The following is a 55,000-nucleotide window of genomic DNA, read 5'->3' on the forward strand; positions in this document are numbered from 1 at the left end:
CCAAAGCAATACAACAAGGATGCGGCTTGGTTAAACGAGGTGGATGCAAATAAAACAGAAGTTGAAATGAAAGAACTAGTAATAACAACAAAAATGGTAGAAAAAAGAGCAAAGAAAATCAAAAATTGGTCAGCACCAGGTGAAGATGAACTGCATGGGTTTTGGCTGAAACATCTAACTGTTATACACCCACTCATTGCAAGCAATTCAACAATATACTACAAGGAGAAGAAATTGAAAAGTGGCTAACAACTGGGAAAACCTACCTAATAATGAAAAATCCAGCAAAAGGGGCAACACCAGGTAACTACAGGCCAATTAACTGCTTACCAACAACTTTCAAATTACTAACTGGTGTGGTAGCTGATGCAGTACAACAGCATCTAGTTGAAAACAATCTCTTTCCACCTGAGCAGAAAGGAAACCCCCCCAATAGCAGAGGAACAAAAGATCAACTCCTAAAGGACAAATAATGATCTTTGGAAAACTGCAAGAGAAGGGAAGACAACCTGGAAGTGGCAGGATTGACTACAAAAACAGACATTTGACTACTCCTGCCACATGATTGGATAATTAAAGGGCACTAGAAAGAAAAACAGGAGGTAAGTAGAAAACATCCAGAAAATTTGTTGCTAAGATCGAGGCACAATGGAAGACACAGTGCAGACAATGGTGAAGAAGCTGGGAGAGGTTAATATCAAGAGAGGAATATTTCAAGGAGATTCATTATAACCAGTACTATTAGTTTATCTGCACTGTTTATCTGTCAACAATACTGGAATATATCAAGGACAGGCTATCAAACAATCAAAAACATCTGCTAGGACTATCCCACCTCCTCTACATGGATGATCTGAAGCTGTATGGAAAAACATCATCTGAAATGAATCGCTGCTCAACACTGCCGTATATATAGCCAAGATATTGTAATGGAGTTTGGCTTGGACAAATGTGCCACACTTACTATCAAACAAGGAAAAATAGTGAAAACTGAAGGAATCAAGATGCCCCACAAAAATAACATTAAGAGTCTGAATGAGGAAGAGTACTACAAATACTTGGGTATCCTTCAAGCTGACAACATCAAGCACACTGAAGTCAAGAAAAAGATTAGAGGTGAATACATCAAGAGAGTGAAGAAGATCTTAAAATCCAAACTCAATGGAGGAAATACCATAAAGGCAATCAACACCTGGGCAATCCCAGTCAGTAGGTACACAGCTGGAATAGTGGACTGGACTCAAGCAGAACTAAAAGCAATGGATAGTCAGACCAGAAAAATAATGACAATGAATCATGCCCTTCATCCATGCAGTGACATTGATAGACTTTATCTACCAAGGCAAATAGGTGGGCGTGGAATGCTACAAGTAACATTGAGATGAGCAGTTGAAGAAGAAAAAAAAATGAGCCTTGGGAAGGGAATATCTGAAGAACAATGTATGAAGATGCACGAAAATTAGTATATCAGGAAGGCTTACTAACTACTGGAGAGACCAAACTGGCCTACAAGAAAGACCAAATGAAGAACAGAATAGAGGCATGGGAAGACAAAGCACTACATGGCCAATACATGAAAAAAATAGATGGGAAAGCAGATAATAATAAAACCTGGCAATGGCTAAGAGCAGGAAAATTGAAGAAAGAGACCGAGGGACTAATTCTGGCTGCACAAGACCAAGCCTTAAGGACAACTGCATACAAAGTCAAAATTGAGAAGACAGCAACAGACAGTAAGTGCCGCCTATGCAAAGAAGCTGAAGAAACAGTGGACCAATTGGTAAGCTGTTGCAAGAAGATTGCACAGACTGATTACAAGCAGCGGCATGACAAAGTAGCAACAATGGTGCATTGGAAGATCTGCAAAAAATATCATTTGCCTGTAAGCAAAAACTGGTGGGATCATAAATAGAGAAAGTCATAGAAAATGATAAAATTAAACTGCTCTGGGACTTCAGAATTCAAACAGACAAGCACCGGCAACATAACACCCCAGACTTAACAATTGTCGATAAGAAAGACAAAAAAGTCTGGATAGTGGACGTGGCAGTGCCTGGAGACAGCAGAATAGACGAGAAAAACTGGAGAAGATAACAAAATACAAAGACCTACAAATAGAAATAGAAAGACTGTGGCAAAAGCAAGCAAGGGTAGTACCAATAGTAATAGGCACCTTGGGTGCAATCCCAAAACAACTGGAGCACCACTGAAGCACTCTATTGGCTATTGACAAGCATTGCTGCGTATTATCAAGATGCAAAGGCAGCCCTTTTAATGGAACTGACTTCAGTAGTGCGACAGATCCTGTTAATACCATCGCAAACATCCACATCTGGCTATCCCAGGTCCTGGGTAAGGACTCGATAGGTAGACAAAATGCCAAATCCAGTCTGAACATCTGGCTGACTGTGCGATAATCCATAATAATAATAATAATAATAATAAAGTTGGAAGGGACCTTGAAGGTCATCTAGTCCAACCCCCTGCTCAGGCAGGAAACCCTATCCCATTTCAGACCAGTGGCTGTCCAGTCTCTTCTTAAGTAACCAGCTTTTACACTGCATGGTCAGTCTCGACCCCATCCTCCACCAGGAATCCACTCCAGATTTTCCCCACCGCCCGACCTGAGCATCTCTGATCTCTCCGGAGCTTTTGTGGGTGGCCCAATTAGCTAATGATTTCAGGAAATAAATTGTGCTAAGTAAAGAAATCTTAAAGAGCAATTATTGCAAGCCAGATGCTTGGATTCCTCTGACAATTCAAGCAGGGAGAGAGAATTCCTGGCTTCCTGCCTCACCTCTGCAGAAAATAACAACAATGCAAAATTATTAAGGGAGGCCAAAGAAAACCCCGTGCAGCTGGACTGGTCCTATAGGCCTAATGCGAGAGATTGTGCAAATTTAGCAACCGAATCAAACATGTGTTGCCTCAGAGCAGGGGTCTTCAAACCTGGCCCTTTTATGACGTGGACTTCAACTCCCAGAATTCCTCAGCCAGCATGGGGGAACTATGGCCCCTTCATGACTTGTGGACTTCAACTCCCAGAATTCCTCAGCCAGCATGGGGGAACTATGGCCCCCTTCATGACTTGTGGACTTCAACTCCCAGAATTCCTCAGCCAGCATGGGGGAACTATGGCCCCCTTCATGACTTGTGGACTTCAACTCCAAGAATTCCTGAGCCAGCATGGGGGAACTATGGCCCTTTCATGACTCGTGGACATCAACTCCCAGAATTCCTGAGCCAGCATGGGGGAACTATGGCCCCTTCATGACTTGTGGACTTGAACTCCCAGAATTCCTCAGCCAGCAGGGGGGAACTATGGCCCCCTTCATGACTCATGGACTTCAACTCCCAAAATTCCTGAGGCATTATGGGGGGAACTATGGCCCCTTCATGACTTGTGGACTTTGACTCCCAGAATTCCTCAGCTAGGCACGCTGGCTGAGGAATTCTGGGAGTTGAAGTCTGCAAGTCATAAAAGGGCCACGTTTGAAGACTCCTGCCTTAAGAGTTAGAAGGGGTATCAATAGGCCAATCTAGGCAGGCCCTGTATTACAGCTAGTCCTCGACCTATGACCACAATTGAGCCCAAGAAATTTCAGTCCTTAAGTGAGACTTTTCTTGAGTTTGGCCTCGCTTTATGATCTTTCTTCGCCTCACTTCTTAAGGGAATCCCTGCAGTTAAGTTAGTAACACGGTTGTTAAGTGAATCCGGCTTCCCCCATTGACTTTGCTAGTCAGAAGGTCGCAAAAGGGGATCACGTGGACCCCCCCCGGGGACATCGCGACCGTCAGAAACGTGAGTCGGTTGCCAAGCGCCCAAATTTTGGATCACGTGTCTGTGGGAATGCTGGAATGTTCCTAAGGGTGAAAAATGGTCAAAAGTCACTTTTTTAAAGTGCCATTGCAACTTCAGTCACTAAGTGAACCGTTGTTAAGTCGAGGACTGCCTTTAAGTGAAAAAAATGGGATGGTGGCCAAAGACTTACGCGTATTTTCAATCTGTTTTTTTTTTTCCAGAAACAGCCACCCCAACCGCCGACTTGTTAAAGGATCTCAGAGGCTGTTTCTGACTTTAGACGATATAACTTTTGTAAACACCAAAATCAGTCGAATGGTAGGTGACGGGAGACCGTCTTTCATTGGTTAAGGGGGGGAGTCTGCCCAGATAGGCAAAAAAGTCAAGATGGTGGCCGGTTGCATCAGTCATATGTCACTTTTCCCAGTGCCCTTGTAACTTCAAAAGGATCATTAAATGAATGGTTGTAAATCAAGGACTATACCTGTCATGGTTCCGACAGATGAACCTCTTCAAAGAACTTCGAGGCATTGTTTACCTTAAAGAATCTTTATTCGAGTAGCATAGCATCAGCACTAACATAGTCGAAGCCATAATCTGAGTTCCCCTCCCCTTGAGCACATAGTATCAAAGCACAATTCCCTCTTCCAATTAACTGTCATAAATCACATTCCCCAATTAGCTTGAAACGCAGGCTTCCCCTCCAGTTCTCTAGCCGCCAATTCTTATCATCTCTTATTTCAATAACCTTGGTTCTCACACTAGGTTCAGCATTGTTATGTCCTAGCTAAACTCTCATGCACATTCCTCCCCCCCCCCAGCATCATCTAACTCTAACTCTAAGAGTAAAACATAAGAAGAAAAGGGTTGCATCTCCATCTGTCGTCAAAGCAAAAATATCCGATGTTAGCAGCGTTGACAATACCCCCCCTTGGTTTCCATCTTTGCTTAATTCCTAGCTGTGCAGGTTGTCCTCAACTTACGACCACCGCAGAGCCCAAAATGTCTGTTGTTAAGCAAGTCTTGCCCCATTGTACGACCTTTCTTGCCACCGTTGTTAAGTGGATCACTGTATTTGTTCAGTGAGTAGCACGGTTGTTAAGTGAATCCAGCTTCCCCCCATTGACGTGGCTTGTCAGAAGTTTGCAAAAGGGGACCACGTCACACACACACACACACACACACACACACACACACACACGTGATGCTGCAACGGTCATAAGTGTGAACCACTGGGACATCACCCCGGGGACACTGCGACCGTCATAAATAGGAGTCAGTTGCCAAGCTTCCAAATTCTGATCACGTGATCGTGAGGATGCTTCAAAGGTCGTAACTCTGAAAACCGGTCAGGAGTCCCTTTTTTTTGGCACCGTTGTAACTTTGAACGGTCACTAAATGAACTGTTGTCAGTCGATGACTACCCGTATATGCTCTTTCCCCCCCCCCTTGGTCTCCATCTTTGCTTAATTCCTGGCTGTCATTGCTTGCTTTCCCAGAGGTTAACTCTTGACAACCTCAGCGAGTCAAAGAGCTGCTCTGAAGAACACAGCCTCAGATCCGTGACCCACTCGTTGTCGGTGAAAAGCACAACTCTAACCTACGAAACCTCCAATGTGGCTGTGTACGAGGTAAGGGAGACCTTCATGACGTAGGAGCAGTGAGGATTTCTTGAGATCCCTCTCCATCAATATCGATAAAGCCCAAAATAGTGGCAGAGACAAAAATGGGGGAATATTAGTGATTGGCCCAGTCACTTAGCTGGCCTTCAGGGCTAAGGCGGGACCAGAACTCCCAGTTTCCTGGTCATTGGCCCAAAGTCACCCAGCTGGCTTTCATGGCTAAGGTGGGACTAGAACTCACTGTCTCCTGGTGATTGCCCAAAGTCACCCAGCTACCTTTCGTCTCTAAGGCAGAACTAGAACTTCCAGTCTCCTGGTGATTGGCCCAAAGTCTCTCATCTTTTGTCTCTAAGACAGAACTAGAACTCCCTGTCTCCTGGTGATTGGCCCAAAGTCACCCAGCTGGCTTTCATAGCTAAGGTGGGACTAGAACTCACTGTCTCCTGGTGATTGGCCCAAAGTCACCCAGCTACCTTTCAGAGACGAACTTCCAGTCTCCTGGTGATTGGCCCAAAGTCACCCAGCTATCTTTTGTCTCTAAAGCAGGGCTAGAACTCACCATCTCTTGGTGATTGGCCCAAAGTCCCCCAGCTGGCTTACATGGTTAAAGTGGGACTAGAACTCACCATCTCCTGGTGATTGGCCCAAAGTCACCCAGCTGACTTTCATGCACAAGGCAGAACTAGAACTCCCAGTTTCCTGGTGATTGGCCCAAAGTCACTCAGCTATCTTTCATTGCTAAGGCAGAACTAGAACTCCCAGTCTCCTGGTGATTGGCCCAAAGTCTCTCATCTTTTGTCTCTAAGACAGAACTAGAACTCCCTGTCTCCTGGTGATTGGCCCAAAGTCACCCAGCTGGCTTTCATAGCTAAGGTGGGACTAGAACTCACTGTCTCCTGGTGATTGGCCCAAAGTCACCCAGCTACCTTTCAGAGACGAACTCCCAGTCTCCTGGTGATTGGTCCAAAGTCACCTAGCTATCTTTTGTCTAAGACAGAACTAGAACTCCCAGTCTCCTGGTGATTGGCCCAAAGTCACTCATCTTTTGTCTCTAAGACAGAACTAGAACTCCCTGTCTCCTGGTGATTGGCCCAAAGTCACCCAGCTACCTTTCGTCTCTAAGGCAGAACTAGAACTCATTGTCCCTGGTGATTGGCCCAAAGTCTCCCACCTACCTTTCCTGTTTAAAGGAGGAACTAGAACTCACTGTCTCCCAGTGTCTAGTCTGGTGCCTTAACCACTATTAGATCTTTCATTGTAAAGCTATAGTAACAAAATCTTGCAAGTCTGAATATACTCCTCCCACTTTTATTTTCATATGAACTAGGGAGGGATCAGACTGGGGTGTTTTCTCAAGTTATTTTCTTTGTCTGGGCTTAATCCCCGTTTATCTTGGTAGCATCCAAGTGGCTGAGGTTATCCACGGTTCTTGCTGTTACAACCATCATAGTGTCCCCACAGTCAAGAGATCACAATGCAAGCGATTGGCAACCCCGTGTATTTACAATGGTTGCAATGTCCCGGGATCACGTGATCACCATTGGTGACATCCCGGGGATCTTTTTTTTTTAATAAAAAGTTTTACAAATTTAATACAATATAAACCCCTTCCCCCCCTCCCCCACTTCCCAGAGCTGATTACAGGGTAACAAATAAACAAACATAATCTAACTAACATTAACCAACTATACTATCAATCAAAACCATAACACGCTTTAACTCCTTTTCAAGACAAGTATTAACGAATTATAAACAAAAATAATAATATAATTAAAACTATTAATAATTATCTAAAATCTACTCATATGCAAGATAATACTTTTCAGTTTCATATTTTTTTTTGAATGTAATCAATCCATCTTTTCCAAATCATAATATATTTTTCTTGTGAATGGTCCTTCAAATAGGCGGAGATTTTCGCCATTTCTGCTAAATTAGACACCTTAAGTATCCATTCTTCCATAGTAGGCAGAGAGTTTTTCTTCCAATATTGCCCCACTAATAATCTTGCAGCTGTTATAAGATTCAACATCAAGTTGATTTCTTTAACATCAAAGTCTACAATAATAACCAACAAAAATAACTGCGGAGTAAACTTTATCTCTCTCTTAAAAATCTTTTGAATATTCCACCAAATCTTAATCCAAAAAGCTTTTATATCTCTACAAGTCCACCAAATGTGAAAATAGGTTGCATCTAAACTTCCACATCTCCAACATTTGGGCTGTAAATTCGGATACATGCGGGACAATTTTTGACATCCCGGGGATCTTTTGATGATCAAAATCAATCGGCAGAACCAAATTTGTTTAACATGCGCTTGATTCCCGTAAGGACCCCTGTGAAAAAGTTTGTTATATGAACTTTGGTTTTAAAAGATTTGCTCTGCTTGGACAGGGAAACTGGGTATGGCTGAAAAAACTGGAGACTGTGTTGGCCAGTGATTGGAAGCCACGCGCAACCCATGTGCTTACCAAGGTACGTAGAAAGGGAGAGAGCAAATTGTGCCCCACGTACACATCTTAACTCAGTGTTTCGCACCCTTGGCAACTTTAAGACAAGTGGACATCAATTCCCTGCAAGGGTTATAAGTGTGAAAAACGGTCATAAGTCACATTTTTCAGTGAAAAAGGCAACCTTGGCACCCTCAAAATGGAAGCAAAAGTCCTAGGACAGGGGTAAGCAACCTTGTCTCTTTTATGGCTCATGGACTTCAACTCCCAGAATTCCTCAGCCAGCATGGGGGAACTATGGCCCCTTCATGACTTGGGGACTTCAACTCCCAGAATTCCTCAGCCAGTATGGGGGAAGTATGGCCCCTTCATGACTTGCGGACTTCAGCTCCCAGAAATCCTCAGCCAGCATGGGGGAACTATGGCCCCTTCATGACTCGTGGACTTCAACTCCCAGAATTCCTGAGCCAGCATGGGGGAACTATGGCCCCTTTATGACTTGTGGACTTCAACTCCCAGAATTCCTGAGCCAGCATGGGGGAACTTTGGCCCCTTCATGACTCATGGACTTTAACTCCCAGAATTCCTGAGCCAGCATGGCTCAGCTTGGAAACCTCTCCCTTTCCCCTCAGCATGGCTGGCTCAGGAATTCTGGGAGTTGAAGTCCACGAGTCATAAAAGAGCCAAGGCTGCCTACCCCTGTACTAGGAGATTCAATCAGTTGATCCTAAAGGAAATCAACTCTGGATGTTCTTTGGAAGGACGGATCCTGAAGCTGAAGCTCAAATTTTTTAGCCACCCAATGAGAGGAGAAGACTCCTGGGAAAAGACCCGGATGTTGGGGACGATGGAAGGAAATAGGAGAAGGGGACGGCAGAGGATGAGGTGATTAGATATGGTCATCAAGGCAAGGAACATGATTTGGGATGAACTCCAGGAGATAGTGGAGGATGGAGTGGTGGTGGCTCTGACGTGCTATGGTCCATGGGGGCCACAAAGAATCAGACACAACTTAGTGACTGAACAACAACAAGAAAATGGAACCTCTCAAGTAGATGGACTTCTCCTTCCACAATTTCCCATTCAGCCATGCTGTGCTTTCTTACACCTCCTTATATAATAATAATAATAGTAGTAAAGTTGGAAGGGACCTTGGAGATCATCTAGTCCAACCCCCTGCTCAGGCAGGAAACCCTACACCATTTCGGACAAATGGCTGTCCAGTCTCTTCTTAAAAACTTCCATTGTTGGAGCATTTACTGCTTCTGGAGGCAGGCTGTTCCACTGATTAATTGTTCTCACTGTCAGGAAGTTTCTCCTTAGTTCTAGGTTGCTTCTCTCCTTGATTAGTTTCCACCCATTGCTTCTTGTCCTGCCTTCAGGTGCTTTGGAAAATAGCTTGATTCCCTCTTCTTTATGGCAGCCCCTGAGTAAAGTAGTAACTTTACTACTATTATTATTATTTAACCTCCTTGTTCTCTTCTTTTTTGATTTGTCTGTAGATGAGGGACTTACGCCATGAAAATGTGAACCCCTTTCTGGGTGTTTTATCTGACACGGGCCTTTCTGCAATCGTGATGGGTTTCTGCTCCAGGGGAAGCCTCCAGGACTTGCTACAAAACATGGACATAAAGTTAGACTGGATGTTTAAATCATCCCTTTTGATGGATTTAATTAAAGTAAGTCTCCCTCTGGTTTCTCAACTTGCTGTTGCAGTAAGGTTCTATCGCCAGAAAAACCAAATGCACAGGTACAGAATAGGCGGTACCTAGCTCAAGTAGTAACTGTGAGAGGGATCTCGGAGTCCTAGTAGGCAATCAGCTAAACAGGAGCCAGCCGTGTGCTGCAGCTGCCCAAAAAGCCAATGCAATCCTGGGCTGCATTAACAGAGAATCGGGATCACAAAAAGAGGTGATACTGCTTTATAAGGCATTGGTAAACCATACTTGAATATTTCATCCAGTTTTGGTTACCCCGATATAAAAAGATGTTGAGACTCTAGAAAGAGTACAGAGAAGAGCAACAAAGATGATTAGGGGACTGGAGGCTAAAACATATAAGGAACGGTTGCTGGAATTGGGTATGGCTAGTTTAACGAAGAGAAGGACAAGGGGGGTCAGGATAGCAGTGTTCCAATATCTTAGGGGCTGCCCCAAAAAAGAGGGAGTCAAACTATTCTCCAAAGCACCTGAGGGCAGGACAAGAAACAACTGATGGAAACTGATCAAGGAGAGAAGCAACCTGGAACTAAGAAGAAACTTCCTCACAGTGGGAACAATTAACCAGTGGAACAACCTGCCTCCAGAAGCTGTGTATGCTTCAACACTGGAAGTTTTTAAGAAGAGACTGGACAGCCATTTGTCTGAAATGGTATAGGGTTTCCTGCCTGAGCAGGGGGTTGGACTAGATGACCTCCAAAGTCCCTTCCAACTTTATTACTATTATTATTATTATTGTTTTTGTTGTTGTTTTTGTTGTTGTTGTTAAGTGAATACAGCTCTGAAGAGTGACCCTACCTTTAATCCCAAGGAGTTAGATAGACATGGTCAGTTAGTGCTTAAAAAGTGCTGAAAGCACTTTTCCAGCTTGCAAAAAGGCCCCTAAAATTCTTGGATTCGGCTCCAGATCCTTTCAGCCGAGCACACATACCTAAAGAATTCATCCTATTCACGGAATTGAATGAATCCAATATCAACATGACTCCATCTGAATTTAAATGAAAGGTGAATCCTAGAAGTGTCATTGCAATCCTGGCTTCCATCTTGTCGTTCTGGACCCTGGATGGTTCTGGAGTCCAAGAAATTTAAATTTTTACCTTACCTCTGCCAATTTCCTTGTGCCCTATCTCCTCATTTTGGAATAATAATAATAATAATAATAATAATAATAATAATAATAATAATAATAATAATAATAATAATAAAGTTGGAAGGGACCTTGGAGGTCATCTAGTCCAACCCCCTGCTCAGGCAGGAAACCCTATCCCATTTCGGACAAATGCCTGTCCAGTCTCTTCTTAAAAACTTCCAGTGTTTTAGCATTCACTCACACTCCCCAACTGTCCACTCCGTAAAAGGATGACCAGGCCCGTCCTAAAAACCAGCTGAGGTAAAATCCCACCATCTTGAGGGCCCATTTCTGAAGGCGGATTGTTTTAATTTTTCACGTGTTTCTTCTATTGGCCCAGAGGAAAATGCCAAAGCTTTGTTTTTATTTTTATTTTGTTTCCAGGGCATGAAATACTTACACAGCCAGGCCTTGACCCACGGGCGCCTCAAATCTCGCAACTGTGTGGTGGATGGACGGTTTGTGTTGAAAATCACGGATTATGGCTACGGGGAGCTACTAGCCGCCCAGGGGGTCTCCCAGGATCAGGCCTCTGCCGAAGGTAGTTTTGCCCCGTTTTACGACCTTTTTCACCCCTGTTGTTAAGTGAGTCACTGCAGTTGTTGAGTCAGTAATCCAGTTGTTAAGTGAATCCGGCTTCCCTTCTTGACTTGGCTTAACAGAAGGTCACATAAGAGGATCGCGTGATCCCGGGACGCTCAACCGTCGTAAATCTGAGCCATTGGCCAAGCATTTGAATTATTTTTTTTGGGGGGGTAAAAGTTTTTATTGTTTTTTCCCCCCCATACATTCAGTAACAATTTTTCAACCAACGTGCTGCCTGAGTTTACATTTGCTAATACATATTTAATTCCTAATCCTTTATTCTTTCTCTAGCCATCGATAAAATAAGTCCCAAGTTTGGTAATATTTCGTTTCTTCTTTTTATTTCAGCCTCATAGTCAGTCTGTCCATCTCTGCGCATTCTAGTATTTTTTTGATTATTTCTTCATCTGATGGTATTCCTTTATTTTTCCAGTATTGCGCAAATAGAATTCTTGCCGCTGTTGTGACGTGCAAAATCAAATATATGCTTTGTTTGTCAGTCTCTTCTGGCATTATACCTAATAAAAAAAAGTTCAGGTTTAAAATCTACATGTTTTCCCAACATCTTTTCTAGCCAGGCATGTATCTTTTTCCAATAATTCTTTGCTTTGTCACACGTCCACCAAACATGATAATAAGTGCCTGACTTATGTTTACCTTTCCAACATCTATCTGACTTGTTTTTGAACATTTTTGCTAGTCTAGCTGGTGGCAAGTGCCATCTATAAAACATTTTATATAAATTTTCTTTGTAGGAACTTGGCATTCTCACTCTGTGACTTCTTTCCCAGAAATTTTGCCATTTTTCTAATTCTATATTGTATCCAACATTTTTCGCCCACCTTATCGTTGCTTCTTTCACTTGTTCGCTTTCCGTTTTCAAAGTTAATAGAAAATTACACGTTTCCTTAATTAATTTCCCATCAGAAGTTAACAATGTCGTATCAAACGCAGTTTGTTCCTTATAAAATTCATACAGGTTTAACATCTTTATCATCTCTAGCTTGCATTTGTAAATATGCCCACCACGATAGACTGAAACCCTGATTTTCCATTTCTTGTACCAAGCGTTTGAATTTTGATCACATGATCATGGGGAGGCTGCAAAGGTTGTAACTGTGAAAAACGGTCATAACTCACCTTTTTCAGTGCCATTGTAACTTTGAATAGCCACTAAACCAGTGGTTCTCAACCTTTTTAATGCCGCAACCCCCAACCGGTCGTAAGTTGAGGACTACTCAACCGGTCGTAAGTCGAGGACTACTCAACTGGTGCAGCACCGTTTGCAGAATGGGACTTTTGGCGGGCTCAGCAGGGCAGAGACAGCCTGGACAATTCCTATTGGCTTTTGAAAGCCAATAGAATTAGACTTTATTCAAGAGAGTCTCTTCTATTGGCTTTCAAAAGCCAATAGAATAAAAGGGAGTAGCACAGCTAAGGAAGAGGGGAAAAACTGTGGACTGCGTTGTTTGGCGACCCCCGTGAAATGGTCGTTCGACCCCAAATGGGGTCCCGACCCACAGGTTGAGAACCACTGCACTAAACGAAATGTTGTAAGTTGAGGACTACCCGTATCTAATTTATTTGCCTTCCGTCTCGTGGTAAACAGTGACTTACTAATAGTTTGCCTGTTTTTTTCCGTAAGGAAGAAATTGAGCACTTCGGTGAATATCTATACATGGAATTCTGGGGGGAATATATTATGTTGATATTGTTTTTAGGATACTGTGGAGTAGAGAAAGAGGCAAGGAAGAGATAGACTGTCGAGTTAGAAGAGACCATGGAGGTCTTCTAGAATAACCCCCCCCCTTGGTGCAGAAGCAGCTGGTACTTCTCTAAGAGATGACCATTCAGACGACTTTTCTGCTTAAAAACATCAAAGGAGGGAGAGAAAAGAGGAAGGGGAATGGGAAGGGAGAGGAAAGAAGGGAAGGAAGGAAGGAAGATAAGGAAAAGGAGAAAAAAAGAGGAGAGAAGGGAATGGAAGAGGGAGAGAAGGAGGGAAGGAGGGAGAAAAGGAAGGAAGGAAAGAAGAGAAGGAAGTGAGGGAGGGAGGAAGAAAGGGGAAAAAAAGAAAGAAGGAAAGGGAGAGGAAACGAGGAGAGAAGGGAATGGAAGAGGGAGAGAGGGAGGGAAGGAGGGAGGGGAGGAAGGAGGGAGGAAGGAATGAAGGAAAGAAGGAAGGGAGGGAGGGAGGAAGCAAGGAAAAAATGAAAGAAGGAAAGGGAGAGGAAAGGAGGAGAGAAGGGAATGGAAGAGGGAGGGAGGGAGGGAGGAAAGAAGAGAAGAAAGGGAGGGAAGGAGGAAGCAAGGGAAAAAAGGAAAGAAGGAAAGGGAGAGGAAAGGAGGAGAGAAGGGAATGGAAGAGGGAGGGAGGGAGGGAGGGAAGGGAAGAGAAGGGAAAAGGGAGGGAAGAAGAAAAGAACAAAAGAAAGAAGAAAGGAAAGAAGGAAGGGTGGGAAGGGAGGAGAGAAGGGAATGGAGAGAGAGGAAGGAAGGAAGGAAGGAAGGAAGGAAGGAAGGAAGGAAGGAAGGAAGGAAGGGAAAGGAAAGGAACTTAATTATCCTCATGTTTTCAATAGCCTTAAATTCACCGACCAAAGAAACCAGAAAAAAAAATAAAATAAAAACAAAAGCTAGTAAAAGTTCTAATGAGTGAATGCACGAATAACTTTCAATCCCAGAAGGCAGGGAAGCAATAGTACTTAAACCACGACGGAAGCGTTTCAAACTTGCAATGCCCTGGAAAACTTAACCTGGAGTTATAAACAGCTCTCCAACTTCTTCAATCTGTATTGTAAGATCTGGGCTAAAAAAAGGGCAATCCTTACAGAACCTTTCGTCAACCCATGGCTGACTAACAGGGTCCGCGTTTTGATTTTTATTTCTTTTTTTCTTTTTTTAAGAATTGCTTTGGACTGCTCCTGAATTACTCAGAGATCCTCAGCTGGGCTCCAAAGGCAGCTTGCAAGGCGACGTGTTCAGTTTTGCCATCATTCTGCAAGAAGTAATACTCCGAGGGCCTCCCTATGGCACGGCGGAGCTGTCGGCTGAAGGTCAGCTCTTTGCTGTTCAGATGTTTCTCTGCAGCTCTTGTCCCCTCTTAACTCCATACTACAGGTAGAAGCGACAGATGGAAACTAACCAAAGAGAGAAGCAAACTAGAACTAAGGAGGAATTTCCTGACGGTTAGAATAATTAACCAGTGAGACAACCTGCTTCCAGAAAGTTGCTTCCAACTTCTTCTTCTTCTTCCTCCTCCTCCTCCTCCTCCTCCTCCTCCTCCTCCTCCTCCTCCTCCTCCTCCTCCTCCTCCTCCTCCTCCTTCCTCCTCCTCCTCCGCCTCCTCCTCTTCTTCTTCTTCTTCTTCTTCTTCTTATTATTATTATTATTATTATTATTATTATTATTATTATTGATCATCGCACAGTCAACCAGATGTTCAGACTGGATTTGGCATTTTGTCTACCTATCGAGTCCTTACCCAGGACCTGGGATAGGCAGATGTGGATGTTTGATGGTATTACAGTATCGTCGCAGGATGGAAGCAGTTCCTAATAAGGCTGCCTTTTGCAATTGACTAATAGCGAATTTGTCAATGCCAATGGTGTTCAAGTGGTGCTCCAGTTGTTTTGGGATTGCACCCAAGGAGCCTATACTATTGGTACTACCCTTGCTTGCTTTTGCCACAGTCTTTCTATTTCTATTTGTAGGTCTTTGTATTTTGTTATCTTCTCCAGTTCTTTCTCTTCTATTCTGCTATCTCCAGGCACTGCCACATCCACTATCCAGACTTTTTTGTCTTTCTTATCGACAATTGTTAAGTCTGGGGTGTTATGTTGCAGGTGCTTGTCTGTTTGAATTCTGAAGTCCCAGAGCAGTTTAATTTTATCATTTTCTATGACTTTCTCTATTTTATGATCCCACCAGTTTTTGCTTACAGGCAAATGATATTTTTTGCAGATCTTCCAATGCACCATTGTTGCTACTTTGTCATGCCGCTGCTTGTAGTCAGTCTGTGCAATCTTCTTGCAACAGCTTACCAGGTGGTCCACTGTTTCTTCAGCTTCTTTGCATAGGCGGCACTTACTGTCTGTTGCTGTCTTCTCAATTTTGACTTTATATGCATTTGTCCTTAAGGCTTGGTCTTGTGCAGCCAGAATTAGTCCCTCGGTCTCTTTCTTCAATTTTCCTGCTCTTAGCCATTGCCAGATCTTGTTATTATCTGCTTTCCCAGCTATTTTTTTAATGTATTGGCCATACATATACTATACTATAATATATTATTATTATTATTATTATTATTATTATTATTATTATTATTATTATTATACTGGAGGCTAAAACATATAATGAATAATTGCAGGAATTGAGTATTTCTAGAGAGACTGGACAGCCATTTGTCTGAAATGGTACAGGGTCTCTTGCTTGAGCAGGGGGCTGGACTAGATGACCTTCCAGATCCCTTCCAACTCTGTTATTCTGTTATTCACTTTTTTTTCACTGCCACTGTCTCTCTGAACAGTCACTAAACCAATGGGCGTAAGTCAGAGACAACCTATTCTGTGGAGCTTTCTGTAATTTAGAGTTTCAGGACCAAGGACAGCACCGTCGCTGTCCCTTGCACTCTGCGTCTTCAAGGCAGGGGTCTTCAATCTTGGCCACTTTAAGACTTGCGGACTTCAATTCCCAGAATTCCTCCGCCAGCCATGCCACTTGTCCACTTTAAGACTTGCGGACTTCAACTCCCAGAATTCCTCTCCCAGCCATGCCACATGGCCACTTTAAGGCTTGTGGACTTCAACTCCCAGAATTCCTCCGCCAGCCATGCCACGTGGCCACTTTAAAACTTGTGGACTTCAACTCCCAGAATTCTGAGAGTGGAAGTTGCCAAATCTTAAACGTTGCCAAGGTTGGAGAGCCCTGCTCTGAGGAAGCCTCAGGGCCAGGCCTACCAGCAGGCCCACTGAGGCACACTATTCCCCCCAGGTTATTTTAGAGTGGCCCCTTCGTTAGGTCAAATGTTGCTGGCCTTTTGGGACAGCTTGAACCCTTGGCCCAGCTTCCCTTCTTCTCAGTTCAGATGGCTCCCTTCCCTTCCGTTGCTGTGTTTGATCTTACTTTACGTTGATTTTATTGTAAGGTCTCGGAGTGTTCTGAGCTGCCTAGAGCCGTGAAGGGTTGGGTGGCATGCCGGCTTAATAAAGACATAAATAAAACATCCCCATTGTCTGAAGTGGTATAGGATTTCCTGCCTGTGTAGGGGGTTGGACTAGAAGACCTCCCAGGTCCCTCCCAGATCTATTATTCTAAATTCTAAATTCCAGTCTAGGATTTTGTGTTGCTGCCCGAATCATGTAATGAGAGGGCTGCAATAGTTCCCTACACAGCCACCATGCACAACATGGATTATAGGTTGTCACTCTAAAGAAAGCCAAAGAGTGACACGAGGGGGGGGCAGGTTCGTGCAACACCCTTCACTTGGTTATGAATTAAACCATTTTATTTATCGATTTCTTTGTTTGTTTGCTCTACACACACACACACACACACACACACACACACACACACGATTAAAAGTTTTAAGGAGAACATAAAAATGAACCCAAACTAATACAGAACATAGAAAATAAAGAAAGGGAAAGAAGGAAGGAAGGAAGGAAGGAAGGAAGGAAGGAAGGAAGGAAGGAAGGAAGGAAGGAAGGAAGGAGGGAGGAGGAAGGAAGGAGGGAGAGAGGGAAGAAGGAAGGAAGGAAGGAAAGAAAGAATGGAAGGAGGGAGGGAAGGAAAGAAAGAAGGAAGATGGGAGGGAGGGAAGGAGGGAAGGGAGGGAGGGAAGGAAGGAAGGAGGGAGGGAAGGAAGGAAGGAATGCGGGACGGAGGGAGGAAGAAAGGAAGGAAGGAAGGAGGGAGGGAAGGAAGGAGAGAAGGAAGGAGGGAGGGAAGGAAGGAAGGTGGGAGGGAGGGAAGGAAGGAGAGAAGGAAGGAAGGTGGGAGGGAGGGAAGGAAGGAAGGAGAGAAGGAAGGAAGGAGGGAGGGAAGGAGGGAAGGAAGGAAGGAAGGAAGGAAGGAAGGAAGGAAGGAAAAACCTTTAGCTGTATAGGTAGTCCTCGAATTACAACAATTCATTTGGTGACTGCTCAAAGTTACAACGTCACTGAAAAAAGGGACTTATGGCCATTTTTCACAGTTACGACCGTTGCAGCCTCCCCGCGGTCACGTGATCCAAATTCGGACGCTTGGCAACTGACTTGTATTTATGACCGTTCCAGTGTCCCGGGGTCACGTGATCCCCTTCTGCGACCTTCTGACTAGCAAAGTCAAGTGGGTAACCAGATTCACTTAACAACCAGGTTACTGACTTAACAACGGCCGTGACTCACTGAACAACGTCTGGTAAGAAAGGTCATCAAATGGGGCCAAACTCACGTCCCAAATTTGGGGCTCCATTGCGGTCGTAAGTCGAGGACTCCCTGTACAACGAATTAACCCGTTTTCTGCGTCTGCGAAATTGGGTGACGCCGTGTCGTCGGTTCTCTTGGGAAGAGAGGAATGATTAGGGACTCGACCTCTGACGAAAAGGACTTTTTTTGTGATTTTTTTTTTCCTCTTTGGCCCAGAGATTATAAGCAAACTGAAGCACCCCCTGACTTTGTTTCGGCCGAGCGTTCCCCTGGAAAACACCCCTTTGCAATACATCCAGCTGATGAAGCAGTGCTGGAGTGAAGTGCCGAAGCGAAGGCCGACGTTTGACAAGGTCTTTGAACAGGTTAGGACTTCTGAGGTTGATTCATTTATTGTACGGCGTTCCTTATTATATTGAGACCCAGTCGGGTTAAAGCACCAGGATATAAAGAAGGAGACGGTGAGTTCTAGTCCCGCCTTAGGCATGAAAGACGGCTGAGTGACTTTGGGCCAATCACCAGGAGACGGTGAGTTCTACTCCCGCCTTAGGGATGAAAGCCGGCTGGGTGACTTTGAGCCAATCACCAGGAGACGGTGAGTTCTAGTCCCGCCTTAGGGATGAAAGCCGGCTGGGTGACTTTGAGCCAATCACCAGGAGACGGTGAGTTCTAGTCCCGCCTTAGGAATGAAAGTCGGCTGGGTGACTTTGGGCCAATCACCAGGAGACGGTGAGTTCTAGTCCCGCCTTAGACATGAAAGCTGACAGGGTGACTTTGAGCCAATCACCAGGGGATGGTGAGTTCTAGTCCCGCCTCAGGAATGAAAGCCGGCTGGGTGATTTTGGGCCAATCACCAGGAGACGGTGAGTTCTAGTCCCGCCTTAGACATGAAAGCTGACATGGTAACTTTGAGCCAATCACCAGGGGGTGGTGAGTTCTAGTTCCGCCTTAGGGATGAAAGCTGACAGGGTGACTTTGGGCCAATCACCAGGAGACAGTGAGTTCTAGTCCCGCCTTAGGCGTGAAAGCCAGCTGGGTGACTTTAGGCTGGTTTGTGGATTCTGCATTGAGAGTGGAGGGTTTGTTTCTAGTCAATGCAGATTTAGCCAACAAAAGCTATATTTTATCGGGTGGACTGAGAAGCACTGCACTCCGAAATCCAGCCTCGATTCCTGCCTTTCCCTCCTCAAGTTCAAAACCATCAACAAAGGAAAACGGACGAACATCATGGACTCCATGCTGCGGATGTTGGAAAACTATTCCAGCAACTTGGAGGAATTAATCAGAGAGAGAACGGAAGAACTGGAGGTGGAAAAGCAGAAGACGGAGCAGCTGCTGTCGCAGATGCTCCCCTTGTAAGTGCAAAGCAATCAAGCCTCTCCTCTAGACACAGGGAGTCCTCAACTTACGACTACAAGTCGCAAAGGGGCAATAGTTCCCCCATGCTGGCTCAGGAATTCTGGGAGTTGAAGTCCTCAAGTCATGAAGGGGCCAAAGTTTCCCCTCATGCTGGCTCAGGAATTCTGGGAGTTGAAGTTCCCGAGTCATGAAGGGGCCATAGTTCCCCCATGCTGGCTCAGGAATTCTGGGAGTTGAAGTCCTCAAGTCATGAGGGGGCCATAGTTCCCCCATGCTGGCTCAGGAATTCTGGGAGTTGAAGTCCTCAAGTCATGAAGGGGCCATAGTTCCCCCATGCTGGCTGAGGAATTCTGGGAGTTGAAGTTCCCGAGTCATGAAGGGGCCAAAGTTTCCCCTCATGCTGGCTCAGGAATTCTGGGAGTTGAAGTTCCCGAGTCATGAAGGGGCCATAGTTCCCCCATGCTGGCTGAGGAATTCTGGGAGTTGAAGTCCTCAAGTCATGAAAGGGCCATAGTTCCCCCATGCTGGCTGAGGAATTCTGGGAGCTGAAGTCCACAAGTCATGAAGGGGCCATAGTTCCCCCATGCTGGCTCAGGAATTCTGGGAGTTGAAGTCCACAGGTCATAAAATGGCCATAGTTCCCCACCCCTGTCTTAATGCTATTTCAGGCCAGTGGCTGAAACGCTGATAAGAGGAGCATCTGTGGAGCCCGAATACTTCGACGAGGTTACCATCTACTTCAGTGACATCATCGGCTTCACCACCATGTCCGCCCTCTGTGAGCCTATTGAAATTGTGGACTTCCTGAATGACCTCTACACTCTCTTTGACGCCATCATTGGTCATCATGATGTCTACAAGGTAGCTCCTTGTTTTCCACTTTTCTTCAAGACTAAAGGAGTTTGTGATTCTCTTCTTCTGGAATGTGTTTTGATTTTTCCACCTTGTCAACGGCCTTGAGGTTTGCTAATATCTCCCCTCTGAGTCCAGGTTGAATCCTGCTACATACAACTACTAGGGAACACCATCAGTGCTAGTAAGGAGTGGGCTTTGCTCTCAGTTTATAGTCCCTCACTTCCCTCTGGCACTGATGATGTTACTTAGTTGGGTCATGAAACGTCTGCAGGAAAACAACCATGCTCAGAGAGCACCAAGGACCCCACAGTCCTCTCCTTCTCCTCCTCCTCCTCTTCCTCCTCCTCCTCCTCCATCATCCCCCTTCCCTTCTGACACTGATGACGTTACCTAGTTTGGATAATGAAACGTCTTCAAGAAAACAACCAAGTTCAGAGAGCACCAAGGTCCCCCATCATCTCCTCCTTCTCCTCCTCCTCCTCCTCCTTTTCCATTTCCTCCTCCTCCTCCTCCTCCTCCTCCTTCTCCTCCTCCTCCTCTCCTCCAGCCCGCTTCCCTTCTGACACTGATGACGTTACTTAGTTTGGATAATGAAATGTCTTCAAGAAAACTACCAAGTTCAGAGAGCACCAAGGTCCACCATCATCTCCTCTTCCTCCTTCTTCTTCTCCTTCTCCTCCTCCTCCTCCTCTTCCATTTCCTCCTCCTCCTTCTCCTCCTTCTCCTCCTCCTCCTCCAGCCCCCTTCCCTTCTGATGACGTTACCTAGTTTGGATAATGAAACGTCTTCAAGAAAACTACCAAGTTCAGAGAGCACCAAGGTCCACCATCATCTCCTCCTCCTCCTCCTCCTCCTGCTGCTTCTCCTCCTTCTCCTCCATCATCTCTCTTCCCTTCTGACACTGATGATGTTACCTAGTTTGGATAATGAAATGTCTTCGAGAAAAGTACCAAGTTCAGAGAGCATCAAGGTCCACCATCATCTCCTCCTTCTCCTCCTCCTCCTCCTCCTCCTCCTCCTCTTCCATTTCCTCCTCCTCCTCCTCCATCCCCCTTCCCTTCTGACACTGATGACGTTACTTAGTTTGGATAATGAAATGTCTTCAAGAAAACTACCAAGTTCAGAGAGCACCAAAGTCCACCATCATCTCCTTCTCCTCCTTCTCCTTCTCCTCCTCTCCTCCTTCTCCTCCTCCAGCCCCCTTCCTTTCTGACACTGATGACGTTACCTAGTTTGGATAATGAAACGTCTTCAAGAAAACAACCAAGTTCAGAGAGCACCAAGGTCCCCCATCATCTCCTCCTTCTCCTCCTCCTCCTCCTCCTTTTCCATCCTCCTCCTCCTCCTCCTCCTCCTCCTCCTCCTCCTCCTCCTCCTCCTCCTTCTCCTCCTCCTCCTCTCCTCCAGCCCGCTTCCCTTCTGACACTGATGACGTTACTTAGTTTGGATAATGAAACGTCTTCAAGAAAACTACCAAGTTCAGAGAGCACCAAGGTCCACCATCATCTCCTCCTTCTCCTCCTCCTTCTCCTTCTCCTCCTCCTCCTCCTTCTCCTCCTCCAGCCCCCTTCCCTTCTGACACTGATGACGTTACCCAGTTTGGATAATGAAACGTCTTCAAGAAAACCACCCAGCTCAGAGAGGACCCCCCCCCGCAATATTTTGGTTTCCAGGTGGAGACCATCGGTGATGCTTATATGGTGGCTTCAGGGCTCCCGAAACGCAACGGCCACAGGCACGCGGCGGAGATCGCCAACATGTCTCTGGATATCCTCAGCTCAGTGGGAACTTTCCGAGTGAAGCATATCCCGGATTTGCCCGTTAAGATACGGATGGGGCTGCATTCAGGTATCCAGGTTTATTTCTTCCTTCTTGGTCCAATCACTCTGCTGAACAACTAATTCCCACCACACTGTCAAACTATCTAGTAAGGCTGAATTACTCTTCTTCTTCTCACTTTTTCTATTACCTGTCTCCTTATCTTCTTATGACTATAATTTTGTGGCTTGCAACTTACAATTTATGTTAATTGTTTCATTTTGTACCCTACTATGATTTATGCTGATCGCTTATTTAATACCCTATGACTATCATCCTATGTACCTTATGATTTATGATGAATGTATTTTATGATTATAATCATGATTTATCACTTGTTGCTTGTATGTACACTGAGAGCTTCTGCACCAGAGACAAATTCCTTGTGTGTCCAATCACATTTGGCCAAATATTCTATTCTATTCTATTCTATTCTATTCTATTCTATTCTATTCTATTCTATTCTATTCTATTCTATTCTATTCTATTCTATTCTTTCTAATTCTATTCTATTCTTTCTAATTCTATTCTATTCTTCTTCTTCTTCTTCTTCTTCTTCTTCTTCTTCTTCTTCTTCTTCTTCTTCTTCTTCTTCTTCTTCTTCTTCTTCTTCTTCTTCTTTTCTTCTTCTTCTTCTTCTTCTTCTTCTTCTTCTTCTTCTTCTTCTTCTTCTTCTTCTTCTTCTTCTTCTTCTTCTTCTTCTTCTTCTTCTTTTCTATTCCTAATTCCTATTCTATTCTATTCTATTCTATTCTATTCTATTCTTTCTAATTCTATTCTATTCTATTCTTCTTCTTCTTCTTCTTCTTCTTCTTCTTCTTCTTCTTCTTCTTCTTCTTCTTCTTCTTCTTCTTCTTCTTCTTCTTCTTCTTCTTCTTCTTTTCTATTCCTAATTCCTATTCTATTCTATTCTATTCTATTCTATTCTATTCTATTCTATTCTATTCTATTCTATTCTATTCTATTTTATTCTATTCCTAATTCCAATTCTATTCTATTCTATTCTATTCTATTCTATTCTATTCTATTCTATTCTATTCTATTCTATTCTATTCTATTCTATTCTATATTTCTAATTCTATTCTATTCTATTTCTATTTTTACTTCTATTTCTATTCTATTCTATTCCTAATTTCAATTCTATTTTATTCTATTCTATTCTGTTTCTATTTCTATTCTATTCTATTCTATTCCTAATTCCAATTCTATTCTATTCTATTCCATCCTGTAATTCTATTCTATTCCATTCCACCCCATACTATTCTTTCCTCCCTCTCTCCTTTCCTTCCTTTGTCCCTTTCCTTTTTTCCACCCTTCCTCCATCCTTCCCTATCCTTCCTTCCTTCCTTCCTTCCTTCCTTCCTTCCTTCCTTCCTTCCTTCATCCCTCCCTGTCATTCCTTCCTTCCCTCCTCCCTCTACTTCCCTCCCTTTTCTGTTCCTTCCCTCCCTCCCTCCCTCCGTGTCATCCCCCTGCTGAAGACCGCATCCTCAGGGCTTCCTCTTCTGTCTTAGCGAATTCCCCCATGCCGTATGGCCGCAGTGTCATTATTATCCTTCACTTAAGAAATGTCTCGCTGAGCAGCAGAAATTTTGGGGGCTCAGTTGTGGTCGTAAGTCGAGGACTACCTATTAAAACCAAGATCGAATCAAACAAGATTGCCCTCCATCTGGAGGTCCTTAAAACTATACTCCAACTTAAAACCAGACCTGATTCTTGGGGGGGGGGGGGGGAAACTTTGTTTTGGCTTAGCAAAAACCTGTCTTTGCAATTCTTTGCACCAAGCAAGGTTTCTCCGCATCTTCCGGTTTTGCACTGTTTCTTTGAGTTTTTCTACGCTCCGGTAGCAAAAGCTAGACCAGTGATGGCGAACCTTTTAGAGACCGAGTGCCCAAACCGCAACCCAAAACCCACTTATTTATCGCCGGGTGCCGGGTGGGTGTGGCCCACTGGATGGGCATGGCTGTGGTGGTCACAGCAGATTGGGTGGGTGGGGCCAAGGTGGGCTTGGTCACCTCAATGTTGCTCGTGGGGAGGGATGCCTGTGGGAGGGGTGGGCAGGTTTGGGGGAGATCCAGGGGGTCTCTGGCAGGCGGGGCGGTGGGCAGGAGGCTCGTCCTGCGGGGTGAGGCGAGGCAGGGCAGGGGGTGCCATTGCCATGGGGCAAGGCAGGGGCCGGGGCAGCTGCTGCCTGACACTATCGGCCCCCCCAAACAGAGGCCAATGAGCACATGGGGGCCGACGGTATGGCCCATGGCCGACAGCTGAGGAGGCGATGCAGTGGGTTGTGCCCAGGAAAAGGCCAGGAGGCCAGGAGGGACAGGACGGGGGGGGGGAGAGAAACCAGCCATACCGGGATGCATCCAGCCATGTGGGACTTTGGCGAGTTAGCGGGCGGCTGGTTGAAGAGAGACAGTTGCCATCTCCGGGGCATGGTGCGCGTGCCCACAGAGAGGGCTCTGAGTGCCGCCTCTGGCACGCGTGTCATAGGTTCGCCACCACTGACCTAGATTCATCTCATTAATTTCTTCAATCTTTTTTTTTCCTTTTTCTTTTTTCTTTTTAACTTTCCTAGGCCCCTGTGCTGCAGGAGTGGTAGGTCTCACCATGCCCAGGTACTGTCTGTTTGGAGACACGGTGAATACGGCTTCGCGAATAGAGTCCACCGGATTGCGTAAGGATTGGGTGGTTTGTTAAGGAAATGTTAGTGTGGAATTGCGGGCAAGGCCTCTGATGTTGTGGTTCCGGCTAATGAAACATTCCAAAGAACTTCCAGGCATTTATTTTCCTAAAAGTCTTCTATTGTTACAAAACGTAGGCACAGGCACAACGGAGGGATGCTAGGATCCACGTTCTCTTCCTCTGAGCAGTTAAATTATCGGCATGTTCCCTCCCTAAATTAGGCCTAGTATCTCACACTATCCAATTAGTGTGAAGGTCAAATGTTTTCTTCCTCTTTCTTTCCCTGGGCTTTACCCCCAACGCCCCTTCTGCTCTTTATTAACCCCATATTTACCAGACAATTCTGCATATTGTCAAAAGCAAGAATATACAATATTTGCAGCGTTGACATCTAATTTGAAGTTTGTTGGTGTGTGTGTGTGTGTGTGTTTTCCGAAGCCTCAGAAAGCAAAGAAACCGTGGATGGAAACTAACCAAGGAGAGAAGCAATCTGGAATTCAGGAGAAACTTCCCGACAATGAGGACTAGTAACCAGTCGAAGGGCTTGCCTTCAGAGTTTGTGGGTGCTTCATCACTGGGGGTTTTAAAGAAGAGACTGGATAGCCAGTTTCCAAAAAGGTTTTAGGGTCTCCTGCCTGAGCAGGGGGTTGGACTAGAAGACCTCCAAGGTCCCTTCCAATTCTGTTATTCCATTATCAAGAAGGACGAGAAACAATGGATGGAAACTGGTCAAGGAGAGAAGCAACCTGGAATTAAGGAGAAACTTCCTGACAGTGAGGACAATCAACCAGTGGAACAGTTTGCCACCAGAAATCGTGGGTGTTCCATCACTGGAGATTTTTTTAAGAAGGGACTAGACAACCACCTGTGTGAGACTGTATAGGTTCTCCTGCTTGAGCAGGGGGCTGGACTAGAAGACCTCCAAGGTCCCTTCCAGCTCTGTTCTGATGCTTTCCAACTTTGTTAGTCTGTACTCTTGCAAGCATTATATTAGAGAGCAAGCAAGATGACCTAGATGGAAAGAGACCAGTTTTGTTACCAAAGTAATGAGGGGGAAACCATGGTTTGAGCCCAAAACAACAAGGGGGCATGTATCAGCCTTATCGGGTAGACCAGACAGGAAACATCCTAGATCAGTTAATTCTACTTTTCTCCTTTGATTTCTCTCTGGCTAATAATAATAATAATAATAATAATAATAATAATAATAATAATAGAAGAAGAAGAAGAAGAAGAAGAAGAAGAAGAAGAAGAAGAAGAAGAAGAAGAAGAAGAAGAAGAAGAAGAAGAAGAAGAAGAAGAAGAAGAAGAAGAAGAAGAAGAAGAAGAAGAAGAAGAAGAAGAAGAAGAAGAAGAAGAAGAAGAAGAAGTAAGAGAAGAAGAAGAAGGAAAGCAGAAGAAGAAGAATAAGAAGAAGAAGAAGAAGAAAAGAAGAAGAGAAGAAGAAGAATAGAGAAGGAGGAGGAGAGAAGGAGAAGAAGAAGAAGAAGACGAAGAAGACGAAGAAGATGAAGAAGAAGAAGAAAAAGAAGAAGAAGAAGAAGAAGAAGAAGAAGAAGAAGAAGAAGAAGAAGAAGAAGAAGAAGAAGAAGAAGAAGAAGGAGGAGGAGGAGGAGGAGGAGGAGGAGGAAGAAAATTGGACAAAGAGATTCCAGTTGAGCCTCAGCCAGGTTCAAGAAGAAGAAGAAGAAGAAGAAGAAGAAGAAGAAGTTGGAAGGGACCTTGGAGGTCTTCTAGTCCAACATCCTGCTCAGGCAGGAAACCCTATACTATTTCAGGCAAATGGCTGTCCAGTCTCTTCTTAAAAACTTCCAGTGTTGGAGCATTCACCGCTTCTGGAGGCAGGTGGTTCCCCTGGTCAATTGTCCTCACTGTCATGAAATATCTCCTTAGTTCCAGGTTGCTTCTTTCCTTGATGAGTTTCCATCCGTTGCTTCTTGTCCTGCCTTCAGGCACTTTGGAGAATTTTGAGCGTATGTGCCAGGGATGCGGCCAGGGTTGAGGTGTGCCCTTTTCTCTCTTGCTAAAATCAAACCACCATTTCCAGCCTACAGGATTCACATCAGCCAAAATACAATGAGGATCCTTCAGAATCTTAAAGATGGTTACAAAATGAACTTCAGAGGGAAGACAGAACTGAAGGTAAGGAGGTTTCAGTGGGATGGGGGGGGGGAAACGAAAGGAAAAGAAAAGTTTCCCCTCTGTCCGGTCCTGCCCTTGACTTACATGATTCATTTAGTGACTGTTGCATGAAAGGTCACCAAAAAAAAGGTTACAACGTTGATTGGCGACCGTTTTTCACACTGACGGCCATTGCAGCATCCCCAAGGGTCACGTGATCAAAATTCAGACGCTTGGCAATTGGCATGGATGGTTGCAGCGTCCTGGGGGGGGGGGCGTGATCCCCGTTTGCGGCCTTCTGACAAGCAAAGTCAATGGGGGAAGCCCGGATTCGCTTAACGACCGTACTACTAACGTAACAACTGCAGCGATTCAAATTAACAATGGTTGGCCAGGAAGGTTGTAAAATGGAGCCAAATTCACAAGAACTGTCTCACTTAGCAACGGAAATTTAAGGCTCAGTTGTGGTCCTACATCGAGGACTACCGGTACTCACATTTGCATGCTTTCAGACTGCTAGGTGGGCAGGAGCTGGAGCAAGAAACGGGAGCTCACAGGGCCTGGGTGTCGAACCTGAGTGTCAGGTTTTCAGCTGGCAACCTCAGCAACTTTGCTGAACCATCGTGTTGGAACGATGGGGTCTACCTGTTTCAGGGGATTAGTCCTCTTGACTTGCCTGTGATTTTTGTTCATTGGAGGAAGCACAACCATTGAAACACATAATGGGGTATTCACTCCCTTCTCACCTTGCAGGACTGACTGACTGACTGACTGACTGATTCACTGCCTGACTGACTGACTGATTCACTGACTGACTGACTGAATCACTGATTGATTGACTGATTCACTGACTGACTGACTGATTCACTGACTGACTGACTGATTCACTGACTGACTGACTGACTGATTCACTGACTGACTGAATCACTGATTGATTGACTGATTCACTGACTGACTGATTCACTGACTGACTGACTGATTCACTGACTGACTGACTGATTCAGTGACTGACTGACTGACTGATTCACTGACTGACTGACTGAATCACTGATTGATTGACTGATTCACTGTGACTGATTCACTGACTGATTCACTGACTGACTGACTGATTCACTGACTGACTGATTCACTGGTTGACTGACTGACTGACTGATTCACTGACTGACCGATTCACTGACTGACTGACTGACTGACTGATTCACTGTGACTGACTGATTCACTGACTGACTGACTGATTAACTGTGATTGACTGATTCACTGACTGACTGACTGACTGAATCACTGATTGATTGACTGATTCACTAACTGACTGATTCACTGACTGACTGACTGATTCACTGTGACTGACTGATTCACTGACTGACTGACTGACTGAATGACTGATTCACTGACTGACTGATTCACTGACTGACTGACTGAATGAATGAATTTGATTTATACAATTTATATGGCCACCTATCTCTCAGCCACGACTCTAACAATAATTATACCTAAAATCTAGATAATGAACTGCCCAAAATTGCATAAATCCTTTCTCAACTTTCCTGGGCAAATGGCCAGAGATGCTGGCAGTTGGGCAGCATTTTATGTATGTATGTATGTATGCATGTGTGTATGTATGTCTGCATACATATGTATGTATTTGATTTCTATAACCACCTCTTGGAGCGAATGACTCTGCGTGGCTCACAATGCAAAAACATATATTACAATTAAAATCTTAAAAACATCTCAAAACAATAAAACCATTAAAACACAAACAAACATTAAAATGTCTAATTTGAATATATACAAAGCAAGACAATTTGGCTTGTTAACAATAAAACTGGGATAGCCAAGTCTTGAAAACTTTACAGAAAGCTAACAGGGTTGGGGGCCAATCTGACGTCTGGTTCATGGGATAGTCAGCCAGATGTTCAGACCAGATGGCCATTTTTGTCTTCCTATCCAGTCCTTCCAAAGGACCTGGGATAGCCAGATGTGGATATTTGATGTCATCGGTCATCTGTTCAAAATAATGCTGCCTTTTGCAATTGACAGATGGGGCTTTTGTCAACGCCAGTGGTGTTCAAGGGATGCTCCAGATGTTTTGGGATAGCACCCAAGGCGCCTATCCCTATTGGTCCTACGTCTGCTTTCTTTTGCCACTGTTATTCCGCCTCTGTTAATATTTATGATTATGATTATTGAAATTGGCTACATAATGAAATTAAGGGGGGAACCTTTATTGTTTCCCCAAAATGCAGGATCATTAATGCAGGAGTGGGCAGATCAGGCTTCACTTGGCCAAACCTTTGTAAGTGATTCTGGATTCAGCTGGATAGAAGAGATCAATTTCCCAATTCCATCAATGATCAGATTCTTATTTATTGCATTGGGCTGTTGTTTGAATTGTTTTTTTTTTCCCTTTTCTTTTGAGCGGTGAGGAATTTGTTTTGTAATTTTTCTTTTTGGAAATGGACTTACAAAAACATAACTGATTTTTTAAAAAAAAAATATTAATAACATGCTCCTATTCTTTTAAAAAATACCCATTCTATTGGATTTACATGTCCCTTTTTTAAATAGGGCAAAGGATTGGAAGACACCTACTGGCTAGTTGGCAAAAAAGGATTCACGAAAACCCTCCCTCATCCACCGGAAATAAAACCCGGGTAATTATTATGGCGGTTGGTCCCACAATCAGCCAGATCTTTAGGCTGGATGTGGCATTTTTATCCACCTATCGAATGCCACCCAAGGACTTGGGACAGACAGTTATTGTTTGAAGTTGTTTAAAGGTATCGTTGCAAGTAAAAGAAAGAAGGAAAGAAGGAGAGAGGAAGAAAGAGGAGGAGGGAAGGGAAGGGAAGAGGAAGGAAGAAGAGGAAAGGGAGGAGAGGGAGGGAAGAAGGGAAGGAGGGAGGAAGGGAGGGAGGGAAGAAGGAGGAAGAGTGGGAAATGAAGGGGAGGGGAGGAGAGGGGAGGAGAGGAAAGGAAGGAAGAAAGGAAGAAAGGAAGAGTGGGAAAGAGAGGAGAGGAGAGGAGGGAAGGCAAGAGAAGGGAAGGAAGGAAGGAGTGGGAAAGGGAGGGGGAAGAAAGAAGGAAGGAAGGAAGGAAGGAAGGAAGTAGTGGGAAAGGGAGGAGGAAGAAAGAAGGAAGGAAGGAGGAAGAGTGGGAAAGGGAGGGGAGGAGAGGAGAGGAGAGGAGGGAAGGGAAGAAGGAAGGAAGGAGTGGGAAAGGGAGGAGAGGAGAGGAGAGGAGAGGAAAAGAGGGAAGGAAGGAAGGAAGGAGGAAGAGTGGGAAAGGGAAGAGAAGGGGAGGGCGGAGGGAAGGAAGGAAGCAGGGAAAGGGAGGAGAAAAGAGAAGGAAAGGGAAGAAAAGAAGGAGGAAGAGTGGGAAAGGGAGAGGGGAAGAGAGAAGGGAGAATGAAGGAAGGAAGGAAGAAAGGAAGGAGTGGGAAAGGAAGGGGAGGAGAGGAGAGGAGGGAAGGGAAGAGAAGGAGGAAGAGTGGGAAAGGGAGAGGGGAAGAGAGAAGGGAGAATGAAGGAAGGAAGGAAGAAAGGAAGGAGTGGGAAAGGAAGGGGAGGAGAGGAGAGGAGGGAAGGGAAGAGAAGGAGGAAGAGTGGGACAGGGAGGGGAGGAAAGGAGAGGAGGGAAGGGGAGGGGAGGGTGGGAGGAAGGAAGGAAGCAGGGAAAGGGAGGAGAAAAGAGAAGGAAAGGGAAGAAAAGAAGGAGGAAGAGTGGGAAAGGGAGAGAGGAAGAGAGAAGGGAGAATGAAGGAAGGAAGGAAGGAGTGGGAAAGGGAGGGGAGGAGAGGAGAGGAAAGGAGGGGAGGGAAAGGAAGAGAAGGAAGGAAGGAGGAAGTGGGAGAGGGAGGGGAGTAGAGGAAACGGGGGGAAGGGGAGGAAGGAAGGAAGGAAGCAGGGAAAAGGAGGAGAAAAGAGAAGGGAAGGGAAGGAAAGACGGGAGGAGGGAGGGACAGAAGGTCTTGCAAGTCAAGGACCGCTTGTAAAAGATCTTCTTCTTCCACCGTCCCCACCATGCTCCCACTCTGGGGCCTTCCCAAGCTGACCTTCTCCAATGGCTCCTTCTTCACAGCCAACCCTGGCAAGAATTAATCACCCGGGAAATTAAGGCTGCCATGAAGATCCGCAGGAGGAAGTTCACGGACCAGCAGAGCAGAGAGCTGTAAAATGGGTGCAGAGGGGAAGACTGGCCCACCTTCCAAACCCTGGCCCTTTTTCTGAGAAATCAGGCTTCAAGCACCTGACCCCAATGAAACACTCACTGACAGCAATTGATGGCGCCTTCTGGATTCTCTTTTTTTTTAATTGAAAAGTTTTATACGGTATACAATATCCCCAAAACCACCCACCCCTAACCCTCCCCCCCACTTCCCAGAGGGTTACAAATTAATACTCCAATTCTAATTAACATTACCCAACTATATAAGTAACCAAATCCATAAAATACTTTAACTCCCATTTAAGATAAATATAAGCAAATTAAAACAAAAAGAATAATATAAACAAGTCAATATTAATTAAACCATAGTAATGCCAAATATCAATACTAATCTAAAATGTACTCATAAGATAGATGAAACTTTTTAATCCCCTATTTATTCTGACTATAATCTATCCATCTTCTCCAAACCGAAATATATCTTTCTTGTGTATGATCCTTCAAATAGGCAGAATTTTTTGCCATTTCTGCTAAATTTGACACCTTAAACGTCCATTCTTGTATAGTAGGCAAGGACTCTTTCTTCCAATATTGCCCTACCAATAACCTTGCTGCTGTTATTAAGTTCAATATCAAATTAGTTTCTTTAACATCAAAATCTACAATAATACCCAACAAAAATAATTGAGGGGTAAACTTTATCTTAAAAATCTTTTGAATGTTCCACCAAATTTTAATCCAATTGAATTACGTCCCGGTGGGTCAGTATGTAGGTTTTATGGACTGAGAGATCGTGAGGGAGGCTGGGAAAGGAAGGAAGAAGGAGTGGACACGAACCAATGGTGAACTTAACGGAATAACAGAGAGTTGGAAGGGACCCTGGAGGTCCTCTAGTCCAACCCTCTTAATCAGGAAGAATACCAGGAATCAAGAAGGACTAGGAATGACGTGATAGCAGCCTTCCAATATCTCAGGGGCTGCCACAAAGAAGAGGGGGTCAAGCTATTCTCCAAAGCGCCTGAAGGCAGGACAAGGAGCAACGGATAGAAACTAATCAAGGAGAGAAGCAACCTGGAACTAAGGAGAAACTTCCCAACAATGAGGACTAGTAACCAGTGGAGCCACCTGCCTCTAGAAGTCATGAATGCTCCAATACTGGAGATTTTCAAGAAGAGACTGGACAGCCATTTGTCCAAAATGGTATAGGGTTTCCTGCCTGAGCAGGGGGTTGGACTCGATGACCTCCAAGGTCCCTTCCAACTTTATTATTGTTGTTGTTGTTGCTGTTGTTATTATTATTATTATTATCTATCATATATCTATCATCTGTATCCAGTGCTTTTTTTCTAAAAAAAAAAAAAAAAAAGGTGCCGGAACTCACACACATCGTACAACCCGCCTTGACTACCCTACAAGGTTCCATCCAAAAAAGATGCCGGAACTCCGTTCTGGGCGTTCTATGACAAAAAAAAGCCCTCTCTATATCTGTCTGTCTGTCTGTCTGTCTAGCTGCCTGCTTGACTGCCTATATCTATCTATCTATCTATCTATCTATCTATCTATCTATCTATCTATCCATCCATCCATCCATCTATCTATCTATCTATCTATCTATCTATCTATCTATCATCTATCTAGCTATCTATCCATCCATCCATCCATCCATCCATCCATCCATCCATCCATCCATCTATCATCTATCTATCTATCTATCTATCTATCTATCTATCTATCATCTATCTAGCTATCTATCTATCCATCCATCCATCTATCTATCTATCTATCTATCTATCTATCTATCATCTATCCATCCATCCATCCATCTATCTATCATCTATCTATCTATCTATCTATCTATCTATCTATCTATCTATCATCTATCTAGCTATCTATCCATCCATCCATCCATCCATCCATCCATCCATCCATCCATCCATCCATCTATCTATCTATCTATCTATCTATCTATCTACTATCTATCTATCTATCTATCTATCTATCTATCTATCTATCTATCTATCTATCATCTATCTAGCTATCTAGCTAGCTATCTACAGTGATGGGATTCAAATAGGTGAACAAGCAGTTCTCTGTGTGGATGCCACTTCCGGAAGTCCGTTCTGGGCCTGGGCAACAAAAAAATGAGCTACCGGTTCTGCCGAACTGGTGCAAACTGGCTGCATCCCACCGCTGGGCATAACCATCTCTTATCAGTAGGGGGCAGTCAGGATGCACGAGACGGGACTCCCTTTGGCATGTCACTGAGTGAGCCAGAACTATCTGGGATTTGCCAGCTGCCGTCAATTGTCCCCTTTGCCAAACATTCCTGGCTTAAAACTGTCTTAAACCTTCCCCCTCCTGGTCCTCCCCCCCCCCGCCCCAGGATCGGCTTTCTCATCATCACCATTAGCCACCCTTCCCCTCATTTTGCATGCTGAGTAACAGACTTTTAAAAAGTCCTACTTCGGAATACTTGACATTTCTTAGGGGTGAGCGTTCTTTTTTTCCCAAGCTATAAAACATCTGGAACCGCTGGAACAGAAAACTCTACGCCTTGCTCACCGCCGGCCAACTCAAAGCTGCTTCAGCCGGTTTCCAGCAAGGCTATAAGATGCACGCCCAGAACTCAGCTACAAGGGGTCTCCATCTAAAGGGCAGTCCTCGGTTTATGACCGTTCGTTTAGTCACAGCGGCCCTGAGGAAAGCGCCGTAGGATTGGTTTTTTCACACTGATAACCATTGCAACAATCCCACGCTCACATGATCAAAATCCAGATGCTTGCGCAACTGGCATGGATTCATGACGGTTGCAATCGGGTGTTCCCCTTTTGCAAAGTCAATGGGGAAGCCAGATTCACTAACCATGTTACAATCACCAGGAGACTGTGAGTTCTAGTCCCACCTTAGGCATGAAAGCCGGCTGGGTGACTTTGAGCCAATCACCAGGAGACGGTGAGTTGTAGTCCCACCTTAGGAATGAAAGCCGGCTGGGTGGCTTTGGGCCAATCACCGGGAGATGGTGAGTTCTAGTCCTGCCTTAGCCATTAAAGCCAGCTAGGTGATTTTGGGCCAATCACCAGGAGATTGTGAGTTCTAGTCCTGCTTTAGGCATGAAGGCCAGTTGGGTGACTTCGGGCCAATCACCAGGAGATTGTGAGTTCTAGTCCTGCCTTAGCCATTAAAGCCAGGTAGGTGATTTTTGGCCAATCACCAGGAGATTGTGAGTTCTAGTCCTGCTTTAGGGATGAAAGCCAGTGGATGACTTTGGGCCAATCACCAGGAGATGCTGAGTTCTAGTCCCGCCTTAGGCATGAAAACCAGCTGGGTGACTTTGGGCCAATCACCAGGAGAGTTCTAGTCCTGCCTTAGGCATTAAAGCTGGCTGGGTGACATTGGGCCAATCACAAGGAGACGGTGAGTTCTAGTCCCGCCTTAGGCATGAAAGCCATTGAATGACTTTGAACCAATCACCAGGAGACGGTGAGTTCTAGTCCCGCCTTAGGCATGAAAGCCAGTGAATGACTTTGAACCAATCACCAGGAGACGGTGAGTTCTAGTCCCGCCTTAGGCATGAAAGCCAGCTGGGTGACTTTGGGCCAATCACCAAGAGACGGTGAGTTCTAATCCCGCTTTAGACTGAGATTTTCCAAGGCGCACCATCGCATCCCAGTTCCACCAGCTCCTTGAGAACTAGCCACTTACTTTGCTAATTAATTGGTTTGCAAGCAAATCAGCCGTGAGCAGGGACCAGGGATGGAGGGAGACCAGAGAAGGAAGGAATTTAATTTTCATGTCAAGCTTTTCGGCCCTGCCCTAGACTCTCTCAAGTAGTTCACCAAAACAAAAGTTATCCATGTCCTCTGACTTCTAATGTTAAACATACGCACGGAAGGCGACACAAGGATGAGCAAGGGGGGAAAAGCAGGATATTAGTGCTTTCGCAATGTTTGAATGACTCAGCTGGAATGGAAGCGATTGGCTTCTGGTTGGGTTTGAAGACTTGGCTGGGTGACAAATGTGATGATCGGATCTTCTTCAAAGATGCCCTAATATGGATGGGAAGCTGATGGGGGTTCACCGGATGAGGGTTTGGGGGGGGGTTCAAGTAGATCGCCTCTTCCGCTCGAACCCTTGATCCCCAAAACCACCTAAATCCCATCAAGATTAACCTGGAAGTGGTGGGTACATTGTGGTTCTCGACTTACGACCACAACTAGAATCAGATCTTCTGTCGCTAAGCAATGCGGTCACTAAATGAGTCAATTTTTTGCCGCAGAGATTAAGTAAATTAGAGGTAGTCCTCGGCTTACGACCACAATGGAGCCCAAAATTTCTGCTGCTAACTGAGACAGTCGTTAAGTGAGTTTTGCCTCATTTTACAACCTTTCTCACCAGGGTTGTTAAGTGAATCACTGCAACTGTTAAGTTAATAAGCTGGTTGTTAAGTGAATCTGGCTTCCCCATTGACGTTCCTCGTCAGAAGGTCGGCAAAAGGGATCACGTGACCTGTTGGGATACCACGACCGTCATAAATACGAGTCAGTTGCCAAGCGTCTATTTTGATCATGTGACCCTGGGGTTGCTGCAGCGGTCGCAGGTGTGAAAAATGTTCATAAATGGTCATAAATCATTTTTTAAAAACCGTGCCGCTGTAATTTGGAGTGGTCGCTAAACAAACCGTTGTTAAGTCGAGGTTGTTAAGTGAATCTGGCTTCCCCCATTGACTTGTCGGAAGCTGATTGGGAAAGTCGCAAACAATTGGGACCCTGAAACTGTCATAGGTACATGCCAGTTGCCAAGGGAATTTGCTTAATGACTGTGTGATTCGCTTAACAACTTACCGGTAACAACCAAGGCAAAAAAAAAAAAAAAACAGATTGTAAGATTGAGCAGGTCTCCCTTAACAATGGCCTTGCTTTACAGGAAATTCTGCTTGAAATTGTGGTCCTAAGTTGAGGATTTCTGCCTTGGGTGGGGCGGTTGGACTAGAAGACCTCCAGGCTCCCTCCCCGCCCTCTGATTCTCTGATTGTATCTTTTCATTTGGAATTCAAGTTCCCTTTTTTACCTCTCTCCCCTAAGAGAATTGGTCCCACAAGCTGATCTTTGCATCCTTCTTCGATCTGTTAAATTTATCCAGGCTTCCGAAAAGAAGCTTTTGGGGTTATATTTACTTTCTGCCAGGTGTACATGACTTCAGCATGCAATAATAATAATAATAATAATGAAGCCATGTACACCTGGCAGAATAATAATAATAATAATAATAATAATAATAATAATAATGAAGAAGAAGAAGAAGAAGAAGAAGAAGAAGAAGAAGAAGAAGAAGAAGAAGAAGAAGTAGTAGTTGGAAGGGACTTTTGAAGTCTTCTAGTCCAGTGGTTCTCAACCTGTGGGTAGAGTTATCTTGGCCTCATGGTTTCTCACCAGCATCCTCCCAGAATGATGACTTGGACCTTGGAGGTCATCTAGTCCAACCCCCTGCTCAGGCAGGAACCCCTATACCATCTCGGATAAATGGCTGTCCAGTCTCTCCTTAAAAACTTCCAGTGTTGGAGCATTCACTGCTTCTGGAGGCAAGTGGTTCCACTGGTTAATTATTCTAACTGTCAGGAAGTTTCTCCTTAGTTCCAGGTTGCTTCTCTACTTGATCAGTTTCCATCCGTTGCTTCTTGTCCTGCCTTTAGGTGCTTTGGAGAATAGCTTGACTCCCTCTTCTTTGGGGCAGCCCCTGAAATATTGGAACACTGCTATCATGTTCCCCCTTGTCCTTCTCTTCTTAAACTAGACATACCCAATTCCAGCAACCGTTCCTTACATGTTTTAGCCTCCAGTCTCCTGATCATCTTTGTTGCCCTTCTCTACCCTCTTTCTGGAAGCAACCCAGCTGTAAAAGAGTCACCGTTCCTGTGAATTCTTGAATTTCCAAATCCCATTTAAAAAAAAAAAAAAATTCCGCTAACTTGTTCTTGTACATTCACCTACACCGCCCAGCTGAATAATGACTTCCCCGGAATCAGATTCATTCAGAATGTTGCAACAATTTCTTCCCCCAAATTATCCGTTAAACCTTCGCCAGATTTTTTGCACGTAACTCTTCCATTTGCAGCCAGGACAACCTTAGAAGACCAATTCATACCTTTTAGGCCAGTGGTTCTCAACCTGTGGGTCGGGACCCCATTTGGGGTTGAATGACCATTTCACGGGGGTCTCCAAACAACGCAGCCCGCCATTTTTTTCCCCTTTTCCTTAGCTGTGCTACTCCCTTTTGTTCTATTGGCTTTTGAAAGCCAATAGAAGAGACTCTCTTGAATAGAGTCTAATTCTATTGGCTTTCAGAAGCCAATAGGAATTGTCCAGGCTGTCTCTGCCCTGCTGAGCCCGCCAAAAGTCCCATTCTGCAAACAGTGCTGCACCAGTTGAGTAGTCCTCGACTTACGACCGATTGAGTAGTCCTCGACTTACAACCGGTTGGGGATCGCGACATTAAAAAGGTTGAGAACCACTGTTTTAGGGCCTTTTTCCAGTGGCCTCCATAATGGACTGAAACACTCCTGTCTGTAAAGCTTGAACTGGATGAAGGGCCACCCCCAAGTCTCCCCCCGCTGGAGAAAAGAGAGGGTGAAGTGCGTGTTTGGGTGCGCGTTGTGTATGTGAGAGTGAGAGAAGGAGAGAGAGAAAGAGAAGGAGGGAAAGAGAAGAAGAGAGAAAGAGAGACAGGGGAAGAGAGAAAGAAGGGGAGAGAAAAAGAGAAGAAAAGAGGTAGAGAGAGAAAGAAGGAAACGGAGAGAAAAAGAGAGAAAAGGAGAAAAAAGGGCGAAGAAAGAGAAAAGGGGACAAAAAAGAGAAAACGAAATTAGAAGGACAGAAAAAGAGAGAGAAGGAGAGAGAAAATGAAAGCACAGGAGAGAGAAAGAGAAAAGAGGGGGAGAGAGAGAAAGACAGAGAGAAGGAAGGAGAAAAGACAGAGAAAGAGAGAAAAGAGAAGGTCAGGTAGAGGAAGAAGGAAAGAGAAAAAGAAGAAAAGAGGGAAAGAGAAAAGGAGAAAGAGAGAAAAGGGGACAGAAAAAAAGAGAGAGAAAGCGAAATGAGGACAGAAAGAGAAAAGTGAAGGAGAGAGAGAGAAAGAAAAGAGGAGAAAGAGAAAAGGGAGAGAGAAAGAATGAGAGAGAAGGAAGGAGAAAAGAGAAGGACAGAGAACGAGAGAAAAGAGAAGGACACAGAGGAAAAGCGAGAGAGAGAAAGAAAGAAAAGGAGAGAGAGGGGAGGAGGAAGAGCCAGAGCTAGTCTGGCCTAGTCTGGCACCAGGCTAGAAAGCGGGAGACCATGAGTTCTAGTCCCGCCTTAGGCATGAAAGCCAGCTGGGTGACTTAGGGCCAATCACCAGGAGACTGTGAGTTCTAGTCCCGCCTTAGGCCTGAAAGCCGGCTGGGTGACTTTGGGCCAATCATCAGGAGCCTGGGAGTTACAGTCCCGCCTTAGGCGTGAAAGCCAGCTGAGTGACTTTGGGCCAATTACCAGGAGTCTGGGAGTTCTAGTCCCGCCTTAGGCGTGAAAGCCGGCTGGGTGACTTTGGGCCAATCATTAGAAGTCTGGGAGTTCTAGTCCCGTCTTAGGCGTGAAAGCTGGCTGGGTGACTTTGGGCCAATCACCAGGAGACTGGGAATTCTAGTCCCGCCTTAGGCGTGAAAGCCAGCTGGGTGACTTTGGGCCAATCACCAGGAGACTGAGAGTTCTAGTCCCGCCTTCTCAATAAAAGTCAGCTGGTTAACCTTGGGGCAGTCCCTCCCTCCCTCTTCCCCCCCCTCTCTCAGCCCCACCCACTCCACAGGGTTGTTGTTGTGCGGAAAACAGGAGGCGGAGGATGTGTTGGCAATGTTCCCTGCCTTGAGTTATTTGTAAAAAAGAATAAAGGTGGGGAAATAAACAAATGAAAATAAAAATAAAGAGCTGCAACCTGTGGCAGGAAACATCTGAGATGAAAGCAGCGGTGCGAGGGGAGGGCGTTGTGTGTTGTGCAGGATTTGCCCAGGAAAGTAGAATGTTCTGCCGGGAAAACGACTCGGATGGAACACAGGCACCCAGAAAAAGATGATGGACGGGTCCCACCTCCGAGGCGGAAGACGGTTCAGAGAGAGAAAGGAAGTCCTCAAGATCCCATTGCTACTTTTATACCAGCAGGTCAAGTCCACTACAAAAATCAGATTAAAAGGATCCAGATGGAATCAAAAAGTTCTCTTGGGGCTGGACTAGAAGACCTCCAAGGTCCCTTCCAGCTCTATTCTATTCTATTCTATTCTATTCTATTCTATTCTATTCTATTCTATTCTATTCTATTCCATCCCATCCCATCCCATCCCATCTTCTATTCTATTCTATTCTATTCTATTCTGTTCTGTTCTGTTCTGTTCTGTTCTGTTCTATTCTATTCTATTTTCTATTCTATTATTATTATTATCTAGCTAACATCTGTCTTACTTATCCATCTGTCTCTCTATCACATATAGCTGCTATCTATCAGCTATTATCTATCTCTCAATATTGATCTATATCTATCTATCATCTCTATCTATCTATTTATCTATCTATCTATCTATCTATCATCTATCTATCTATCTATCTATCTATCCATCTATCCATCTGATCATCTATCTATCTATCTATCTATCTATCTATCCATCTATCCATCTGATCATCTATCTATCTATCTATCTATCTATCTATCTATCTATCTATCTATCTATCTATCTATCCATCTAATCATCTATCTATCTATCTATCTATCTATCTATCTATCTATCTATCTATCTATCTATCTATCATCATCATCATCTATATCTATCTTCTATCTAATCTATCACCTAGCTATCCAACTATCTAGCTGGCTATTATCTCTCTCTCTCTCTATTCAATATCCATCCATCCATTTTGTGACTGTGAGTTCCACAAATTAAGCACTGCATAAATAAATTGTTGTTTTTGAAAAAGCCATGCCACTGTCTTAAATTCTGCTTATCTTGATATATGCATAAAAGGGGGCTCTGCTGTTTATTTAAATACCACCTGAGCAACTTTTTAAAACAGCGAACAGTAGAAAAGATTTTAACACTGGGAACACCGATCCTGAATTGTGCCAACCATCCAAGCTGACTTTATTTCCAGTGCACTTTCTGTTCCTAAAATATATGTGCCAAAATGTTACCGTTGTTACAACTGCTATTGTTAGGGCAGGACTGAAATACTGAAGCATAAAATTTGTGTTTTTTTCCCTCCTCATATTTTCCTTCAGATCATTACACATGTCACATCAATCGTCACATCGGATTGAGCTTTGAAATAGCTGCCATATAGTTCATAAACAAACAATGTGGAGTAACATTTTGAAGGTTACACATAGTCGCTGCTCAGTCTTAAAAAGCATCTTTGCTACAGATGAGGTTTAACGAGAAAAAGAATTCCAACAGTGAAAAAGACTATTTAGAACAGTGATTCTCAACCTTTCTAATGCCGTGACCCCATAATACAGTTCCCCATTTTGTGGTGACCCCCAAGTGGGTGTGGCCACCAATAAGAGGGAGTAGGACAGCTAGGGAAAAGGGGAAAAAATGGCGGACAGCATGGTTTGGCGACCCCCGTGAAATGGTCATTTGACCCCAAATGGGGTCCCGACCCACAGGTTGAGAACCACTGATTTAGAAGCAAAAGGAAGGAATATAAAGTTGACTTGTTTGATCAGGACTAAGATAATAAGGACTTTTATAAAATTCTGGAATCCCTTTATTATTTTTTAGCTAACATCAGGAGAGAAATGACAATGATTTTTGGATTTGTGAATTGTTGGGGATACTCAGAGAAGAGGTGAACCATGCATGTAACTTCATGGGGATGGGAACCATTAATTTGCCTGGAAATTAATTAGTGGAAACTCATCAAGGAGAGAAGCAACCTAGAACTAAGGAGAAACTTCCTGACAGTGAGAACAATTAATCAGTGGAACAGCCTGTCTCCAGAAGCAGTAAATGCTCCAACACTGGAAGTTTTTAAGAAGAGACTGGACAGCCATTTGTCCGAAATGGTGTAGGGTTTCCTGCCTGAGCAGGGGGTTGGACTAGATGACCTCCAAGGTCCCTTCCAACTTTACTACTATTACTATTACTATTATTGCAAGGAAGATTGGGAATTGCTTATTAAAATATTCTTTTTTGTCTCCTTCTCCTTTTCCTTCTCCTTTCCCTCCTTCTCCTTCTTCTTTTATTCCTTCTCCTCCTTTTTCTCCTTTCCTTTTTTCTCTCCTTTCCTCCCCTCCCTCTGTCTCCTCTCCTGTCCCCTCCTCCCCTCTCATGTGCATTTATTTTTCTTTTTTTTTCTCTCTGATTTCAATTTGTATTATTTTTTAAATTATAAAACTCTTCACTAAAAAGTATATTTTTATAAAAGAGGGATTTTTTTGAAAAAAAATATATACCTCAATCTGAGCTTAATTCATTGAGCTTAAATATACAGTATAACAAGAGTTGGAAGGGACCCTGGAGGTCTTCTAGTCCAACCCACAACGTTGCTTGTCAGAAGGTCACAAAAGTTGATCCCGTGACCCAGTTGACAAGCGTTCGAATTTTGATCACGTGATTCTGGGCATGCTACAATGGTCAAAAGTGTGAAAAACGGTCATCAGTCCCTTTTAGTGACCTCAGTGACTCTGTAACTTCGAACGGTCACTAAATGAAGTGTTGTAAGTTGAAGACTACCTGTATCCCTGGTGTGTATGTGTGTGTGTGTGTGTGTGTGTGTGCATACAAACGATGTGGGGGGACACTCCTCCTTTTAGGATGCTCACATGTGTCTGAGGAGGGATGCATTGTAGCCCCACTAATTGCAAGGGGAGAAGCAATCTAGAACTGAGGAGAAATTTCCTAACAGCGAGAACAATTAACCAGTGGAACTACTTGCCTCCAGAAGTTGTGAATGCTCCAACACTGGAAGTTTTTAAGAAGAAACTGGACACCCATTTGTCTGAAATGGTATAGGGCAGGGGTAGGCAACCTTGGCTCTTTTATGAGTCGTGGACTTCAACTCCCAGAATTCTTGAGCCAGCATGAGGGAACTATGGCCCCTTCATGACTCATGGACTTCAACTCCCAGAATTCCTGAGACAGCATGGGGAAACTTTGGCCCCTTCATGACTTGTGGACTTCAACTCCCAGAATTCCTGAGCCAGCATGGGGAAACTTTGGCCCCTTCATGACTTGTGGACTTCAACTCCCAGAATTCCTGAGCCAGCATGGGGGAACTTTGGCCCCTTCATGACTTATTGACTTCAACTCCCAGAATTCCTGAGCCAGCCTGGCTCAGCTTGGAAACCTCTCCCTTTTCCCTCAGCATGGCTGGCTCAGGAATTCTGGGAGTTCAAGTCCACAAGTCATAAAGGACTCTACCCCTGGTATAGAGTCTCCTGCCTGAGCAGGGGGTTGGACTAGATGACCTCCAAGGTCCCTTCCAACTCTGTTATTCTGTTATTCTGAATAGCTTCCCTCCAGAGGTTGTGGGTGCTCCATCCCTGGAACTTTTTAAAGAAGAGACTGGACAGCCACTTCTCTGGAACGGTACACCTAGTCCTCGGCTTACAAAAGTTACAATGGCACTGAAAAAAAAAAGTGACTTATGACCCTTTTTCACAGTTACGACCTTTGCAGCCTCCCCACGGTCGCCGGATCCAAATTCTGATTCCTCCTTATGACGCTCGCAGTGTCCCCGGGGGTCACGCGATCCCCTTTGGCGACTTTCTGACAAGCAAAGTCAAGGGAGGGAAGTCAGATGCCTTTCACATCCCGGGTTACGGACTTATCCGCTGCAGCGATCCACTTAACGACCGAGGCGAGAAAAGTCGTCAAACGGAGCAAAAACCCCTTAAGAAACGTCTCGCTTCGCGGCAGAAATTCCGGGCTCAGCCGCTAGTCGTAAGTCCAGGACTACCTCTGGGGGGGGGCAGTCTCCTGACACAGCAGGGGGCTGGACTAGAAGACCTCAGAGGTCCCTCCTGACTCTCTCTTATTCTGTTATTCGACAGGAATAACAGGAAACCAGACAAGGTAAATAATATGAAATTTTGGCACTGAAGGAGGATAAAACACACCCAGTCCACCCTGCTCCACCCACCTCCTGACTATAAAATCTACAACCCCCCCCCACCCCACTCCCATTTGTAATCCTTGCACTCCGGAGTATTTAACTCATCGGAAGCCGGGATGTATTCCCAGAGACAAATCTATGAGAAATAGTTTTGGCTCACTCAAGTTTTTGGGTGACTTAATTCTCTATTCCCCCCCCACCCCACCCCACCCTGGGTGTCCCTCCCTCCCTCTGACTGCTGCTGGTCAGCAAGTCCAGCCCATTCCCACCCACCTCCCCAAGAAGAAACTTCCCACAGATGGGAGCAGCTGGAGCATCTGGAAGAGAAGAACATTAGAAAGCTGCAGAGAAAGACGAAGGCACCAAACCTGGATCGCCAAATTAGGTGGGTACCGAGAGATTTGATCCCGGTGGAGGCCAGGCCGGTGAGATGGGGGCCCGGTGTGCTGTAGTCTGTGTGTCTGTGTGTCTGTGTTGTGTTTTTTTTCCAGGGGAGAGAAAAATGTAAGCCAGATGCTGCTGGAATGTTTTTTTTTTTTTTTGAAAAACCTCTGCCCGATCTTTTTCATCTTGGAAATTGCAGCGAGTAAAAGGAGATAGCTGTTGGTTTTTTTTTTTTTTTTTTTTTCTTTCTTTCTTTCTTTCTTTCTTTCTTTCTTTCCTTCCTTCCTTCCTTCCTTCCTTCCTTCCTTTTTTTCTTTCTTTCTTTCTCTTTCTTTCTTTCTTTCTTCCTTCCTTTCTTCCTTTCTTCCTTCCTTTTTTTTTTTTCTTTCTTTCTTTCTTTCTTTCTTTCTTCTTATCGGAAGAAAAAAAGGGTGGTGGGGGTATTGGGGCACGATAAGAGTAGAAATGATGCTGTTTGGAAAGTCATTTTTCGTCCCCCTTGCCCCATCCCACAGTGGGAATTAAGCCCATGTTTTCCTTATGTCACTCGTGAGTAAGTCCCATTCAATTGCGTTGGAGCGTTGATAATAATAGTAAAGTTGGAAGGGACCTTGAAGGTCTTCTAGTCCAACCCCCTGCTCAGGCAGGAAACCTATTCCGTGTCAGACAAACAGCTGTCCAGTCTCTTCTTAAAAACTTCCAGTGTTGGAGCATTTACTGCTTCTGGAGGCAGGTGGTTCCACTGGTTAATTGTTCTAACTGTCAGGAAGTTTCTCCTTAGTTCTAGGTTGCTTCTCTCCTTGATGAGTTTCCACCCGTTGCTTCTTGTCCTGCCTTCAGGCGCTTTGGAGAATAGCTTGACTCTCTCTCTCTGCATGTTTCTCCCCTTCTTTTAGAACATAGACTCTGTAAGGGACCCTGGAGGTCATCTAGCCCAACCTTCTGCTCAAGGCAGGAGAACCTTATCCCATCCAATGGCTGTCCAGTCTGTTTTTGAAAACCTCCAGTGATGGAACATCCACAACTCCGGAAGGCAGTTCGTCCATTAATTAATTGTTCTCACTGTCAGAAAATTTTGCCTTAATTCTAGGTTAGATCTCCCTTTAATGATCCATCCGTTACTTCTTTGTCCTGTTTTCAAGTGCTTTGGAAAACATGTCAGTCTCTATTCTCTATGACAGCCCCTCAACTAAGGGAAGATAAGAATCATGTTCTCCCCTTTAAGGGGATGTCCTTTTATAAATAGGTCCCATTGAATGCAATTTAACTTATAAGGAACTATGCCTGATAAATAGGTCCCATTGAATGCAATTTAACTTATAAGGAACTATGCCTAAAGGAGCCACGCAGGAAAGTCAGCGTAGAATTAGAATTAGAATAACAGAGTTGGAAGGGACCGTGCAGGTCATCTAGTCTGACCCTCCCCTGCCCAAGCAGGAGACTCTACACCATTTCTGACAGATGGCAGTCCAGTCTTTTCTTAAGAGCTTCCAGGGATGAAGCTCTCACAACTTCTGAAGCTCCGCTGGTTGATTGTTCTCACTGTCAGGAAATTGCTCCTTATTTCTAGGTTGAATCTGTACTATTAGCAGAGCGCACGCTGAATGTCTTCCATAGGTGATGGAAAGTATGCAGCAGTCTAAACTGGGTTCAGAATAAAATAGTATAGTATATTTCAGGAGTTCTCAAACTTGGCAACTTCAAGACTTGGGGACTTCAACCCCCAGAATTCCTCAGCTAGCTGGCTGAGGAATTCTGGGAGTTGAAGTCCCCAAGTCATGAAGGGACCATAGTTCCCCCTGTGCTGGCTGAGGAATTCTGGGAATTGAAGTCCACGAGTCATGAAGGGGCCATAGTTCCCCCATGCTGGCTGAGTAATTCTGGGAGTTGAAGTCCACAAGTCATGAAGGGACCATAGTTCCCCCTGTACTGGCTGAGGAATTCTGGGAATTGAAGTCCACGAGTCATGAAGGGGCCATAGTTCCCCCATGCTGGCTGAGTAATTCTGGGAGTTGAAGTCCACAAGTCATGAAAGGGCCATAGTTTCCCTGTGCTGGCTGAGGAATTCTGGGAGTTGAAGTCCACAAGCCATGAAGGGGGCCATAGTTCCACAAGCCATGAAGGGACCATAGTTCCCCCATGCTGGCTCAGGAATTCTGGGAGTTGTTCTTAAAATTGCCAAGTTTGGACACTCCTGGTATACAGGTGGTCCTTGACTTACAACTGTACAACTGAGCCCAAAGTTTATATTGTTAAGTAAGACATTAGTTGAGTGAGTTTTTCCCCATTTTATGACCTTCCTTGCTACCGTTGTTAAGTGAAACACTGCAGTTATTAAGTTAGCAATGCGGTTGTTAAGTGAATCTGGCTTCCCCATTGACTTCGCTTGTCACAAGGTCGCCAAAGGGGATCACCTGACCTTGGACGCTGCAACCGTCGTAAGTACATGCCAGTTGCCCAGCCTCCGAATTTTGATCACATGACCACGGGGAGGCTGCAACGGTTGTTAAGTGTGAAAAGTGGTCATAAGTCACTTTTCTAAAGTGCCGTTGTCACTTTGGACGGTTACTAAATGAATTGTCATAAATCAAGGACTATCCTTGACAATTTTAAGGCATGTGGACTTCAACTCCCAGAATTCCACAGCCAGCATTGCTGGCTGTGGAATTCTGGGAGTTGAAGTCCACATGCCTTAAAATTGTCAAAGTTAAGAAACACTGCAGGGATTTTGCTCACTTAACAGCTGCAGGGATTCCCTTAACAATTGTGGCAAGACAAGGTCGTTCAATGGGGCAAAACTCACTTAAGGACTGTCTTGCTTAGCAACAGAAGTTTGGGCTGCAGTTGCAGTTGAGGACGATCTTCAGCTGATGCTTGTGAGGTGCAAAACGTGAATTCTTCCCCTACGGAGTAATTCCGTAGGAGTAACAGAAAGTCACAAAAGTTTCCTTTCAGCTTGATTTCAGGAAAAAAAGAGAAAGACTCAGAACATAGGAATATATAACTGATGGATGTTTGCACTGCCCCAGCTTTTAAAACAGAGTGATGCATGTCATGTTGCAAGACTGAAGTAATTATGCAAAGAATCAGAATCAGAATAGAGCTGGAAGGGACCTTGGAGGTCTTCTAGTCCAGCCCCCTGCTCAAGCAGGAGAGCCTATACCAGGGGTAGGCAACTTTGGCTCTTTTATGACTCGTGGACTTCAACTCCCAGAATTCCTGTGCCAGCATGGGGGAACTATGGTCCCTTCATGACTCGTGGACTTCAACTCCCAGAATTCCTGTGCCAGCATGGGGGAACTATGGCCCCTTCATGACTTGTGGACTTCAACTCCCAGAATTCCTCAACCAGCATGGGGGAACTATGGCCCCTTCATGACTTGCAGACTTCAACTCCCAGAATTCCTCAGCCAGCATGGGGGAACTATGGCCCCTTCATGACTCGTGGACTTCAACTCCAAGAATTCCTCAGCCAGCATGGCTCAGCTTGGAAACCTCTCCGTTTCCCCTCAGCGTGGCTGGCTCAGGAATTCTGGGAGGAAGTCCACGAGTCATAAAAGAGCCAAGGTTGCCTACCCCTGGCCTATACCATTTTAGACAAGAGACTGTCCAGTCTCTTCTTAAAAACCTCAAGTGATGAAGCACCCACAACTTCTGGTGGCAAGATGTTCCACTGGTTAATTGTCCTCACTGTTAGGAAGTTTTTCCTTAGTTCCAGGTTGCTTCTCTCCTTGATAAGTAATCATAATAATAACAGGATCTGTATGAGTTTTTAGAATAGACTAGCAGAGTTGGAAGGGACCTTGGAGGTCTTCTAGTTCAACCCCCTGCTCAGGAAGGAAACCCTATACCATTTTAGACAAATGGCTGTCCAGTCTCTTCTTAAAAGCTTCCAGTGTTGGAGCATTCACCGCTTCTGGAGGCAGGTTGTTCCACTGGTTAATTGTTCTGACTGTCAAGAAGTTTCTCCTTAGTTCTAGGTTGCTTCTCTCCTTGATTAGTTTCCATCCGTTGCTTCTTGTCCTGCCTTCAGGCACTTTGGAGAATAGCTTGACTCCCTCTTCTTTGGGGCAACATCTCAAATACTTAGAACGCTGCTATCATGTCTCCCCTATTTCTTCTTTTCTCTAGACTAGCCATACACAAATCCTGCAACTGTTCTTCATATGTTTTAGTCTCCAGGCCTTTAATCATCTTAGTTGCTCTTCTCTGCACTTTTTCCAAAGTCTCAACATCTTTTCTGTAACATGGTGACCAAAACTGGACGCCGTATTCCAGGGGTGGCCTTACTAAGGCTTTATAAAGCGGGGCTAATACTTCACGTGGTATTGATTCTAGACCTCTCTTTATACAACCCAGGATTGTATTAGCTTTTTTGGCTGCTGCTGCACATGGCTGGCCCACGTTTAAAATATCGTCCAGATCACTTAAGAGTTGCATATCTGCAAATGGAGCCAAAAGAAAGAGAAATATATTTCAAGGACATAATTCACTAAAAGCAGACTTTTGTACTGCATTTTTTGATTGATAAACATTGACTTTTATTTCATTTTTTAAAAATTATTTTATTTTTAACCAACAAAACAAAACAAAGCAAAACATAACACACATACACACACAGTATATACTCCTCCCCCCCCTTTTTTATTGAAAATTTTTTAAAAGTTTTACAAATAAACAACCAAAAACAAATCAACCCTCACCCAATCCCTCCCGAACCCACCCCTCCCTCCCCCCCGAACTTCTCAGAACTGAATATAGGCTTATTTAAAATTTTAAAGTATCTAAACAAATTTTTACAACTTATAATAATAAAATATATGTAAACATAAAAAAAATACTTAAAAAAAGAAAGAAGAAATAGGAGGAAAGAGAGAGAAAAGGAAAAAGAAAAAAAGATAACAAAGACAGAAAAAGAAAAGAAAAAACAATCTATACAAATTATGAGAAAGCTAAATGATATTTTTCCATATCCAAATTATATTGTATAAAATTTATCCATTTTTCCCATACAACAAAAAAATTCTCTTGAGATTGCTCCTTTAAGAAAGCCGAAATCTTTGCCATTTCCGCCAAATAATAAACTTTATAAAACCACTCTTGTAAAGTAGGCAAAGATTCCTTCTTCCAATATTGTCCTACTAACAGCCTTGCGGCTGTAATCAAATTTAACATCAATATAACTTCCTTAGCGTCACAATCAACAACAATACCTAATAAAAATAATTGCGGGGTAAATTTTACCCTCCTTCTAAAAATTCTTTGAATATTCCACCATATCTTAATCCAAAAAGCTTTTATATTTTTACACGACCACCAAATATGATAATAAGTAGCATCCAAACAACCACATCTCCAGCATTTAGGCTGTAGATCAGGGTACATAATAGACATTTTTTGTGGATCAAGGTGCCATCTATAAAACATTTTATAAAAATTCTCTCTTAAGTTCTGTGCTTGTGTGAATTTAACATTCCTCACCCAAATGAGTTCCCAAGTATCCAATGGGATTGGTACACCAATATTTTGTGCCCATTTAATCATACAATCTTTGATTAATTCAGATTCTGAATCCATTTCTACTAAAACCCCGTAAACCCTCTTAATATGAGTTGGTCTTTGATCCCTTACTTGTTTAAAAAGATTTTCATCTTCTCTCAGCCAACCCATATTACGATCCGTCTTCCATCTGTCCACTATTTGTCTATATTGAAACCATGAATAAATAATATTTTCATGTACTAAATCTTCCAAAGATTTTAAGTGCCAGTTTTGACCATCCCATCTAAGTAGTTGTGTATAAGAGACCATATCCATCTTAACTCCTCTCTTTATCCCTTCTATCGCATGCCAAGGTATAGCCTACAATGGTATTTTAAAATCACTTTTATAATATTTCCTCCACACCCTAAGCAAAGAAATCCTTATAATATGAGATTTAAAAACCCGATCCACTTTTTTATTAAAAATTAAATAGGCATGCCATCCAAAAAGTAAATCCCAACCCTCCAAATGGAGTATTTCTACATTTGTTAAATTCATCCAATCACTAATCAGTGTTAAAACCACAGCGTTTCAAATTTGGTACCTTGAGTCCACCTCTCTCACGAAAATCTTGCATAATTTTAAGTTTTACCCTTGGTTTTGTTCCCTGCCCAAATAAATTTATTAATACCTTTCTGCCATTCATTTAAATTAAGTTCATTCTTTAAGATAGGTAACATTTGAAACAAAAAAAGAAATTTTGGTAAAACATTCATTTTAATAACTGCAATTCTACCCATAAGAGATAACTGTAAGTTATTCCTCCTCCTCCCCCCCCTTTTTAACAGCTATTATGTAATGGTAATCTATTATTTACATTTCCCCCCCCCTTAGTCTTCTTTAGAATATTAATTGACTTTTATTTCATAAAGGCCTTCCCAGTAATTGGAAATGCGTCGTATGAAAGGACTTGTAGAAAACCGGTGTCAAGAAATTCTTTCATCTGAATTCCCCACTTACAGGTGGGCCTCAGCTTACAACCATTTTTTCAGACCCAATTTAAAGCAGCAACGGCACTGAAACAAAGCAATTTACAAGCAGTCCTCACATTTACGACCACAACCACATCTCTATGGTCACGGGATCAAAATTTGGGTGTTTGGCAACCAGCATGTATTTTTATAACGGTTGCATCATCCCGGGGTCATGGGGGTCACTATTTGCAACCTTCCCAGATGGCTTCCGACAAGCCGCGTCAATGGGGGGAGGTCAGATTTGCTTAATGACCAATGATTCATTTAACAACCCTGGCAAAAATGATCATAAAATCAGGTCTGGCTGGCTCCCACATCCACCTTGGTTAGCAACACAATTCTAGTCCCAGTTATGGCTGAAAATGGAAGACTATCTGTAGATCAAAGTATCGTAATAGTAGAGGCGGTTTTCACTTTAGGCAGCCTGAACTGGGAACCTGGAGGAAAAACTGAGTATCTGTGTAGTTGTGTGAGGGACAGGTTGCCTGCAAACTTGGGCTGGGAATCTCATGCCGGTTCTCATAACTGAGGACTAGAGCCATGTCCTGTCCTGGGCTGAACTAAGACATCAACCTGAGCCCAAGCAAGATGCCAACTTGTTCCAATCTTGAAATAGGTAGAAATGTCCTAGGAAGTAATTGGATCAACCAGCCTCTGGGAATCATGGGGGATATACAAGTCACTTGGATCTGAACTGAGAGCAACCCCCCCTTCTAGCACTGATGATGTTACCTAGTGGGGTCATGAAACGCCTGCAAGAAAACAACCAACTCAGAGAGTACCAAGGACCCCACAGTCCACTTTCTCCTCCTCCTCCTCCTCCTCCCTTTCTCCTTCTAGATTGATGATGCTACCTAGCTTGGTCATGAAATGTCTGCAAGAAAACAACCCAGCTCAGAGAGCACCAAGGATCTCACAGTCGTCGTCGTTGTCCTCCTCCTCCTCCTCCTCCTCCTCCTCCTCCTCCTCCTCCTCCTCCTCCTCCTCTTTTCCCCAAAGCCCCCTCCCTTCTAGCAGTGATGATGTTACCTAGTTGGGCCACTGTGACCCTCATAAATACATATCGGTGGCAAAATGTCCACATTTTAATCCTGTGATCCTGGGGATGCTACAACGGTCGTAAGAGTGAAAAACAGTCAGTTCACTTTTTTTCCGGTGCTGTTGTAACTTCCAATGGCCACTAAACAAGCATTTGTAAGCCGAGAACTACCTGTGTGCAGCTTTATTTATTTATCCATCCCTACCATAACTTTTCATTCCCTTAATGCAGTGGTTCTCAACCTTTTTAATGCCGCAACCCCCAACCGGTCGTAAGACAAATACTACTCAACCGGTCGTAAGTCGAGGACTACTCAACTGGTGCAGCACCGTTTGCAGAATGGGACTTTTGGCGGGCTCAGCAGGGCAGAGACAGCCTGGACAATTCCTATTGGCTTTTGAAAGCCAATAGAATAAAAGGGAGTAGCACAGCTAAGGAAAAGGGGGAAAAAATGGCGGACTGCGTTGTTTGGCGACCCCCGTGAAATGGTCGTTCGACCCCAAATGGGGTCCCGACCCACAGGTTGAGAACCGCTGCCTTAACGAAACCAAGGTCCCACCAAATACGACTAAATCAATTCCCGAAATCTAGAATTTCTACCCTTATAATAATAATAATAAAGTTGGAAGAGACCTTGGAGGTCATCAAGTCGAACCCCCTGCTCAGGCAGATAACCCTATATCATTTCAGACAAATGGCTGTCCAGTCTCTTCTTAAAAACTTCCAGTGTTGGAGCATTCACCGCTTCGGGAGGCAGGCTGTTCCACTGGTTAATTGTTCTAAATGTCAGGAAGTTTCTCCTTAGTTCCAGGTTGCTTCTCTCCTGTTTCCATCTGTTGCTTCTTGTCCTGCCTTCAGGTGCTTTGGAGAATAGCTTGACTCCCTCTTCTTTGGGGCAGCCCCTGAGATACTGGAAGGCTGCTATCCTGTCCCCCCTCGTCCTTCTCTTCATTAAACTAGACATACCCAGTTCCAGCAGCCGTTCCTTATATGTTTCAGCCTCCAGTCCCCTAATCACCTTTGTTGCTCTCCTCTGTACTCTTTCCAGAGTCTCAACATCTTTTTTACATCGTGGTGACCAAAACTGGATGCCGGATTCCAAGTGTGGCCTTACCAAGGCCTTGCAAAGTGATATTAACACTTCACATGATCCTGATTCTATCCCTCTGTTAATGCAGCCCAGCACTGAGTTGGCCTTTTTGGCAGCTGCAGCACACGGCTGGCTCCTATTGAAGTGATTGTCCATTAGGACTCCAAGGTCCCTCTCACAGTTGCTACTATTGAGCCAGGTACCCCCTATGCTATACCTATATTTGCTCCCAGTCTGGGGTTTTGCAGCAGGAGCAAAGCAACCAGGGGGAAAAGCCCTCATCTCCTGCACATCTTCCCGCAAAATGATTGAAGAGTTATCCTCTTGCACAGGCCTGGAAGCTTCCTTGCCTTTTGCCCTTTGGCTCCCTGGAGGGGAGGGGTCTTTTGGGGAGGGGTCCAGCAGACGCAGCCGGAGGAATCTCTGCTCAGTTGCATCATAAAATCTGCAGGATAAGACAACTGGGTTCCTGTAACATAGTCAGCACTGCTCTTTCTCCCTTCCTTCTCTTTCTTCTTTCTTGTTCCTTCTTCCTCTTTCCTTCTTCCCTGCCTCCTCTTCCTCCCTCCCTTACACCATCCCCTTCCTTCCTTCCTTCCTTCCTCCTCTCCTTCCCTGCCTCCTTCCTTCCTTCCTTTCTTTCCTACCTCTTCCTCCTCCCCTCCCTCTCTCCCTCTCTTTCTTCTGTCCCTCTGTTCTTCCCTCCTTTCCTACCTTTCTCTTTTCTCTCCCTCCCTCCCTTCTTCCTCCTTCCTTCCTATCTTCCCTCTCTTCCCTCTCTTCCTTCCTGCCTCCCTCCCTTCTTTCCTCTCATTCCTCCTCTCCTTCCCTCCCTTCTTCACTTCTTTCCTACCTCTTCCTCCTCCCCTCCCTCCCTCTCTTCCTTCCCTCCATCCTTCCCTCCTTTCTTTCCTACCTCCTTCTTTCCTCCCTCCCTCCCTCCCTTCTTCCTTCTTCCTCCTTCCTTCCTATCTTCCCTCTCTTCCTTCTTGCCTCCCTCCCTTCTTTCCTATCTCCTTCCTCCCCTCCCTCCTTCCCTTCTTTCCTACTTCTTTCTCCTCCCCTCTCTCCCTCTCTTCCTTCCCTCCCTTCTTTCCTACCTCCTTCTCTTTTCCCTCCCTCCCTCCCTTCTTCCTCCTTCCTTCCTATCTTCCCTCTCTTCCTCCCTCCCTCCGTCCTTCCGTCCCTTCTTTCCTAACTCCTTCCTCCTTCTCTTCTCTTCTCTTCTCTTCTCTTCTCTTCTCTTCTCTTCTCTTCTCTTCCTCTTTCCTTCTTCCCCCCTTCAGTCCCCAAGTGGAATCATTGAGGCATCTCCCAGGAATTCAATTTGATAGATTCCATCCACAGATTGTTTGCAGACCTCTAAAAGGCTAATTAGGAAATGGATAAGGCAGCGTTTCTAAGCCAGCTGAGGAATTCTGGGAGTTGAAGTCCTGAGATCTTAAAGGGCCTCAGGTTGAGAAATACTTTTGCTAGAAAGAGAGATGGACAAAGCTAGAATGAATCTGCCAGGAACTCTCTCTCTCTCTTTTTTAGTTTTTAAAAAGTGGCTGAGATGGGAGATAGAGGTCTAATCCCTGGAAATGACAGCACCAATAAAGCCCTGAGCTCCTTGACGATCCCCATCTGGCTTTGCCCTTCACCAGCTCTGCAGCTGGAGGTTGACGCTGCCAAAAATACTGGTGAAATTCCCACTGTTTACGCCAGCTGTTTACATTCTCCCAAGCTTGCCTTCTATAAGAGCGTTTCCCATGGATTGCCTGATCTCTAACCACTGCTCCTTCCTCCCTTTCTCCAGAGCCATGAAATTTTACCTCTTACTCTTCTTGGCGGTTCTAAACGGTGGCATCTCAACGTATCGACCCGGGACGCTTGTGCCCTGCAAAATGGTAAGGGTGGGGAGTCGAGAAAACAAGGGGAATCCACTTTGTGTAGGTAGTCCTCGACGTATGACCAAAACTGAGCCCAAACTTTCCGTTGCTAAGCGAGACCCTTGTGCCCTGCAAAACGGTAAGGGTGGGGAGTCGAGAAAACAAGGGAAATCCACTTTGTGTAGGTAGTCCTCGACTTACGACCACAACTAAGCCCAAACTTTCTGTTACTAAGTGAGACCCTTGTGCCCTGCAAAACGGTAAGGGTGGGGAGTCGAGAAAACAAGGGAAATCCACTTTGTGTAGGTAGTCCTCGACGTACGACCACAACTGAGCCCAAACTTTCCGTTGCTAAGGGAGACCCTTGTGCCCTGCAAAACGGTAAGGGTGGGGAGTCGAGAACACAAGGGAAATCCACTTTGTGTAGGTAGTCCTCGACGTACGACCACAACTGAGCCCAAACTTTCCGTTGCTAAGCGAGACAGTCATTAAGTGACTGTCACCTTTTTTTTACCACAGTTGTTAAGCGAATCACTGCCGTTGTTAAGTCAGCAACACGGCTGTTAAGTGAATCCGGCTTCCCCCATTGACTTTGCTTGTCAGAAAGTCGCAAAAGTGGATCACATGACCCCCGGGATTAAAACTGTCATAAATAGGAACTAGTTGTCAAGTGTACCGAATTTTGACCACGTGACCATCTGGATACTACAGTGGTTATATGGAGATTCTCCGTGCTCCAGGTTCCTGGTTGTCCCAAAGGTGCTCTTTCACGAGGCAACTGGATTTTCTTGTTTTTATTTGAAGACGTTTCGCTTCTCATCCCAAGAAGCTTCTTCGGCTCTGACTGGAGGGTGGAAGGATTTATACTCCTTGCAGACAGCTGGTCATTTGCATCCTTTTAGAGCAGACATGTCAAACACAAGGCCCGGGGGGCCGGATGCGGCCTGCAAAGTGATTTCATGTGGCCCGCGAAGCCATGCTGGAAACAGAGAGGGAACGGCCCCCACTGCCTTGGCCCTGGCCCAGGCCGGCCGGGAGCCAATGTACAATTTTGTGGTGGCCATCTATGCTGCAACGCATTCAGTCTTAGCTCCACAAGGCCGTCCAGAAACAGCGAGGGACCGGCCCCTGCCACGTCGCCCCCACCCCCTGGGTGCATGCTGGGGAGGGGTCCCCCTTTGTGAGGAATGAAGAAATGGACCATGCCTTGGCGCTTGCCCTGGTCCCACCCCTTCTGCCAGAGACCCTCAGATCT

At 44.6% G+C, this 55,000-nt stretch overlaps 2 protein-coding genes across 2 annotated transcripts in view; both read left to right on the forward strand.

Moving 5' to 3' along the window:
* Nucleotides 1–4,023: 4,023 nt before the first annotated feature.
* LOC120316523 (retinal guanylyl cyclase 2-like) lies at nucleotides 4,024–30,878 on the forward strand (the record flags this gene model as incomplete). Its single annotated transcript, XM_039362225.1, has 14 exons — nucleotides 4,024–4,120; nucleotides 5,302–5,433; nucleotides 7,822–7,902; nucleotides 9,380–9,556; nucleotides 11,109–11,265; nucleotides 14,216–14,365; nucleotides 17,930–18,078; nucleotides 18,905–19,068; nucleotides 19,741–19,933; nucleotides 21,601–21,775; nucleotides 24,321–24,419; nucleotides 26,475–26,569; nucleotides 29,117–29,202; nucleotides 30,629–30,878. Coding segments are annotated over 14 exons (1,849 nt in total), but the record flags the coding sequence as incomplete, so codon positions are not given.
* A 12,114-nt stretch (nucleotides 30,879–42,992) lies between these two features.
* LRRC32 (leucine rich repeat containing 32) overlaps nucleotides 42,993–55,000 on the forward strand; it is a 19,457-nt gene continuing 7,449 nt past the window's right edge. Inside the window, exons 1-2 of the mRNA XM_039362227.1 lie at nucleotides 42,993–43,228; nucleotides 53,673–53,763. Of these exons, the coding sequence (XP_039218161.1) occupies nucleotides 53,677–53,763 (87 nt within the window). The 5' untranslated portion in view covers nucleotides 42,993–43,228; nucleotides 53,673–53,676. The remainder of the gene's footprint in view (nucleotides 43,229–53,672; nucleotides 53,764–55,000) is intronic.

The sequence above is a fragment of the Crotalus tigris genome, unplaced genomic scaffold (assembly GCF_016545835.1).
Source record: "Crotalus tigris isolate CLP2741 ecotype Arizona unplaced genomic scaffold, ASM1654583v1 scf7180000019400.125164, whole genome shotgun sequence".
NCBI classification, from domain to species: domain Eukaryota; kingdom Metazoa; phylum Chordata; class Lepidosauria; order Squamata; family Viperidae; genus Crotalus; species Crotalus tigris.